The following is a 68,596-nucleotide window of genomic DNA, read 5'->3' as shown; positions in this document are numbered from 1 at the left end:
ATTATTCGCCAGAAAAAAGAAAATTTGTCTCTTGGAGACATTGAATATGTCCCACATGGGTTCATATATAGGTACTGGTCATTAAGAATTTGACAGTGAAATTAAGAAAGTTCTTTAACAAGGAAATGAAATCCATTCCCCCGAATCAAACGCCATCTCTATCGACAGTCCAATCGAACAACACCTAACCACCAGTCATAATTCCTGTGGATTCTAGGCTCTTGTTTTCCTTTCTATTACCTCAATGCATTCACAACTATATTGATTGCCTTGTCTATGTGCATGGAGAAAAACACAAACGTACGTACAGAAACTCTCTGCCTCGCTCTTTCATTTATTGTTTTTCTTTTCTTGCTTTTGAGTTTCAAAGATTCAACTGTCATGTGAGCAAGTATTTGTCATGAAACCTCTCTATTACCTCAATTATATATACTCCTTATAGTAACATGTTTTTTTTTTTTTTTTTTTTGGTAAAATGGATGTACAAACCCTTTTACAAATACCGACTGATTGAATTGGCCGTTCAACGTTTCGATCACTACAAATTTTGAAATGAATTGGAATTGTCCCCATTTATCCGCAATATGTGATCCAAGTTTCAAGATTCTCTAGAAAATCACAATGTTTGGATTCTAAGAATTATTTTCCAATCTTGTATGAGATTTCGATTGCAATGAACAGCTGATAGATCAATTCCTGGGGAATAAATTACTTCTGTTTTCCACTGAATCAACTTGTTAAGGAATTATTCTTGCATGCTCTTTCCCAAAAAAAGAAGACAACGACCATTGTTTGAAAGGTAACGAGGTTTTCAATTTCCTCGTAACCCCGATGATTACGCTGTTATCATCCACCAAATATAAAAGAAGTAATATAAGAGGATATTGTTCCCCCAGTTTGAAGCAGATGACAACTTCCTCCTCATTACTCATTAGTCATTATGCAGAAAATATGCATTTTTTTTTTAAAAAAAAATAAGATTTCTAATAACATTTAACCACACAAACACTATGAATGCAGAATTTAATTGCAAAAACCTGTGGAAACTGTAGCTTCGGAGTCTGTCTGAAATTTTCTGTCTGAAAAGAGAGGCAAATTGACTAGCCCAAGTGGTGTGCTACAAAAACAACAATAGGTGAATGGGATTGGAGCATCTGTTTCCAATGTTGTAACATAAAAAGGGAAGCCACAAAATGGTATTGGAAAATTGCGTAAGCATTGGAATATAGCAATCTAGCCTCCAGATTGGCATTCCTAAAGTTTAAAAAAGAAAATGGATTCCTTTCGTCATGGGTATATGCTGCGAATGGAAAAACAGTATAGAACGTCATCAAGCATTTTGCTTTTCCATCAACTTACTTTTAGAAAGCTGGTGATGATAGATGCTCATAACTACTTGCATTTACGCGTATGGATGCAAAGAAAATGTTACTATGGTGGGAAACTTTTGAGAAAAATAAATGAATTTTTTTAGGCCTTTAAATTTGAAGTGAAAAATGAACATGAACGTGCAACGATTTTGGGAAGATTAGAAATAGGTAATATAAATGGTTTAGCTCTACCAATACGAGGAATTGCATTTGTTTGTCCTTTTGATTCTTCGGTTGAGCACTTTCCTTTTCAAGTATCTATGAAAAAAGAAGAACATAAAGTGGTTCGCTTCTATACCATACCATACATGGTATTGTTTTCTGTCCCCCACCAAATATTTAGCATTTAAGTCGACACATGAATAGGAAAAAGGAGGTCAAAAGTAGGAGTTTTTCTTTTGATTATACCAAAATCAAGAAGGGAAGGTTATATAGATTTTGGGAAAACAAAATAAGAAGATGGATATTTATAGAATCACCACTACTATAAGTCGTTCATTGCGCCGATGCAATGGATCGGCCTCGAAATGAGATCAACCTCCCGTCTTTTCAAAATTTTCTATCTTGCAAAAACAAAACAAGAAAAAAAAAAATAAAGCCAAATTTTCTATCTTGAAATAAAGTACTCCACCATGTCCCTTCAATCAAAAAGAGAAAATAAGGGAAAAAAATAAGAAGAAAAGATTAATTTTTTAATATTAACAGTGTATACACAATCAGCGTTGAATGTGTGATAATTATATAAAATTTAAATTTAAAATTTAATTTTTACATTATATTATGAATCTAACGGTGACACTCTCAGTGTATATATATTGGGGAGGTTGACTTTGACGTGTCCCATCTTACGAACGGATCATTGTTGCCAAATGGGCCTCATAACGAGTGGTCCATGTTTGAGTTTTTCGAGCAGCTCAGTTGATGGCGAAATTGTCCATGGAACCCGACTTTTCCCGAAGAAAGAAAACTAAGACAAGAAAAAGTAGCTAATAATGGTGCAAGGAGCCTAAAAAAAACCGAAAGTACGCCGTTGCTTTGCAGTTACGACATAAATTCCCATAAAGCAAATTCAAGGAACTTGGGCGAGAGAGTTGGATTAAGTAATAAGATGAAATGGATTGTAAAAAATAATCAATGATGATGACCAAACAAATTTGTCTCACCGATCCAGATTCGTAACTTGATGTAGTAAATTTTCGACTGCTGAGGAACCTTCCATGCCATGAATCAGCATCATTCTCAACCAATTAAGGGCTAAATGCCTGGAAATTAGTGAGGCATTTTGATTGACATTAAAATTTGCCTTTCCCACGGATGGGTAGAGGCTTTAAGACTCTTTTAAGCTCAAGTCTTTTTGACAAAACCAAAATCTTGACGGAGAAGATAAGAATTTGGTTTTATTTTTATATACATAAGAATCGATGTTTATGATCAAAAGTATGGCACACATATGGTTAGAGAGTGACGACATTAGCCAAAAAAAAAAAATGATTCAAACAGCTGTTCCACACACAATATCTACTTTTCACTTTGTAATTGACGTTTTGTTTTGGCACTTTGCAATAATCAACTTAAGTAAACCAGTGAGATTGGCCCAATAGCCAGAGAAGAACGTTTAAACTTCTTCTAATTCTTCATAATTCGAATTCTGAACTTGACAAATGAGAGTAATAAGAGTGTCAAGGAGGGAAGGTTAAAAAAAAAAAAGGCAAGGTACAAATCCTTCTACAATTAGCCAATTGCTCACCCATCATCAATGAAAAGTAGAGAAAAGATGCATTTACTTTGCACCAGTACACGATATTTTACTACTAGTATTTTATGTTGGGACGCTCCTTAAGACATAATTTAGGTGTTAAACTTTTGAAAAATATCAAGTTAATTAAGAAAAGTGCATGAAAATGTAATAATTATTAGTCTATACGGTAGATTAAATATAATTTAACAGCCTTAACGAGTGCCCATTAAGTATTAATTAGAAAAATCCTTTTCCCAATGCAGCTGTTTATCTGTGCAGAATGTCATTAGCACCGTGTGAATCATAGGGCAACTTGCGATGACTTAGTAGCGCTAGAGTACAAAGCATCTTGAAAAAAAGTCTTGACTGAAATCCATCAGAAATTATAATTGCAAAGTGGCACATCGTTCTTACGTAAACCATTTCTGCCTCTGCTATTAATCCAAAAAAAAAAAAAAAAAAGGAAGAAGAAGACATGAAAAACCGGTTCGAAATGAATACCAAATAGACAAGTATGACTAAAACTGAAAGGACAATTTTCAAGTATGTAATTGAGATCCCCGCACTCAAATTTTGCCTGTCTAGCACGAATTCTTCTTGGTTAAGCATTCTTCTGCTCAAAATGGGGATGAGATAAGAACAAAAAAAAAAAAAAACACTACGCATCCAAGCTGGAGGGAAATTACAGGGACAGAGCAGTCCATGAAGAGTTTGCATGAATATCCATGGAGACTAAAAGGGTTTGTTTAGTAAACTCCCACAACACCATTTCTTTTTTCAACCAAACCCCAAAAAGGAAAAAAAAAAAAGGAAAAATGAAGAAAGAAACAAAATGCCTTTTAGTTGCTTTAGAAAAATTTTAGAGCAGCATTTTATTTGAGACAAAGAAAAAGGTCAAAAAAGGTATTCAGGATTTTTCAGAAAATTCTACCATTCCTGTTACTACCAAAACTTACAAAAAATTTGGCATGGAGCCCTTGTTTTGTAGCAGCACATCTGGTATGTATCCAATTACCATATTTCGGTGACCCTTAGCGTACTAGTGGTTACAGTTTTTCTCACAAAGGGTAAACATATATATAGACTGAATCCAGGCACTAAATTGATGAAACAAGAAAGTGTTAAACATTAGAAATCCAAGACGAAAACAAATCCTACCAAAGCAAATACCAATCTAGGAACAATCCTAAATAGAACTCTATGCAAAGCCTAAACAATTATTTAAAGAATCTACAAAACAACCAAAGCTAAGAGTTGTAACTAAAACAACTCTTAAAATATCATGTTTGGAAGTTGATAGGGACTTGGAATGATCCATCGTTATTACCCACAATGATTTTGTGTACTCCAGATGCCAAAAGCTTATAACCTTTGTAGTCGACCAGCTCCAAGCTCTTGCAAACATTGAAATCGAAGTGAGTACTTGTGCTCTCCCCAGCTGCAACAAAAACTTTGCTAAATGCGATGATTTGTTTGATAGGAGCATCAACAATGCTTCTTGGCGGAGACCAGTAAACGAATACAACCTCACTACCGTCCTTTTCCCCAACATTTGCTACCTCGACATCGAAACCAACAGTCAAACTGTCGCACTGGTGACCAAGATCGTCAATCAAAACTCCAGGGCACGAGGGCTTGGAAGCACCCTCTGTGTAATTGAGATCACGACATTTCTGAAACTTATTCAGGGGGATATCGAATGCTATGTTTGGAGCTGTCAAGCTGAGCCCAAACGTTGTATAACTTAATCCATATCCAAATGGATACACAGTAGAGCCATTGAAAAACTTGTAAGTTCTGCCAGGATAGTTTAAACTGTCGAGGGGCCTCAATTGTAATGATGTCATCGGTATCAAATCCACATAATCCTTCTCATACCATGTTAGGGGCAGCCTTCCACCTATTAAAAGAGATTTTAATTGCATTAAAAAAAATTATGCAAATCAGTATTGAATTACCAAAACAACCAAGTGTTGTAGTGAGTGTAATGGACTTGGTATATATATACCGGGGTTATATTTTCCAAAGATGACATCTGCAATGCCATGGCCACCTTGCTCTCCAGGATAACCAGTCCAAAGAATTGCTTTGATGTTTGGATTCGCTTTGGCAAAGGAAATATCAACACCACCCGCTGATATGATCACGAGGACGACCGGACCTTTGGATGCCGATGCAACTTGATTTATAAATTGAGTTTGATTACCAGGTAGGAGAAGATCTTCTCTGTCCAGTTGCTCTGCCTCAACTGTTAAATCCAGTCCTGCAACGATGACAGTAGCATCCGCGTCTTTAGCTGCTTGTATTGCTGGAGAAAATGAGCTGCCATTGTTGCATGAAACATCAGCGCAGTCGATTGCATATAACACATTCCCAATACTTTGTTTAAACGCATCCAGTGGACTGGTATATCCACATGGAATACCTGCAAAACATAAAGAATTTCATGCAGATATATCAGACATGCAATTTTTTTTTTAATAAAAAAAAATTAAAAGTCTTAAATTAAATAAAATTTATAAATTTTTTCATTTTAACTTCTTTCATACGTACCATGATAATTGCCGATCATAGTTGTAGTAACATTAGCATGTGGCCCAACCAATGCAATGCTTTTAATGTCTTGTCCATTCAATGGCAGAACTGCATCGTCATTTTTAAGTAGAACCATTCCTTGCCTAGCAGCCTCAATGGCTAAATTACGGTGGCCTTCGGAACAAATGTCAGCCTTGCCAAGGCTTTCAAATTGTGGACTACCATCAAAGAAGCCAACTCTCATAAGGACAACGTAGAGGTTCTTTAAAGCTTTATCAACATCTGCTTCCCTAACTTTCCCTTGCACTACTGCATTGCCTCCATATTTTGTATAGTACGCTCCACAGTCCAAATCCAAACCTTAAGTAAAAATAAATAAATAAATAAATAAAATGCCCAATAAGAGGCAACAAAAATCAACAGGGAAAAAGGGTTCATTTAAAGATTCCTTTTTTTTGGAAACATGAAATAAAAAGCCTAGAAAGTTATCGTACATAGGAGAGAAAACATATTTCCGCTGCTATAATTTGTGTTCGGGTAGATTCTAATCAAGTATAGAACGTTAATTTATCGGAACTGTTGTTCAATATTTTGAAATCTATTATTAACAAAAGAAAAACCAGACAATCAATAGCAACGTTAATCTTTTTCTTTTTCCTCTTTTTTTTTGTTCCCTTTTTTCAGTTTTGATAATCATAAACGGAACCGGTGTGCTGCAAAAAGTGTACTATTATCAAGGAAATGGGTCATTCCTGTTTGGTTTCTTTTTCAGGAGATAAATTCTTCTTCGCCAAACTACACAGATTTCTTGCAAAAACTGAAAAAGCAGTTGCTTTTTTTTTTAAACAGTTGCTGTTTTCATCCTTGATGAATTTAATAAATATAGCCCACTAATCTTCTTTACCTGAATTTCAATGTTCAAACTTCTAAACTGCTAACCTTCACATTTTACCTTGCGGGACTGTCTTCTTTACCATATTGAATTGATGATGACTTTTTTCACATCACTTGATTTATTTTTCTGCATCATTTTTTCCTTGCTTCCTTGTCGACAGCTGTAAGCTGCTTTAGGATACGTTGGTTACTGGTTTCTACTTGTTTCCAAAATAACACATCAACCCCTACTTATTTTCAAAATTGAAAGAGTAAATGAACAAACAGTTGAAATACAGCTAAAATAACAAAAGTATAAATTAGGCTACAACTACCAACCTGCTTTCAAAGCCTGAGCAACAGCCGCCTCAGGAGTATCATTGAGCCATTTGTGATTCTTGTACATTACCTCAATAGAATCACAATCAGAAACGATGTACCTAAATTTTTTTTTTTGAAGGAAAAGAAGTAAATTATGATTGTCCTAATTGAAGATAATATAAACCCATGGTCACAAAAATTCAATTTCCAGGTCTTATGATGGTCAATACCCGTGAAGATTCCACTCCTTTCTTATGGTGTCAAGGAGAAGTCTCCGATCTGCACATGCAGGGATGCCGTTGATGCGATTATAAGAGCACATAACACTAGAAACATCACCGTCATTGATGCACATCTCAAATGGCTTCACAAATGTTTCCAGCATGTCTTGCTCCCTCACCTTCGGAAGAGATAAAACACAAAATTAAAATAAGCAACATGATGCCCAAAAATCTAATGGATTTTAGCTAAAGAATTTTAAGTTGTTATAAAACTTACTGATACATCAATGCCTTCGCGCTTAATTCCAAACCAGTTATCAACATCATATGCTGCATAATGTTTACAACATGCTGCAACCTTGAGGGGTCTAGAGTTCAAATCTGTGGTGTTTTCAGTCCCCTCAACATCTTGCAACCCTCTCACGTATGTAGAAGCGTATGTTCCGACTACAAATGGATCTTCTCCGGGTGTCTCCAGGGCTCTTCCCCATCGAGGATCTCTCACAACATTCATATTTGGACTCCAATATGTTAGTCCAGCTTGACCTAAGTTATTCATTGCTCTTGCTTCGGTAGAAACAACCTTCAAATGCAATTTTTAACCTCATTACTTACTAGTGAAAAATGGTCCAAATCGAAAAAGGGCAAAAAAAAAAATTTTTATGCCCTCTTAATTTACCTGGCCAATTGTTTTCCAAAGAGTGACGTTGAAGGATGAAACCATGGAAATAGGTGTGGGAAAACTTGTTGCACCAGGGATGGTAGCATTGAAAAAGGTTGCCGTATCACCGAAGTCTGATACACCATGTAATGCCTCGGACCACCAATAGTATTTTGGTAGACCAACCCTTGGCACCCCATTGGCCTGGTCTCCAAGTTGCCCCACCTTCTCAGTCAAACTCAATCTATCTACCAAATCTTTGGCTCTAACCTCAAATGGAAGTGATTTATTGCAGTAGCCAAAATATTCCATATTTAAGCCAAGGTCGTTAAATCTTGATGGATGGCAAACGTAGGTGTAGGTCTGGGTTACATGGGAAGACTGAGAATCATCCATTCTCGGTGTGGACAAAAGAATTTTCTTGGCAGTCGCAACATAGCAGAGAACTGACAAAAAGAGAATGGAGTGAAGTCTTGCCATTGTAAGTGATAATTGAACGCCACTGCAAATAGCCCCTTGATATAGACATGCAAGATAGAGCTGGAGGATATTATGCAAATGTCGTTAGCTTAATCTGGATATTAGATCCATATGCATATCTTAGTTCTCGTTAGATACTGTGAATAATAAGATTTATATGCATATCTAAATATATCTATCTGTCTAACCGCAGAATAATTATCTCATTATAGATTACTCTTCACATTATTAATCTACTTGGGAGATTTATCACCCAAATGATTAGCCTAATACTAGTGTGACACTGGTTTCTATAGATACTTTTACGTAAACTACAAAATCCTGAAGTTGGGATATCCAAATCCGGCTGTTATTATATGACAAAGAGCCGTTACCATTTCCCACTCATGTCTGTTGAGTTATTTAGCATATTAACTCGTGTACAAAAAATTTCCAAATTAATATAATTTCAGTTGATAGTCATTTCTAATGCTGTAATTTTAATTCTCAGTCCATTTACGTCTTTTTTTTTCTTTTTGGTGTCACAAAGACTTCTAATCTGGTTTTTTTTTTTATCCTTCTCTCCTCCTCATTTTTTTTTTTTTTTTGACACCCCATTTGGATACATTCACTTAGCGGCTGATTTTCCTGACAAAAAGTGCATGCACAACTTAGTTTTGTGCTAGCTTTATTTCTTTTTAACTTCAGTTTATCTCCTCTTTGTTGATTGCAACACGAGGAATAGAGGATTGCTATTTTTTTTCATGTATATCGGAAAGATACAACGTCGTTGATACAGCAAGGAATGAGCCCAGGAAGATGGTTGCTAATTGCCATGCACCTCTGAAGTTTCGTTGCATTATCTTTCTCTGCATTTTACCGTCTGTTAGTGATAGCACTAGTACCTCACTTGGCATTTCAGTGTTTAGTTAAGGCTGGATTGTCTCTTTTGTAGTTTTAATTGTCTCTTCTTTCGTTTGATCCTCCGACATGAATTTTGATTTTGTAGATGTCATTTTTTTTCGCATTATTAACTGGTGCCACATTTGATGGATGCCCAAAATGTTCTAGGATATAATCCCAAGATATCCCATGATCAATCAGTTTCTTAAAGTTCGTTAATAATACCATCTCAAATGAACAAATCACATGTCTATAAGACTATATAAAAGAGAACTAATCAATCAAGGAGAGGACTCGAATAATTGTTTAAGTTGATTTATTATAAATAAACCTATGACAAGGGAATGGCACATTTCTACGATCGAGAATGTAACTAAATGTCTTCCTAGCTACAACCAAAGCATTAGTCAATAAAAGATACACAATTTAGGGAGAAGACTATTTAACCCAAACTACAGATCAGATGCCCTGGTTTTATTGATAACTAGCTAATTATAAACCAGCAATGGAAAAAAATTAAATTAATTCCCGACGATTACTCTAAATTAGTAGATAGTTAACATGAACCCTGAACATGACAGTGAAACAAACTTTGAAGACAACTAAATGATAGGTCTAGCGAATTTCCGTCTTTCTTTGTTACAAATATGTAGTAACTCATACTTGTTTAATCAATTTCTCAAACATGGCTGAATAAGTAATTTAAATGAACACTTGGTGCCTCTAATTCTGAATTCCTCAAGAAATTGTAGAACTGAAACCAATCTTTTTATTTTTATTTTTTTTTGGTGTGGCATAACTTTAGTGTCTCATGATAAATCAATCTTTTGCTAACTTTAGTGTCTCAACAAATTTTTTTTGGTGTGGCATAACTTTAGTGTCTAATGTTCATCTTTTGCTAAGATAATTCAATCATCAGCCACCTTATCAAGAGCAGAATCTGTTGGCTCTCATAGAAATACTGAGTTATGCTTTTAATCTCAGGAGGGAACAAGGCCAACGGTATAAATTCTTTTAATTACAAACTATTGATACTTATCCAATAAACTCGATCTTCATACTATTCAATCATGAGAATTGAGAATTCTGCATGCATATCAATTCATTACTATTGCACTCATATCAATTCATAACTAGTGTTTGAAGGGTGGTAAAGATAGAGGGATTATAAGGGCTAAAACACTTATTTGAAAACCCGATGGCTGCAGCACGTACTTGAGAACTCAATTTATGCCAGGCAAAAAAACTACCAAAGATTTCATTCATGCATGGTTAAACTCGGAGCTTGTAAGTATATGTTATTGTACAACTACAGGAGTTTGTGTGGTAATTTTTTGTGTCACAAGTTCAAAAATTTTAGAACATTAATTGGAATATCAAACGTTTATAAACTCAAATACGAATCAGCATCTATGTTATTTATATCAATGGAAAAAGGAATACCAATTAATACCACCCTAAGCAATCAATTCCAAAGTAGTAGCCTAACTAAAAGATAATTGCAATACAGCAATGGCTACCTAAACATCTCTAATAAGCTGCTAACAAAAAAAAAAAAAAAATTAAACTCCTAATCCTCCTGGTTGAACACATATTCTTCGATCTCGATGTGAAGAGGGAATGAAGCATCGTTCTCTCCAATCACAATGGTATGCTCTCCAGAAGCCAAAATATTATAACCTTTGTAATCTATCAGTCCCAAATTCTTGCCGGCGTTCAAGTTGAATTTAGCCTTTACGCTTTCTCCGGCAGGTACAAAAACTTTCTCGAATGCAACCAACTGTTTGATGGGAGCATCAACAATGGCTTGCGGAGGAACCCAATAGATCAAGAGGGACTCACTACTATCCCTTTCCCCAACATTTGCTACCTTAACCTCAAACTCAATATTTAGATTGTCAGAGTTGATATCATCAATCAAAACTCCGGGGCATGCAGGCGCTTTAGCACCATCAGTGTAATTGAGGTCACGGCAAAATTGAAACTTGTTCAGCTTGATGGACAATGATCTCGTTGTTGTTACCACGGAATGCTTAAATGTGGTATAACTCAGCCCATGCCCGAATGGATACACAGTTGAGCCACTGTAAAACTTGTAGGTTCTACCCGGATAATTCAATTCCTTTACTGGCCTCAATGGCATTGATGTCATTGGTATCTGGTTGACATAATCGTTCTCAAACCATGTAAGGGGCAATCTTCCAGCTACAAATAAAAATTGCAAATTGTATTAGTAAGATAAGATTCGACTTTTGGCTTAATGATGTTTCATATCATGATAAACAAAAAAAAAGTATTAGCATTTTAGAAGGAAAAAAAAAACAGGCGTACCAGCATTGTATTTCCCAAGTATAACATCTGCAATGCCCTGGCCACCTTTTTCTCCAGGATATCCAGCCCAAAGGATGGCACTAACTCTTAAATTATTTTTGGAGATAGAAATGTCAACACCACCGGCAGATAGGATTACCAGAATAATAGGAGTGGTGGATTGCCTTGAAATTTGATCTATTAATTCATATTGATAACCAGGTAGTAGAAGATTTTCCCTATCAAGGCTCTCAGCCTCAACTGAGGTATCTATTCCAGCAACAATGATGACAGCATCCGCTTTTTTAGATGCTTGGACTGCTGGGAAAACCAAACTATAATCTCTACAAGCAACATCTGGACAGCCTGGTGCATAGTACACATTATCATTCCCATAAGCTTGTCTGAATGCATCCAGTGGGGTGGTATATTTGCATGGTATACCTACACACAAACACAAATCAACAAAATTATGCAAATTAAGAAAGCATTTGTAGGGAAAAAAAAATCAATCTCTATGCAAATTAAGAAAATAAAAAAATAACAATGCTTGATTTTGTTTGTATTTCAACAATTACCAGCATAATTGCCAATCATAACTTTAGTGGCGTTGGCGTGTGGCCCAACCACGGCAACTTTTTTAACTTTCTGAGCATCCAATGGCAAAGTATTGTTATCATTCTTGAGTAGAACCACTCCTTCGCTGGCAGCTTCAATGGCTAAATCAATGTGGCTTTGAGAGCAAATGTCATCCTTGCCCAGCTTTTCAAACTGTGGACTGCCATCAAAGTGTCCAAGCCTGAAAAGGACGATGTAGAGGTTTTTCAAGACTTTGTCTATGTCTGCTTCCCTAACTTTTCCTTGGTTTACTGCATTGGCACCATACTTGGTATAATATTCTCCACAATCCAAATCCAAACCTGAAATGACAACAAAAACAGAAAGAAAAATGTTAATTACTCACAAAAAAAGCCAAAAAAATAAAATGGGACTTGAAATTATTAAAACAAGAATATTAGATGGCACTGAAAAATGTGAATAGAACAATCTTACATAGGACTTACAATTCTTCACACAACACTATTACAACGTTTCAAAATTGGAGCTGTACACAATGTTAATACAATTTTTAGGCATATTTACAAAGTATCAAGAAAAGAGCAATAAAATAAACAAAATCTTTTGTGGATGTTAATGAAACATGTCTATGTCAATCTAGATCTCATCCTACATTCTTTACATTTTTAATCATGAGAACTAAGTTATGTATGTCAATCCATTTTTCAGTTAGTAGTAGTTTCTGCCTTATTTATATCTTAACTAAAATGCGATGAAAGGAAAGGATAATTAGATGGGATAATTAAACAAGAAGGTAGAATAATGGAGTAAATGGTAATAAAAGAGCACAAAAGTAAAGCAACACTAGACCAACCAGCTTTTAGAACTTGAGCCATGGCGTCCTCTGGCGCATCATTGAGAAAATGGTGCCTGTTGACCATTACATCGATAGAATCACAATCGGAAACAATATACCTGAAAAATAAAGAGAAAAATCAGTAGTCAGTCTTGATAATTGTCATTGCAGATATCATAAAAACCAAAATCATGTTTGTTAAGGCTGAAACACAAAGTTTGTGATGTTGAATTAATACCCATGAAGATCCCACTCTCCTCTAATGGTGTCATGTAGAAGTCTGTGATCTGCACAAGCAGGAATGCCATTGATTCGATTGTAAGAGCACATAACACTAGAAACATCGCCGTCTTTAACACACATTTCAAATGGCCTCACAAACGTTTCAATCATATCCTGCTCTCTCACCTTGCAAGTCAAAATAACACATCAACAAACAAACAATAAGCAACTAGTTACGTTCTATAAAGTATATATACATGGAGTACATATCGATGTCCAAAATTTCTATGTTGTTTACAATTTACCTCTGCATCAAATGTTTCACGTACAACTCCATACCAATTGTCAACATCATATGCTGCGTAGTGTTTACAGCACGATGCAACTTTGAGGGGTCTAGAATTCAAATCTGTAGTGTTTTCAGTGCCCTCAACATCTTGCAATCCTCTCACGTAGTTGGAGGCATATGTCCCAACCACAAAAGGATCTTCCCCAGGTGTCTCCAAAGCTCTTCCCCAACGAGGATCCCTCACAACATTGATATTTGGACTCCAGAATGATTTCCCAGACTGACCAAAATTGTTCATGGCTCTTGCTTCCGTAGAGACAGCCTGTAATGCAACTTAATTTAGTACATCAAAAGTATTATGAAATTTTCGAAAGAAAGAAAATCTGCAAAATGAATTACTGTGCTTTTATAGTGAAGTACAATTATTCATTAGTTATCTATTGATTTATTCAAGACCAAAATGCACCTGGCCAACAGCTTTCCAAAGCGACTTGTTGAAAGATGCAGCCAAGGTAATCGGGGTGGGGAAACTCGTTGCACCAGGGATATTGTCATTGAAGAAGGTTGTATTGGTGCCAACGTCGGAGACACCATGCAATGCCTCGGACCACCAATCGTAGGCCGGTAGCCCAATTCGGGGGACTCCAGAAGCTCTATTACCAAGCTGCTCCACTTTCTCCTCCAATGACAACCTATCTATGATGTCTTTCGCCCTTACTTCATAAGAAAGTGATTTATCACAGTAGGTGAAATGCTCGATATTCAAGCCAAGGTCTTTAAATCTTTGTGGATGACAAGCATACTTGTATACCTGGGTTACTGGTATCCCCGTATCATTGACATATAACATTCTAGCTGTAGCAGCAACAGGAGCAACAGAGCATAGAGTGAATATTGAAAGAATGATGAAGCAAAGCTTTTCCATTTTTTCACTGTATCAGATGAACTCAGGCTACCTATCTATGATGACATAGACGATGCTCCTTTAAATACAAGTGGATGGGAGGGTTAAACTAATTCTCGTCTAGGATATCCAGAAATGGATGGGAGGGTTAAACTAATTCTGGTATAGGATATCTCACGTATTTTTTACCAGTGTCTAGAATAATATCACTATTTTTACCAGTATCTATAATAATATCACGATGAATATAATAATTAAATCATGAAACTTGTGGTTAACAAAACCAATTCAAAATATTAGGTTGTATTAGATTACGTAATTAGGATTCTTGGAGGAATTTCCTAGGCTAATCGGTCAAGTGTTGTGCTGATCAATAGGTGTGATAACTGGATATCCTTTGCATGCATGATTGTGTACCTAAATTCTGAAAAATATTATCATATCTGGATTTAGATAAAATATTGATAATCAATCTGGTATAAATCAGATAGTGTTGTTGACGGTTAGTATGTCGCTGAAGCAAACGATGGGATTCTCAACGATATCTTATCTCAAATCTTGTAGACTCAGTCAACGGGGAAAAACCTAGTACTAATTATTTGGATTGAGAATGTGACACATCTTCAATCTTAGTTAATAAGATTAGCAGTCTGCATAATTCCTTTAATTTGTGGTCAATATCAGTTTTCCTTTATCGGGTTCGTTGGTCCAGTGGAACAAGGACCCTGCAAAAATTTTCACGGCTAACTCAATAGCAATGGAAATGCTTTATTGATAAGTCCTTCTCTGCCATACATATGAAACAACAAACTTCAAGAAAAAGCTTTCTTTTTTCAATGGAAAATTCTCCAAAGTTGAAATATCCTCTTGCCGAAGTCCTGCTGAGTTTAAATTGCAATTTTTTCCGCTTAAACAACAACTCACAATATTTATGACCTCTGACATTTTCATTGCAAAAGACGAATGAATATCTTGGACAAACACGAGCCATTTTGTTTTCAAGTGAATTATGAGCAGCAACTGTGACTTGCGATGAAACCATGACAGAAATCATTTTGTAGGTGATGATTATTTGCAATTAGCATTCATGAGAATGAAAGACTAGATGAGCAGATTAACATAGAAAGTTAATTAGCATCCAAAGTCAAGAATATGTAATTTTGTATGGGAATGGAGGGGCTAACAATTGGATGCTCATAATTTGAGTTGTTATGGATTAGTGGTGTAGATATTAACATTAATAAATGATTAGAAGTACACACTAATTATAGCATTGTACGAGTGCAACACCAATTAGCCATTTTGTTTTCAAGTACCATTTTCTCCTAGACAAGTACTGCCACCTCAATAGGCCCAACATAAGTGAATACTAAACTTGCCGTTTTAATTCGCAATAGATCTTCTGTCTCATACCTTGTCTCACATCCTGTCTCACTCTTTATAATCTTGGCAAGTGTTCCTTGATAATACAATTGCGCTTGTGTTTATATCCACATCTTCTGCTAAGGATAATACGACTGTGCTTGTGTTGAAGCTAATTCGGTGGTATTTCAAAAGGAATAAAAAGAAATCAATGGTCTAAATACCTCTTGGAATCAACCCTTAGCCATATGAAATTAGGAGAAAACTTGACACCTCACATTGCCAATCTACTGTCCAAACCTGAATCAATATTATACAAGATGCCTAAATACAAAGCATCAACATGCGATGCTAAAAATAGATAACGTCTTCTGAATCAATTTCGCACGATGTTTTTCACTCCAGAATATGCAATATGTCAATTGGTTGTCGAGTAACTACAATAAAAGCTTCTTAATGGTCTCTCCAAAGTCCGTTTTTCAACTTGGAGTATTAATTGGTTTTGCTTCCAGACTTCATCGATGAACCTGATTACAAGGAAGGTGGTTAGTCAGAGATGCAAAACATGGAAATTCCTTGTATAATCAGACCCCACAGAAAATACTCTTTAGCATGGAATTCCAAATATATATCAGTTCAAAAAGACCATTAACTCCCATAGATGAGCACTAGACCTTACGCTTTATTGAAAGATAACAAAGTGAGAGGCCCTGTTTCCGGGATGCAATGAGGTAGACATAAGACAAGTCAGGCTAAACTGGATACACCAGCTCTGTGCTAAGCTGACATTTCGTGGGGTATCTATGGCATTTGAAGCAGTTATCGGATCACCAAAATAAAGGCAAACATTACTTATGACTGCAGGATCACTCGGAACAAGATAACTTATGCTAAAAAGACAAGGCAAGCCATGGTGAATTCCAACCACGGTAACAATCTAACAGAACTTCCAGATGAACTTTGTAAGGTAACCAGATAAATAGATCAAGCAAGAACAGGCTTATGGTCAAAACGGAAAATTAGATAGGATATTGAAACAAGAATGTAGGACAACGTTCTCCTCTGTTTTACTTTCTCCTGAGGCACTCACTGACTCGTAACATGAACCAACAATAGCATCTATAGACTATATGCATGTGTAAAGGAATGAAATTCAGCTTGAACTACTACCACATCAATAAGATACCGCAAAGACCTTGTTAAAGTTAAAATTTCTAATATCTCTAGCACGATTAGTGGCCCATTATTTCAATTAAATTTCTCCCAAATCTCTATCCTCATCAAGGCCATGCAATCGAAACTTAAAAGATGAAAAACACAAGTAATCCAGCATGAAAAACCCAAACAGGAAATCACCTGAGTTGTCCCATTTGAGCTGCATAGCTTTCCAGAGGTTCCCCCTTTTGGCATCCAAACAAGACCACCATCTCTTGACTCTCTACATCTCCCCGACCGCCCACCACGTAGCCACTTGGTTGCTGTCAAGTTTCCCTCTCTGTTGTCATTTAGTGACAAAGCCTTAAAGTCTCTTCTAATATTTGGCCTCAAATTATTTGAAACCCTCTCCTTATATGCACATCCTTCTTGAATCCCTCTTCTAGTCCTCCCCCTCTGAATCTGGTCACCATTCCATTCGCTTTTACCACACAAAGCTTTCTCCTCTACCTCCTTATCTTTTCCCTGTCCCAATTGTACCTTACTACCCTCCTCAGAAACTCCTTCTTTCCTATTATTATGGAAATTTCCCCGATAATGACCTCTAAACCTCCCTTGACTGTGTTTGCTCCCATTACCAACTAAAACACCCTCCTGTACCACATTTTCTGGCAGCACCTCCACCATACTCACATTTGCTGCTTGGGCGATTCCTGGAGCTTGATCATCAGCAGTTAACAAATGTACAGGAACTTCCTCCTTATGCTCATCATTTTCCGGCGGCATTTCCACCATACACCGACTTAAACTTCCTCCCATTCCGCAATCATCATCACCATTTCTCCTGCAAACTCCTCCCCCAAACGCCTCGTGATCAATGCATTTCTCGCCACCTATACTGACGACATTCACTTGTTTTCCCCTGTTTTCCTCATCCACTGCCTCTAGGGGGCGCACACCCAAGTTTTCGTCGGCCCTTCTATCATCCCCGGTGGTATCATTTCTCTGCAATTCTCCCCAATTAGACCCCTCATCTTTCCATCGACCATTTTCTCCGCCGGAATTTCTCATATTTTCGTGTTCTCTTCCAGTTGGGGCCCCAGCCATCATCCTCATCTTGGACTTACCCCGGTTGTAGTACGTCTTTTGCTTCCCCTTAATTCTGTTCTCCATTACTCTGCTATCAGCTCTTTCAACCCTCAAAAAAGCTCCCCGTTTCGACTCCCTATCCTCGGCCCCAATTCCTCCCGGACGATTTCCATCCCCTAATACGCGCCTCCGAGGCACATAAATCTCCCTTTTACCCTCAATTCTTCGCTCTCCATTTTTGCTCCTCTGTCCATCAAACTCTTCCTTCAGCTTTTCCGGTCGTTGTTGATTCTGGGATGATGATGTTGTTGTTGTTTTCCCTTGTTGATGCTCTTTCTTTTCCTGTTCTTGCTTTTGCTGCTGCTGCTGCTGAAGCCATCGCTCTTGGAGCTGGGTCAGGGAGACGTAGTTAGAAGGCAATGATGGGTACTTTTTCCTCCTGATCTCCTCTTCTTCTTCAGTGGTGGCGGCACCGACGACCTCCATCTGGGAATTCTCAATCATCCAAAAATCGCACAAACAACACAAAGAACTCCATGGCTGCCGGCGACGAATCCAGTATATTTAATTGAATATCCTTTGAACTGAGTCGAAAAACAAACATGATTTGTTGCAGAAGAGCCCTAGTAATACGGTTGAACTACTACGTACCTCAGCTGGGATATTGCTCTGAGCTGAGAGGAAAAAGAGGAAAAGCGAAAAAAGCAATAAAGATGACAATCAATAAAAAGTTAAAAACTGAAAAAGCAAAAAGACGGTTTTCCTTTGGAAATAAACAATTGCAAGTAAGGTCCACCAGTCTCTCCCAAGTCCCAACCCGAGTTGACTCGAATTCCAGCGACGACTATGCGACTCAAGAGTTGGGCTTGAGAGAACTCACAACTAAATTTTGGGTTCTTAAGACTTTTGGGTTCAATTTAACTATTGGGTTTTCAAGACCCTTTTTTTTATTGTCAAAAAGGTTTTCAAGACTTCCAGTTTGGGCCAACTTTTGGGTTTCAATGAAGTTTCTCTACAGTAGAGCCACCATTGAAAATCAAGCGTGCCTCTAATAAAAGCCTTTGAATTGCGAGTTTTCGCAGAAAAATCGCAATATTCGTTGTGAACATATTTTTCAATCACATTTTTATTTTACATACATCAAATCATTACAATACATTTTTAACAAAACTCTTAAAAATAGCAATCAAAGGAGGGTGTTTTTGGAACTTCCAATACGGAGCTGGAACTGCAATAAAACTTGAGTAAATTCACTTTCTGCATTTGTTGGTGTTTAATGCTGATCCTTTCCACTTTCTGCATTTGTTGGTGTTTAAGATTGGTCCCTTTGCAATGCCTGCAACAGCTAACTCGTCAGGTATAAGGTCCAGTGGACATTTTCTGATTGTACATCCTTCGTAATGATATATTGATCAACCAACTCATCCCTGTAATACCCTTCTTGGACTGTTTAATACACCCTCTAGAATTAGTTCTCGACTCATCAAGTAGCTTCACCAAATTTTTTTTTTTTTTTTTGGGGGGTAGAAACCACCTTTTTTTAGCAGGCAACTTATGGTAGAAAGCAACGTCAAGACAGATTGAATTCCATCTCTAAAAAATGGTAATAAAATAACAGAATTTTAGGATGACTTTTTAATGTATCCAGATAGGTAGATCAAGTGCGAAGCGCTTATTGACAAATAAAAAGAACATTAGTTAGGGGTATTACAAGAAGAATGCGAAGTTGAACCTGCAATATTCTCTCTTTGTTTTACATCCTCCGAGGCACTAACCGAATTGTACTATTCAAGAATTGCATTTATATGTATGTTAAGAAAGGTAATTCAGTTTGATCTACTACAATACTGCAATGACCTTGTTAACATTTCTGATTTCTCTAGCACTGTCAATAGCACATTTAATTTTACCAATCCGTTCTAACTGGGTACGTTGAATCTATTTCTTGATTGTAAGAGAAAATTGCCTGTAATATTCTTAAAATGCTAAACTGGCATTGGTTATTAAAGCGAGGCTCACTTCAGATTGGCCTTTTGATCAGCGCTCTTAGTCACGTTCCACGCGTAGCTCTTGTTTGCGATGTTCAATCATCTTCCTCCAATCGAATGCATGCAGTAGAATCCCAACCCCATTACCATTAGCCCTGCCCATTTTCCATCATCCTTTCCAAGGTAAAGCCATTACAAGAGTTACAGAAATGGCTGCGTCAATGGCTTCATCCCACAGTCCAAATTTTGTTTCTACAACGAGGTTTGCATAAAATGTCAATTTCTAAGTCCACATACAATTCAGACTTAAAAACTGATAATCTCGTAAAAATTAAACAAAAGTTGCTGTAGAAACAAACTATGTGCGCTGTCTGTGGCAGCATGATTTGGATTAACCTTGTATACATTAACAGCGTATAAATTAGTACTTTTGAATGTATATTATTTAAATTTAAATTTCGTTTTCTTATATACGTATTAGGGTGCTAATGATACATTGTTCAATGCTCACAAAATTAATCCATATAATTTTGTACAAATTACGTATAACCTTTCTATGGTTTTGCATAATACCAAACTGACTCCCCTAAGATTTAAAAATAGCCACATAATCCCGTTATAATGTAAGTGAAAAATGGACGGAATACATAATCAGCTACGAGCAATTAGACCACGCACACTCTAAAGGTGCATCTGATTAAATCATAATAACCACTTAATTCCCCTATAATTTGCATAAATATCCATTTTACCTCCTGTGATTTTTACAATTATCTATGTAATCCCCTTATGATTTTGTAGAAGGTGCTAAGTCAAGATTTGATTTATCATTTAAGTAAGAGCACTATTGGTATTTCAACTAATAACGTTACATAGACCATTCCATTAAATTTCCAGTTTACATGAAACCATAGAAAGGTGAAGTGGATATGTTGAAACATTATGAGGGTTGTGTGGCAATAAATGAAACTACGGGGGGTTATTAGTATTTTACCCCTATAATTTACCTTCAAAAATTCATTTTTGGGGATAATAAAAGGTGAACGCTACAGGTCAAAATCCTATTTACAATCCAATTTGTGTTAAAATTATAGAATTACCCCTTTCAAGTGTAAATTGCATTAGGACTAGAGAAAATCAAACATTAGATCCAAAAATTAGCGTGTAAATAAGATCCAGGCCGTAACATATTAACGCCAGATATTTGAGAAGGATAAAATTGTAAACTTGGAAGGCCTGCTCAAAACAAGTCACTGATGGCCGATAGGTGTAAACCATGCACGGCATCCAACAGCACACGCGTTACGGTAACAAAGGAGCTTTTCCTTCGGTGCGATGAGACAAAAGGCCACCGCTGGACAATTAGTAACAGCCTCCTCAACTCTTTTTCTCGGCCTCTTTTTATCTCATCACATCAGTTATGTGTGTCAAAACAAATATTTATTGTTGTGTAAACAAACTGGTGAACTTGTGACAGATAGACGCCGGTAGCCATCTTCAAGACCCAAAAAGCAGGGCAGTGAAAAAACACAAGAAAATTTGGAACATGAGATTAGCTCATCCAAGATTTTAAGGCTTGTTTGGTTTATGAGATTGTGAAGAATTGGGTTACAGAGTTTCTGTTATCCACATTTAGTTGATTTTTCTTTTTTGGTGCAAGTTATTATGAAATTAATAAAATGATAAATGTGGATGTTCATTCATCTTCTCAAAATATACATTGGAATATTCATCCCCCTACAAGATTCTGATACTGACATATTAAGGCTTACGGTACTTATTTGTAACCTTGAGAATTCTGAACAAACTAGTGGGCAAAAGTATAAATTTCTCTCTCTTTCTTGACTTCTAAATTGTTTGTATCCAATATCTAATTAAGGAGCTTCTAAAAGAATTTAGAAAAATTACCTTTCATTAGCATTGAATAACAATTCAAGTCCTTTTTTTTTTCCTTGAAAATAGAGAGAAACAGACTCTTCACTTGATGATAATCTATATATACACCAGCTTTGATTAACGAATAATGTTTCGTTTCTCAGTAATCGAAACGTTAGGTCGAGTCTTTGGAATATCCAAACATTCCCTCCCTCGTATTATTGCCAAACAAGCGATGAAAGCCACTCTGGCAGGAATGCTAATCCAACATAATTTCTTTTGTGAAACAAACGAGCCATTAGTGGATAAGTGGACTAAACATCAATGTCCTATCCCATCCACAACCTGTATTAATTGGTCGATGATTTTGTTAGCTAAGTTCGTATATGGCTTCTTGCAAGGTTTGAATGTGTAGAACAAAATTTACCATCGATCCACCACAAAAGGACAAGAAGAAGAAAAAAAATAGTTATCATGGTACATGAACGATATGCCTACAGTCACCCTTCCCCTCTCCATCTTCTCTCTTGGAGTTTTTGAGTGTGTAACCGATGCAGCCTCTTAAGTGTAAGCATGCATGTAAGTTTAAACCTCCTCGAAATCCCACATGTCCCTATCTCTAAGTATTCTCAAACACGTACCCACCGTACACTTCCAAGTGTCTCCTAATACTTTATGTTGCCCAATTCTCATTGGTTACCTTCACTCTTAAATCAAGCTCCTCTCTCCTCCACTCACGTCCAAGTTTCCACCCAGACCCACTTCACTGCTTTCACCGAGAGCAGCAGCACAGCACCAGATCATCCTCCTCTTCCCCTTCTCTCCTCCCTTCTCTTCTCATCTTGAAATTTTGGGTCAAAGTCAGATTCAACATCAAAATTTTTGTCAAGATGATGCAAACCCTGAACCCTTATAACACAGGAAAAACTGCTGAGATAATGGCCAGGTATAGGCCTATTGCTCCAAAGCCTGAATCCTCAGCAGCCAACTGCCCCAATAATGGGGCAGATATCAATTCTTCCTTCCCTGAGGGCATCAGGAGGTCTCCTTACCTGATGAATGTTTGGGCTCATTTGCAGGCGAGGCCTACAAGGACAAGAAAGAGAGGTAGAACTGCCTTTGCACCACCTTTCATGAAAAGAACGAGGACTTGTCTTCAGGTCCTTTCTCCTTCTTATCAGGCATCACCTTCCCCTGCCAAAACCTTAGCTTTACAAGGTTTTATCCATAACCCATGTGGGCTTCCCCAGCTTCCCCTGATTCCAAACCTTGTCCCCCTCAAATGCGGGTTGGACACTCCTGTGACCACCCCATCCAACGCTGTCTCGCTCCCGCTTTTGCCATGCACCGCACCACTTTCTCTCCCAGCCAGGGTTGTTGGTGGTGATAATCAAGGGGTGATAGATTTGAACAAGGCGGCTGATTCCCCTGAAGAGGTGGATTTCATGCCCCAGTTGGGTGCGTCTGGTGCCTCCACCACCAAATTTGCTGTTATTGCACCTCAGGCCATCAGGCCTGTCGCCTCCAGCATTAGTGTGGGACGCATCTCTGAAGATCCTTTGGCTCCAAATGCAGGTAAACAAATTGTTAAGAGGGCGGAAGAAGTGGAGAAAGAAGTGGAATCTGAGGTTTTGCCTGCGATCGTTTCGGACTCGAAGAATAGAGTCCGGCTGACAAATGCGGCCTATAATGAAATGGTGGGGCAACCGGAGTGTCCTTGGCTTGATTTCACGCCATCTGGCGGTGGCGGAGGAGGTGCATGCAGGAGGATTGGTGGGGAGGTGGTGCTTGATTTTGTGAATTCTGGCTTACCAAAGACGTTAAATGGTTTCACTTCTTGGGTGAGGATTGAGTGGGGGAAAGATGGCAAGAAAAAAGTGGCGAATGCTTTCTGTGAAGCTACAAGGTTGGCTTGTGAGTCCAAGGACTACGTGTTTGTGTGGAGGTTTCACTCTGAATCTGGTTCAAATGTTTGAGTTGCATTCTGTAAACAATCTAAATGTTTGAAGCTGATCATCAAACTAATCTAAACATATGTAGTGCTGTGAGGTAGTATCAGATAACATAGCATGTATAAAAATGCAAATATTGCCATACAAAATCAGCTTTGTCGACCTTTGAGATGGAAGGTCTTCTTTGGGATGCTATACAAGTATATAAATATATCATGTGAAGTGTACTAAGATGCTTGTTTTTCGAATTCTTTCTCCTTTTCCATTCTTTTTACACTTCTCTTTCTTCAATTTCCCAGAGAATATTTTGGTCTTTTTTTTTCTTATTTGATTTTGATTCCCTTTTCCTTTTTGTCTATGTATGTATTTTTGGGCTTGGGAGTTGTTTTCGAGGAGATCAAGAATGTCAGCAAAAAAGTTTATTTAAGCACCGAAAAGCCTTTGCTAGATAATCAAGATTTGTTATTAATCTTTCTCTCTTAATGTGGCTAAAAGTCATAAGCTTGCGACTAGAGATGTCAAAATCGGTGATTAGAAGTGTCAAAATGGGCGATTTGGGCGATGTTGGATTGGTTAAAATGGGTATAAATGAGTATAAATGAGTAATTCATTTATATCCATTTAATTAGATGAGAATAAATGGATAAATCAAAAAATAAATTGAGTAACTAAATTACTTATTTATAACCCATTTATTTTAATTTTTATAAATTCATTTAAATTTAATTTTGCAAACTAAGTTATTAATTTATACCACCCTTTGCACCCATCATTAGTTTTAAATATTTACTTATAATACTGAATAAGCCTAATTATCAACTTTTTTTCCATCTGTATTTTATGTCGTAAAATTACATACTATCTAATAATTGAATAATAAAAATATAAAAATTTGAACTAAGTACTATAAAAGTTAACATAAAAACTTAATCCAAAAATTTTGAACCCCTAACATATTTGTCATGTGTAAATTTAAAATTTCATTTTAAATAAGTAGGAAAAGAGGCTAAGGCTTATCATAAATTGATAATACTGGAAAAATGAGCAAATTAACAAACTAAGAGAAAATAATGGATAAATTTAGTTAAATGGATTTGTTTGCCACCTATATTTGCCACCTACATTGATGCATTTTGCAAATCAAAAGCACAATTTTCAAATACTAGAATTTTTTTTTTTTTTGCCAGGCAAAGTATTATTCTCTTGAAATAAATCATCCAGTAGCATGAATTTCTGTGAATTCATCAACTGCATTTAGTGCATACATATCCAACGTGATCACCTCGAACACGTTTGTACCAAAATTGATTACTTATTAACTGTTCAAGGAAGTTCAAAAAACAGAACAAAAACCTTTTAATGACTTCTTCGCTGGCAACAGAAGGCCAACAATGTGAATAAGCTGGCGAGACAGCCAAGGCGATAAAATCAGGTGAGAATGAAAATGAATCTCTAAATAATAGCCCTCTTACATTTCTTAAAATCTTCTTTTCTGAATGACGACTTTTGTTTATGGTTTTGTGAAACATAAAAGAGCTAAAACCTTAAAAGGGTCCGTCTTTCATTTTTTTTTTTTTTAAATAATTCTCGGTTGTCGGCTACAAATTTACTCGAAGGCATCTGCAATAGCAACAAAATTCATTAATGGAAACTAAGATAATTAAAACCTTGATATTATCAAATTCCAAAAATTTTGGAAAGATATCATCCCGAATTTCATGATACAATCCTAAGTAATTTGGGTAGCTGTTTTTCTAGGTCATAATGTATATTGCAAGCCTACGAAATTAGGGCTACCGCCCAAGATTTTGCGTATGTAGATTTTAGGATAGGTGGAAACTCTCCCCGCGTTAGCAAAAATACATCAAAAGGGCAATTTTTTTTAATAACAAGGACAAATTCAATAGTACTGCTATACGATAACCAATGACGAATATTAGTTCTCAGGTAATTTTGTTTTTTTCCGGACGTAAAAAATATAAACCCGATTAACGCGAACAAGTGGCACCCGGCGTCCGCGATTGGTTCAACGGGAATGTGTCGTTTAATTAACGGTATTTTCATAATTTTTGGCGTGGGAGTAGCACATTTACATGTAGTTAGTTCAAAAATTCAAATTAATGCATTGTTTGACCAATACTTTAAACAACTAGTGTGAATACCCGTGTTACGCACGGTGATGACATTATTGAAAAAAATAAAAATAAAATGGTAAATAAAAAAAGGTTAAAAAATTGTACCAACACAATTAAAATGTAATATCTGTCTAACAATAGTTTGAAATATGATAGAATATGTATATCATTCAAGAACTGCCTTTTTTCGAAAGATAAATTCTGAAGAAATAATAGAAATTTATATTAGAAAATGAAGGATATATGAATCAAAATGAATGTTGTTAAAATGAAATACTTACAAATATTATGCATTTGATTTGATAATCTTACATGATGGTGCGAACACTCTTCACATAAATCAACTTTTAGTACGAAAGCCAAAATTGGTGATTTAATTAATTCTGTTGAATTTTGTGAAGTGCGTATTACAAATGAAAATGCACGATCTTTGCATGAATTGATTCATTGATTGAACAACCTATCACCATTTTTTTGAGAATTAAGTACATACGAAATTCAAAATTAGTGTATTTTTTTACATAGTTTATAAGTAGCATTATAAAAATAAATATATATCAAGAAATTCTATCTTCCTTTGTAATTCTCTAAGATAAGAAGCATTACAACCAAATACGAATCGTGCATGTCTGTCTTGTAGATTAAGATGCATGTTACCATTGGAATCTCTAATTTGTGTGTTAACATTGTACCTGTTGAAATTAAAAGTACATAAAATTAATTAACTAACAACAATGTTGACTATGTCAATACAATGCAGACCAAAGTGACAAAGAATCAGATGATGACAATCTTTTTGTGATAAAAAGCATTAACTCTTTTGGTCTAAAGGTACGGAAACTGTCATCATGACAATATCAAATACTATACATAGTTATCAAACTCCAAGAATCCAAACTAAGTCGCAAACAATTTGAAGATGTAAATTTTCTATCGTAAGAAATTTCTCATATTAAATTCCATAATTTTTGTATCTGGAGGGAACTTGGTTCCATTAAAAGTCAAATACCAACACTTGTGTCATAAGGAAAAAGATAACATAAAAACAGTAACGTACATCTATTGCTCTGACCATAAAATAAATTTTTATACTTACTGTTGCGTAATAAATTGTTATTGAATCATGAGAAAATGAGTCTAAAACGATGACCTGTTACCTAACATTTCACTTCTATTTAAAGACGAAAGACAATAACAGGAATAATCAATCGAAAATATTACATTATTGGGAATAATATTTAAAAAATAATAAAAATGCAAATGTTTAAAGACCGGAATTTCTAATTTGATGTGAACGACGTTTTAATCGGTGTAGTTGGGATTTTGTCCTTCGAATTTGATGTGAAATTTCTCATTCGTCAACGTAAAGTTACTGAAACTTTTCAAACTGCTATGTGGAATCATTGCGTTGTACGTTTCATTTTATAAATAAATGTTTCCTCCTTTGCAATCTTGCGAATTTGAAATTTAACTATCATTGAAATGCTTGTAGGTGGGCATGTTTCATGGTGAAATTAGCTTAAGTGCTAAGATGGATACCATAAAAAAGTTGAAGGAGATAATAAGTTCTTGGAAAAAACGCAAGAAAGTTCTCTTAATTGGAGTGAGCACGCAAGAAAATTGAATGAGGACGCTATGTTTTGGAAGATTTTTAATTGGAGTGGGAAAGTGGGGGAAATATAGGGAAAACGTGGGTATGATTATAGGATTTTTAAGAGCGGTTATAGAATTAGTCAAGAGATAAACATTTCTTAAATTGGAGAACTCTTAGTTGGAGTGAAAAATGTGGGGGAAATGTGGGGAAAATGTGAGTATGATTATAGGATTTGTAGTATACTCAATAATTTGATAGTATACTCAAATCACCGATGAGGTAAAGTTTGCCTAAATAAACTTTACAGTGTCCTAATTTCTTGCAAAAAAAAGCGCTAAATAGTCCTAATTGGCATTGCAAGTTACGGCAACGTGGCAGTGGCATCTAGTCCTAATTGGTTCTGCTGTTTCTTGATCATGTTGTATGCTTTCGAATTCTACTTAGCGTGTAATAATTGATAATGGCTTATTCTATTCTTTCATGATATTGGACAGGCGCAAAACCACACCAGAAGTGTGGTAAATTTACTATAAACTCCTTATATTATCTCCCCTAATTTTTATACTTTTTTTTTTAAAAATTTAAACTTTTAAAGAAAGGCTGGTCACGCAAATTAAAAAAAAAGGGACTGGTCACACATCTCATTCTTTGCCCTAAAGAACTCAATTTAGCAAATTTCTTAGAATAATGGTGAAAAAAATCATAACAATGGAGGAACCTGGGTTTTTTTTTTTTGGATCTAGAACAACCCTATTCATTTTTAAAAAATAAATAAATTGGCCATCTTACGTTCATTAAGAAAGGAAAAAATTTTTGGTCGCTGCACATGGATGTCCGACCATCCTAAAGGGAAAAAAAATTGTTCAGTTCTTGCAATTTTTTTTAGGGTTAAATATAGTAAACCGCTTAACTTTACATTTAGTTGCACTTTACCCCCTCAACTTTACATTTAGTTGCACATTTGTGATTTTTTTGAAATGTGATTGTAATTTGCAAAGCTCATTTGTAGGGGTGGTTATAGGATTAGTTTAGTGATAAATATTTCTTAATTATAAAAATGTAAAATTGTATTAAAATAGCATACGAATGAACATTTGTCTTTAATTAAGGAGTAAAAAGGATTTAAAGTATAAATAACAAACTATATACGGTTTATGAAATAGATACTGGGAAAGTTTTAAATTTTAAATTTGACTAGTGATAGGGTTGGTTATAACCCACTACTTTTTATGTATTAAAATAAATACAAAAATCTAGAAAAAAGAATGAGAAGTTTGGATGACATTGAGAGACTCTCTCTCAAAAACCCACTCTGTAATACATATAGATATAGATTTGGAGTTTATTATCAAATAACATTAGTTGAAAAAAATAATTGCCAAAGTAATGCTCTTTCAAAAATTGTTCTCATAGTAACATTTGCACTAGAGCATTAGTGATAACTTTTTTCTATCTTAAATATTAGTTTGTGGCTCCTGCATTTTCTTATTTTCAGTCTCTTCTTTTATATATTTCCAAGTTTTCGATAATTATTCAAGAGTGAATCTTATATACACTGACGGTATACGCACTATCACCGTTAAATCTATAAAATATATATAAAAGTTGAATTTTGAATTTAAATTTTATGTGGTTATCATTCATCCAACGATGACAATATATACACTGTCAATGTACGAAAAATCAATTCATTATTCAATATGATAGACAATAATTTTAGAGGCAAAACATGTAAACCCTACAATATTGCTTATTAGTTGATGAATTGCAATAAAAAAGCCTAACTGATTCTCAATTCTCAGCCATATCCATCTATGAATTTCTTTTATGGTTTTCGGTTTAGTTTCAAAGTAAAAGATCCGGAAATTTTAAGATCATGCACTTGATTTTTCATTTTCTTTCGAAGGTTAGGATGTTTTGGCTTTCTTAAAGCTTGCAGCTATAATATGACCGAAATCAGGCCCCGTTTGGACAGCCATTTTTCGCCCAAAAATTGCATCGTTTTCCGTAATCACATTTCCCTATTACTTTTTTTCCTCGCATACATCAAATCGCTACATCTACAAAAAATCCTAGAAAATGCAATCCAACTTGAAGCCAAAGCTCTTTTTCATATGTTTCAAAAGAAGTTGCTTTTGCTAACTCTTCAGAAAATTTTATAAGAATTCTTTCATGAAGATTCTACATATTGTTACTAGGCAGATGAATTTTCTTATATTTGTTCACTCCAATGAATTATAGAAATTATACTATATCTATTGCCTCAATTATGTGATTGTAGTTAAAAAGTTTTTATGAGAATACTGGAAATTGAAAGATCAAGAGGGTGAAAAAAAAAAGGAAAAATGCGCACATCATAAATCAAAGGGTGAGAAGAAGTAAAATTAATCACCTGTGACATTTTCCTAAGTGAAAAATCCAGGCCTTAAGCAGCACTAAATAGATCAAAATACACGGAAAGAAAGGTGAGGTGGTAAAATAGGAGTAATTGTAAATAGGACATCATAAGTTCGAGATCTCCTGCTTAAAAACAAATCAAAATGTGTATAATATCTGCACGAACACTAGTTGGAAGATATTTTCTAAAGATGATGTTATTTTAGAAACAAAACAATTTGTCGTTTGGCAAATTAGAAATTAATTTAACGAGTAGATAATTTTTGGTGCTTCCTTTTTGAAGCGGGGGTGACGAAGAACTATACAGCCTTTACAGTCAAGTCCAGTGTGGGCAGTGTGGCCCCAATTCGTCACTCTCTCTGGACGGTTTTGCTTAAAAATTTTGGGTTAATTACAATTAATCCCCTTAAGGTATGCCACATTTTTTACTTTACCCCCTAACTTTTAATTGTGCTCGCTTAACCCCCTATAGGACAAAATTACCCTTTCATTATTTTGACTTTTCATTTACCTTTTTTCCTCTCTTTTATTTCTTTGTCTCTTTCTTCTCTCTTTCATCATTTCCAATAGAAAACTCCATCTCAACGAAAATTTTTGTTTTGAGTTTGTAATTGCATTTTTGGGTGAAGATTTAAAAGGTATCAAAAACTAATTTTGATTTTTTGTATGATGCCACGTGTCACAAATTTCAATTGATGATTATTAATCAGGTCACAATTTCATCTTATGATATTTTCTTGAGAATAAAATGAGAAACTAGAAAGGAAAGAGGAAAAACTGAAAAAAATTGAAAGGCTAAATATTTGTATTTTAGGAAAGTGATTTGAATATTTTTTTAATCATTTAAGGAGAAGATAGATCTCTACGATTCCTCTTTTTTAATTTCAATCATTAAGATGAAGATTTTTGTGAAAAAGAGGAAGAATTAAAGAAAGAAGAAAGAGACAAAGAAAATAAAAGAGCACAAAAGGGGAAAGAAAAAAAATAAAAGAGAAAAATAAGAGTTTGGAATAATAGAGGGATAATTTTGTCCAACGGGGGATAAAGTGAGACAAAAAAATGGTTAGGGGGTAAAGTGAAAAATGACATATACTTTAAGGGGATTAATTGTGATTAACCCAAAAAATTTTGCATCAAAATCTTTTATTGAAGCTTTTATAGGATGGATCGAAAGTGGAGCAGGGAAAATTTCTTTAGTAGTGTCAATATCCAACGCCTTATTTGTCTGGTAACCTGGATAAACCAGTGAATTTACTTGAGTTGTGGAAGTAATTTTATCATATATCTTTCAATTACGTATTAATCTTTTCTACACTGACAGTATACATATTATCGGCATTAGATGAATGACAACTATATAAAATTTAAATTTGAAATTTAATTTTTGCACATATACCATGAATCCAATGATAATAATGCATAAACTGTCAATGGATATAAGATTTACTCATCAATTATTGTGCTTACTTTTTGTTCTTTTTGTTTAGACAAGCGACACTTAACATCCAGATATTGATTTCGATCATTTGTCTTCTTAATTATGATAGATTAGCACTCTATTAAGCTCAGCTCCGGAGAGAAAAGCTGCAATCGGCAATGGACGCAAATTATAACAATTCTCGACAACTGTTTAATATAAGCTAATCAGGTTGTAGGAGCAATTATTAAGTTTGTCCAATTGAAAGAACACTGATTGAAGTTCAAAGAACATGCTACTGAAGTTTGAAATTCAGTAGAGGCAATCCTTGGGTTGTGCAAGGCATGGTGCATTAATTAATGAACAAATGCTAAAATTCAAGCTTCAAAAGTGTGACTTCCGCTAATAATAATGCTATGTGCTAAAGCCTAAACAGGAGGGGACTTTTTCTTCCCACGGACGGCTTACTGGCTTAGTGAGCGGCTGTCAACAATATGCATCTTCTAATCCTTTTTCACATGAAGAACGGAAAAGGGAAAAAAAAAGAAAAGAAAAGAAAAGAAAATAGCACAACACTATAGTATATTTTAAGCAGAACTAAAATTTGTCACGTTCAGAGTTCGAATACTAAGCCTTGTAGTTGAGGATGGAAAAGAAATGGAAAAGGGATTGGAAGTAAATATTTTTTTTTTTTAAAAAAAAAAGAACGGCCAAAATCACTAAGACAATAAGCCGCCAGCCGTCATAGGCCACTTCTTTCAACCCTCCTTAATTTCTTGCGTTTCCTAATTGGATCAGCGAAGGAGGGAGCGTCATGGCTGATAAATCTAAGCCAATATTTGTTTTTCTGCATTTCAAATATCAAATTTATAAACAATTCACTCACTAACCAAGAATATAAAATAGACTGTCTGGGAGGGTGGCACAATTACTGTAATCTATTACCAACATTGTGGTGCATCATTGCTTGGTTATAAGATAAATTTGAACATCTATCGACGGCTGAAATATTTAACCACAATCAACGTTTGGTTAATTAGATAATGTGATGATCTCATACATGATTAGAGACTGGACCATTTCAAAACCCTCTTCTCCAAGAATGCTACTGTGCTAAGTACAAGATTCAAGCCTGTGAAGGAAAGTACGTAGCAGCGTAGAATAAATTTCAAGTCTGTGTTCTCATTGATTATTTACCGAATGACTGGTCAACAAGGAATACATTGAATGGGGTGTTAAAACTTAAAAAATGGTTTCTTTCTTTTTTTGTCATTCTTGGAAATTCGTTAAGTCTGATGTTTTTTAGTATTTAAACCCTTTTTTTCTAGAAGTCAAACAGCACCAAAATGCGTATATAGACTTCCATTGCAAGCATTTCTCAGAACTTCAATTCAATTCATTTGACATTTCGCTCAGTCCTAAATCTAATCTTCTAGAGAGGCCATGATGAGTGCTGGACACTTTCTGTCTTGATCTTTTTAAATCCCATCAAAATCAAAGTCAATCCTAGCTACAAACAATCCTACAGACCAAATCCCAAAAGTATCATTTCCCTCTCTCTCTCTCTCTCTCTCCAGATGTGCAGTCCCTTCAGTTGTGGCAGCTTCAAGAATCAAGAACGAGATGATTTCGATGAATTTTTAAGCCCACGCGGAAGTCCCAGCAGATCAAAAAGTGCTATTCATGATCATCGTGGTAAAAGAAGAGATAGCAAAAACCCTTATGCAAATCAAGGTCTTGACAAGTTCCATGCACTTCTAGCTGAACTTGAAGACAAGAAGAAGAAGATTTACACACAAAAAGGCTCAAATGACATCTCATTCGTCTACTTCACCGATTCGAATTCCAACAATTCAAAATCCGACGAATGGAAGCCGATAATAGTAAAGGTAAAGAGGCAAGAAAACACAGGTATCAAAAATGCCAAAGATAAGCAAATGATGACGAGCTCGGAGGCAGGAGAGAAGCATAGCATCGAGGCCTCAAGAGCTGTTGGTCCTGAAGTTCGACAACCAAAAGAAGAGCCGATCCAAAGACCGAAAGCCAAGAGCTGGAACTGGAGATTAGTTTTTGAAAATTGGAGGCACACGTTAGGCTTCTTGCCCGTGACAGTAGTCCTGATTCTGTTGTTCCTACTTATTTATGGAAAATCGTTTGCCATACTATGCACAACTCTTGGGTGGTACTTAGTACCTCTGATGAAGGGCAAGAGCTCAAGTTCCGAGAGACACAAGAAGAAGAATGAGCACTTAGCACCCGTGATGCAGGAGAAGAGCTCAAGTTCTGACATTCCAAAGAAGAAGAATCGTCACGTAAGAAGATATTTAAGCGAAAAGAACATGGCAAATGATGGATCACCATCATCTTCTTCAGCTCCTTCTTCTCCAGATAGTGTGCTAAGTGGACCAGCGGAAAAGACACCCACGCTGCATGGTCACAGGAAGAGCTGGTCATGAATTTGCATCTTGATCGAAATATTTTTTTCCTTTGTGAATTCCTCTCGCTACGGTAACCTTTTTTTTTTTTTTCTTTTGTAAATTATTTTGTTGTTGTACCATGTAGTATGTTTATGTTTGGATTGGAAAGCAATCATCTTTGACGATTTCCTGAGTGTCAATTATTCACTGGACATGAATGGAAAGCAAACCATTTGTATTCCATGTTCAAAGATAGATATGTCATCACTGATTTCATGATTACAAAATTGTCACTAAACCCCTTTTTCTTTGAATTCATTAAAGTATGAATTAGCACTAACCACCACATTTAACATATTTCTGAGGTTACTAGAAAATTCAATCATGGGAACGGATGTTATGTTCAACATATAATTTTTTTTTTTTTTTTACTTGCCCCCACGTGAATGGACTGGTGGTTGGCGCCTCTTCTTCGGGACCGTTAGGTCCTGGGGTCGAACCTCCGCAGCAACATCGGCTTCTCCGTGCATCTAACGTGCTAGGTCTGGTTGGGACGCTGGGCCGGGCCGGAGTGGGATTAGTCGGGCCGCCTTTACGGACTTGACCCGGACACCCACTCCGTCGACAAAAAATATATATATATATAATTTTTTTTACTTTCTTGACAAGTTCTTGGCGGTGCGAAGCAGTACTCGGTCAATAGATGGAGTACATAGATTCACTTTTCATGCAGCGTACTCCATCGAAATAGGCTTTGATATCTTCGCAAAACCAGTATTGATATTACTCTACTAAACCAGTATTGATAACCTAGAAAGCAAATTGAACAGTTCTCAGTCTAGAGAACTTTTGAGTCATTGAAGGCAAATACTAAAGCACATATTGCCGCAATTCACAGATTGATTGCATAAATCATTTGATTTGAAATTGTGTTGTCATTTCTAGGAGGAATTGTGGGAAATAAAAATGCTTCTTCTGCTTTTCTGACTTAACTAATCCCCACAAAAGAAACATTTTCTATTTCCGAGACCTACATGGATAAATGTCATCGTTATCTAGATCTTCCGTCTATTTCTATTTTTCTTCAACCTAAATTATAGGTCTTCTGTCCATTTATTCTGAGCTTCTTTTAGGATAACTATATATAAGTTGGTTTCTTTTGACCAAGCAAATGAGTGACGATTACGCTTAAATTTCAATTGTCTCATTTTCAGAGTCGGCATTTATACGCCGAGGAGTTACATCACTAGATATTAGACCCCATTTTGACATCACTACTTCTAGATTAATGTAGAAGCAGCCCATGTGCTGTTTTGGAGCTCTGAATCCAACATCAATCGTGTAAATTCAAGGTCATTTGAATGCGCACACAACATTCCACGATTGCTAAGAGAAAATATCTATATAATTGTCTTAAACTACAAATTAACAAGCGCCTAAGTTAAAGAAGCTTCTATCATTCAAGGAGCAATTTCTGCCTTTTGTTAGAAATTTTCTGGAAAAGAGAAACAGATTTGAATGATTTCGAAGGAGCCATGTACAGGCAAGGATTGCTGATGAAAGTTCAACCCAAAAGTGCATCAGTCGTAATTCGACAAATATTTCATGCCAATTGATTGATTTTTTTAGGGTGGTTTGTCGCAGACATCACAGGCTCATCTTTGACATCTATGCCCGTATTTCACACGGTCAATGTGCAATAATGAAGTCGAAAGGAAGAAGGGCATTTTTTTTCCTTTTCACACTTCCATGAATACACACAGCAATTGCCAAAGTCTTCCTTTTAAAATATATAAATATTTGGTCAAGCAATTGTAATAATCTTCCTTTACTGTTACACCAAATGGTAGATACGAATTGGACCAGACAATTTAGCGGAGCAGAAACGGCAAGTGAAACCCTTGTCCCAACGGAAGCCAGATGAATTGTATGATATGTGACCTTTACCCACTAAAAAAGCCTTCAAAACAACCATGAGAACGTCAAGGCGTTTGTCCCAAGACTTTCACCAATCCCTTCATTCCTGCAGTGGAAAAACAGATGCGAGTCAGAACTTGCTAATGTACTTGATCCTTCAATTTGATTAGTAATGGAAGCGAAGAGGGGTGGGGACTGATAACAGCAAGAGATTCCAATCCAGAGAAACATCATGATAAAATATAGTTGCTTCTACGTACAAACTCCATTTTAGTTATTCTATTTTGCTGCTAATAAGGTTTGCAACACTAACCCTGAACCGTTTTGGACGTGCTTCATCCGGGCTAAACAGAGTCCCATGATAGGAACGGCGAGGAGCTTCACCTCTATAATTTCCCAACCCAGTCCCTCTAGCAGGCTCCCATCTGCTTCTTTCTTCTGTTTGTGTTCTCGAGTTCCGGAAGAATCCATCCTTATCCCATGTAACCTCATAATCAGCCCTCAAACGTGATCCTTGCTGCATGCACCAGGAGAAGTTGCATACATTACTCAAGCAAATGTGAGACAGAATAAGCTTACTGTAGCACACGAATCTTCCAAACGTAGTCACCGTTATCTTTCAGAAAATTACTTACCCAAGCTATTGACCATTATCAAGAAGTTTGTCAGTTAATATGATGGTTTTATGACTAATCACAACAAAAGGAATAGCACAAAAACAGAACGTATAACATTATCAGATTTCTGTTTCAAAAGTATTCAGCTTGCATACATTTAATCACCTTCATAAAATGGTTACTCTTCAAAAACATCCAATGAAGATCAACATAAAGTAATAACTGCACTTGAGCATTTTATCAAGATCTATAATACTGGAGTATCATTTGATACTCAAAGTCCCAAGTAGAAATTTTTTACTTCTTCCCCTATTCTCCGATTCCTATTCTCTTTAATCTTTTGGGAGAAGGTTTAGAAGTGGAGATGTAAAGCATCAACGATCAGAAGAGAAACCATATAACTACCTTCTGGAATGAACGTCCACATAAGAATTTCAAAGCACTGTAAAAGTCCTTGTACTTTTCGAACCTCACAACAATCTTACACTGCAGACCTGGAACTATTTCTACTCCATCTTCATCTGCATCCCCACCATAACCATTGTCCTCAGCAACATCAAGATTCCTACCCACAGAACAGAATTATGCTATCAGGTTATGAAATCTGAACAATAAAATTTTGAGAAATGCATTCATGTTATAGCACCAAATAAATTCATGAACTAACCACTTGTCCCAGGAATAGGAACACCATGTCTTGGTTCATTATTATTAAGAGTTACTATCACATTCTTAGACCTAATTTGATGATTAAAGAAAAATAAATACTCTAAGCCTACCTAATCTAGTTCACGGAGAAAACTATAATGATGACGCAAAGTTAGCAGTGAGAAAACATTTTAGTAACTGAATTTCTATTAAGAGGCAGCAAGGCAAAATGTGATGGCCAGACAACAGGTCCACAATCATAAACATTAAACACCACTTGCTCAGAGCAGAAATCAACAGACAAGGAATTTTCAGTCCTTAGTCAATAACTGATCCTTCTATTATTCTAAGAAACTGTCAGAAACTAGCAAACACTGGAGACCATCCACGAACTCTGAAGCATTTTGTAGAGAGATGAACAGAAACAAGTGTCAAACAAGATATTGCACACCCTGTATTATGTGTATTTTCGGGCAAACAAATAATCAAACATCATGCCCCAAAATTTCATCAATGTCTTTAATACAGTCTAATAAATCCAAGTGAAGACATACACACTGCAAGCATGTTTCCCAGTTCAAGCAATTGCAGCATAACTGATATATAATTCTCAACAACGAATTACTAGCACAAACATGATAATCTTTACAGATTAAGCAAGAAAACCATGATTCTGACACATTAAGAAGTCCGCTAAAAGCCCAATCTGATGATTTAATGATGTACTACACAAATATATTGACCAAAAAATGCTTTCAGAAATATTAGTCAGAAATCTGCATAAGCTATTCCCATCACCTAAATCAGCCATACACCTGCAAGACTGAAGTATCAAGTATTCAAAGATAGTACGCATGACATTTATATGTGGGAGTCCAACATTGTTTCTGATGACAATTACTAATTGCTTTACCCAAATTGCTCAAGTTCTTTATGTACACACCTTATTTGTCCAAAAGCAGAGATTATTGAATGTGTCACCAGCATGGAGGGCTTAGATGACACCCGTGGCTCAGCAAACCACCGAGAGGGTACACCTCTTAAAATAATCGTGTCAGGCTGCTGCCTGCTACTTCTACTGTATCCTACAATAATCTCCAAAATTTAGTAGAATAAAAAGCAAGAAGAGAACGAAAAATAAAGTCATCCCTCAGAGGTTGTCTCTGATCCAAATATTGCGCCAAAAAAGAAATTCTCTCAAAGCTTGAATACCTAAATTATCATGTAAGATATGAAGCACCAAGCTTGGAGGAGAAAGAAAGAAGGCGTTGCCTATATAATTAACTAATACACGAGCAATATTTCTTTTAGCAACAGAAACCAAGGCATTACTCAGTCCAAACCCACCCAACAAAGTTAATTGCCACACCCAATCAGATTAAGTAAAACAAGGTTCGATTAAGCAATTCTAAGCTCAGGTAACCTTGGCAATATACCTCTTGAACTCAAATTAAAAACTACTTTAAATCTTAATTAGCTCCAACACTCTCGAGCTCGGTTTTACTAAGCCAATTTGCATCCGGCAACAAATTCGACACACTATACCACCAAGATTTATTTCTGAAATCCCTTTTTCCTAGTTTCCTTGAGAGAAATGATTTCAACTCTAAATACTTTTGCTTCTCTTTAACTCTCAAATAATCACTTTTTCTTTCCCTTTATTCATCAAACAGCATCCCATTTCACCATATACCCATCTGTTGCAAATTGCAATTAACCAGAAGCATGCATAGCAACAACAACAAAAAAAAGGAAAAAGATTTTTTTTTTTTTGGGGCCCCGCGGGGGGGGGGGGGGTGGGGTGGGGGGAAACTTGACTAACCTCGAGTACCGAAAGCTACCATTTCCTCCCAATCCTTCCTCATCGCCTCAAAATCATCAGACGCCGGCAATGCCACACTCAATTTAAACTTAGTCCCTTCCAAATTCAACTCCATTCCATCCATTTTCTCCACCAAGCCTCTCCTCCACTCAGCATACTTCTTCTCCAACTCCTCATTTCTCTCATTCTCCTCCTCCTTCTTGACCCCTAAAGTCTTCCACAAAAACCCTAGCTCCCGAATCACTAAGTTGCCGCGAGCGACGGGGTCCTCGCGTTTCCGCTTCTTCAAGTCCTTGAATTTTCGAATCTGGAGGTCGTCATTATCATCAGGGATAGTGATTGAGTGGGAATTTTTCAAGTAGTCGATTATTGAACGCTTGACTTTCCAGTCGTCGATTGGGGAAACGGATTTGTCGGAGCGGAAAACGGTTAAGAGGAGCTTGATTCGGGGGACTAGAGAGAGTCCGCTTTCGAGTTGAAGAGAATCCAATGGACCTAATGAATCTAAGGCCGGACCGCTGCTCATCACTCCGCTGACCTTTGATACGCGTCTGGTGGCTGGCTGAAGAAGTTGGAGGGAACCGGGAAGAAGAAATATGGTGCAAATCTGTGCTGTGCCTCAAATAAACGATGTCGCTTGGTTTCGTCAAATTGTCTAGTTCCTGTCTTGTCAAGGTCGGGTGATGAAGGCGGGACTCTGGTACGGCATTGTTATCCACGTTTTTAAAGGTCTTTATGATAGTCTTTAAGGTAAACTTTAAATACAATTTAAAAATTATTAAAATAAAAAAAATTGAAGACTAGATACTAGAGTCATGATTCTATTAGAATCCCGATTGTACCTAATTAATGCCATTGATTTCTTGGATTTATCTAATTGTCAAGCCCTTTATACGGTGAATTAATATTTCCTACACTGACAGTGTATTCACTGTCAGTGTTAAATGAATGGCAAGTATACAAAATTAAAATTTAAAATTCAAATTTTGCACATGTATCATGGATCCAACGGTGATAATGTATGCACTGTCAGTGTATATAAGATTTACTCATATATGATTGCAAATATCTAATTAAGATCCTACAAGCTTATTAGTAGAAAATAGCACATATTGTCCCTCACATTATTTATTTATATCTTCTTAGTACTTCGTATATAAAATGATGTATTTTTATTCCTCACAAATATAGAATGCACATTTTGAGTCCCTCATTCTAATTTTACTCATCTAAAAAAAAAAAATCTCATGCACCTCACGAGTCAAGAATTTTATGGACATACTTGAGGCAATAGAGAGGCCAAGATTTTGCCTCCAATGCTTGTAACTAGTGAGATACACGTGACTTTTTCAGGCACGAATATGAGCAAAACTTGAGTTAAATGACTGAAAATGTATACTTATTTTGCATTTGTGAGGGATGAAAATGTAACATTTTATATGTGATGGACTAAAAAGATACAAATCTCAAATGTGAGAGACTAATTTGTGCAATTTTTACTACTTATTTCACTCTCTTGTATTTATAGCAACAGCATAACTGAAGGCGTGATATGTATGCTCCTAAAGTATTGCGTCTTCACTTTGTTACAGAAGATGTTTACATCTAAATGGAAAGCCACGTGGGTTTGTCTTCTTCTGCTCTTCAGACGCGTCAAAACATTAATACGAAGTTTTCGTCAACAGAGAGAAAAGATTAAAGATAAACTCAACATCTAATCTAGAAAAGGTGAAGTCTAAAGCAAATTGACTGAAATAGAGAAACACAATCATGGCCATGGGTTGCTTTGCCTGCTTCGATGGAGGAGCAAGCAAACAACGACGGAACGAAAAGGATCAAGAAGCCAAAGCTAAAGCTGCCGAAGCCGCCCTGAAAAGGCAAGCCAATACTACTCTTCGCTCCTGTTGATTTTTAATCAATGCTAATTTCATTGCTGATGTTAGTTTATTATCTGGGTTTTCTTTTGGTTGTAATGTTTTGTGGTTTAAGTTACTTTGAAGGGCCTTGAATAGAGTGAATTGACTCAAAGTCGTGATAATTTAGAAGAATAGATTTGAATTGCTTTAGGATTTTGTCGCATGTTCTGATGTTTTCAACAGATTTCTCATTCGTGCTCAAATATGAAGGGAAATCAGGAAATGGAAGACTATTACGTAAAAAGTCTTCCTTTTTTTTTTTTAATTTGAAATCAGGAAAAGGAAGTACCTTTATGTAAAAGGAAAAAAACTTTACTTTTCTAACGTTAAGAGGATAAAGGGTCGTTGAAAAATGAGAAGTTTGTGTCTTGACAGAAACAATGTTGTATAGCTTTTCAATTGGTATTCATGAAAATGGATATGCCGCCTGATCTTTTGTATATGTGATTGCAATCCAATTAGTAAGTTAGCTTTGCTTGACCGTTGTCCTTTTCTGCTGATATAAATAGGCTGCAGACATTTTATTCTAATTGTCTACTCTGAAATTAAACTGCCACACCTTCACAAGAGGTCTGGATTCTTTCAGTAGACTGGTTTTGATTAACATGCACTGACCTGTGCAGGCAAGAGCAATTTGAGCAATCTGCTGCTGGAAGAGCTGCGCGTGCTCAACAGGCAGCCATTGCTAAGCAATCTGCTAACACAAATAAGGGCGAGCCCGTTTTAAAGGTACTTTTTTTTTTGGTTTTTTCAAGGCAATTACTTCCGATTATATCATGATTTGTTTGGCTTCTGGCCTCATGTTATAACATGTATCTGTTTACGATGCTTGTCTTTTTCTCTTTCCATTGTGGGTCATTTTCCATTATTTCCCCCTTGTGAAAATAGTTCTTTAGCTTATACTATTCAGGCGTACTACTTTGATCTGGATAAGTTAATTTGGTAATTTGTAAATGGTATATTGGACTTGGACTGGCTGCTTATACTTGTTTTGTCTGGATAAGTTTATTTAGTAACACGTAAATGGCATATCAGACTTAAACCGGCTGCTAATACATTTTTGTGGATGCAGTGGCAGATGGGATAAGGTTTTGCTTTGTCAGTTTGTCTTCCACCCAACACAGTGAGTATGGATCAACTGATTAAGATTTGTAAACTGATTCAGTTGATAATTTTGTTCTTATTTCCCTTCAAGTTGATGTATTTGCAGTTTACTGCTATTGTTGATGTATTGTGAGTAACTACGAGCTTCCTTTATCAAATCACAGACATTTTATCATTTATTTGAACATATTGTTAAAGTATAGCGCAAAGCTTATATTTAGTATGATACTTGAGTGATGCTGTGAAATGTGTACTTTTTTAAAAAAAAATTTGGGGGTTTTGTCTAGAGTTGTTTCTTATAGATGATGCATAGCTGTAGGTGGTTTACAATTTACTAATGACTTTTCTTCACCAGTTTATTGAGTTTTGTTGTTTGAGTGAGGCCCATTGTAGAGCAGGTATCACAGTATACATGATGTATTTGTTTTAGGATAATGCACTTGATCTTCTTTTCGAAGTGCAGCTAAGTGGTGGGGAATGAGCTACATTGTTGTGAGGATACAGCATATAAAAGTTCTATACTTTGCTTATTGATGTCACTTGTGTTAATGGTGCCTACTCAAGTAAAACATGCACAAAGGAATAGAAGAAAGTAACCTGGCTGACTGTTAGATCTTTATGTTTTAGGAAGAATGCTATTACATATTCATCAATCTTCTTTAGATAAACATGATTAGAAATTGGGGACATTTTTGGAGATTGGTTGACCTATCGCACTTTCTTAACATTTTTCTACTGGAGTTTTATCTGAGTATTCATAGGGATCCTTCTGTACTTTTCTGCCAATTTTACTACATCTTTTGCAGCATTTAAATGCACTTATGTGTTCCTTAAAAATAAAAAATAGAAAAACTGTCGTGTATAGAGGAGGTATCAAGGACATCAGAAGCAATAAAATATCTCTTTCAAATTTTATCAGTCCATTACAACTCATTAGATTCCTACTAAGCTTTACATTATTAAAAATGTGTTTGGGCTTCGTGTTGATGATGCTAGTGAATGATGATGCAGCATCCTGTATCAAAATAAATGATTGCAACTAAAAACTTGTAATCTTTTTAGATTCTGCAACTATGCAATTATGTTACTAAAGATAATTATTGGTTTCTGAAATGCATGTGATGCAGTTTCCATCCCACAGCTATATTACTTCATAGTTTTTAAATCTGTAGATGTAGTTTATGATTTATTGATAATTTTCCCTGAAAGGATCAGATATTAGTCAGAACTAGTGAATGCAAACATGCAAGTGGTGCTAGTGAAGGAGGAGTGCTCTACTGACAGTTGCAATAATGACCTTTTTTTTTTATTTATTTGCAGTTTTCATGGCAATAAAACAGTAAGAGGAGAAAGGGATGTTAATACAAGCTCCTGGCAGGACATGGACTAGTCTCTTTGCTTACGGTTTCCTCTCAATAGGCTGTGGATAGACTGGAATCAAAGAGAAGTTGTGAAAATTACCTTATTTAAACATACTCCTATGAATAAAAAAATAAAAATCTCTCGCATTTGAATGTGAAGTTCGTGTGTAGTCTGTACAGTAGCTGTAGCTTATGTTAGAACTGAGTTGTTGAACTTCATGTTTCTTTTATTCTACATTTGTCAGGAAGCAGGAACTATGCTTAACTTGTACCACGGAATCACTTTTTATTGACTTTGTGGTTGATTACCCTGCGCTTTGCCTTCTTTGTAGATTTATCACTTTTTAGCTGATGCTGAATTTAATTTCGTGGGCTGATTTCTTTTCCTAGTTATATGGTACATAAACTTTGTATGTCATTGCCTGCCTTGTACCAATGATGGCAACCTGGTGGTTCTCGTTGACAACACAACGGTTGGCTAATGTGCCTCTGGAATATTTGTGAAGAGAAAGAAGCTTGGGCATCCAAGTGCCTGGAAAATCAGTAAGGTCACCTAAGATTCTTAGAGTACGCAATACCATGATTCTAAATAATGACTGTAACATGGAGGCTATGTATCAGACTTTCCCATTCAATTCGCAAAGGATCTATTTGTTCACTTTTTCTGACTATTCAAAATGCTAGTTGATAGTTGAAATCTTTGTACACTGATTCTGGTAATGTGAGCTGATCTTTCATGTTCGCTCTAGAGCAAATACTGTATAAATTGTTTATATACTGACAGTGTAGAATTTAGTAATAACATCCAAAAATGGTATCGGTGGTTAAAAGACAGAATTTACACCAGCTAATGTAACTAATTGTCTACACTGTCAGTATATAAAAGCCAAAACCAACAATTAAGGTCCCAATAGAAGTTCCTTTATCCCTGGAACCTTGGTGCTCAATGCGTCGTTAAGCAAAGTCTTGAACAGGAGCAGAAAGCTTTAGTTCATGTGCGGCTTGGAAGTAATCTGCGGCTGCTTGTTTCAAGCCTTCAGACTTGGATAGCACTCCAAGAAGGAACCACGCATAGTGGTTTGTCGGCTCTAGTCGGAGAGCAGTCATCAACAAGCTTCTTGCAATGGGAAGATTCTGTCTACCCAATTTTATCAGCACTCCAGCACTTGAGACAATGCTTGGTACATAATCTGGCTCTATGGAGAGTGAAACTGAGAATGCAACAAGAGCTTCCTTGTATTGTTCTTGAGCTTCAAATGATGTACCTGCAGATATATGCCAAAAATGTCTCCCTGGTCACTTTAAAACCAGAATTTACTGAAGTTTCTATCACTTAATATGGAAATTGTCTTTCAGACCTTTTGTATGCCAAACCCGAGAGTTGAAAATTTTAGTTGCTTTTGTTTTGTCGATGCATATGTCTGCATCAGGCCATGTCTCGAGGTCTGAGTAGATTCTAGCCAAATCTAGCCAAGCTTCTCCTTCCAATTTTCTAATTGATACTACCTGCAAATTCCACAAAAAGAAACTTTGAAAAAGAAGTTTATCTTCCACAATTTACCTCTAGAGCAAGATAATGTTATTATGCATTAGTTCTTGCTGAACAACACAGGGATTTTTAGACTTCCGACTTTATATTTCCATATCCTTCAACTTAACAGCAGCTTTATCTGGTAGTAGTATCATACAACAAGAACTAAGGACGTGCTAGATTTCAGGCTCTAATATTTGTACATAGGGAGTCTCGAAGAGAAATTTCAACAATTTGTTAACCTTATTTCATTTAATTCTATTTTTCTCTAAGAACAAAAAGGCACGTGAACCTACCTCTTCGCTGCTGTTTGGAGCTTGAAGTTCGGTTTGTGATTGAACCAAAGCTAGCAAAATCCTGTAGGTCTCTATGGCTTGCTTGGGCTGTTCTTGAGCTATTTGAAGAATGGCTTTCAACCGTAGAAGTTCTAGCTGTTCAATCCTTTCAGTCTCATCTAGAGCAAGGTCAACTATGGACTCAGCATCTTGAAGTCTCTGCTGGGCAGATACAATTAGAGCCAATAATTTCCAACCTTTTGCGCAGCTCCCGCTCAACATGTTTGAATACGAAATTGCATTATCAAAAGCTGAAACCAAATTTCTTTGGAAGGCATTCTCCAAACCAAGATTTAACATGACCTCAGGGTCCTCCTTGTCAATGTGAGCTGCATGATTCAGAGAGTTCAGTGATTCTCTTTGGAAAAATAGTCTTTCAGTGTCTGAACTGCAAATTCTTGCTGCGTTACCATAGCAGATACCAAGAAATTTACGTGCCTGTCCCAATAAATGCTCATTTTGATTGATAGCTGCATCAATCACTTTACAGGCGAAAGTTATTCCTTCACGAGCTTCTTTTGGATCTTTACTACACAATTTTGCTCCCAGCATAAGCGAAGACAAGTGAGGTTTGTGTTTAGCCTCTGAACATCCAGAAACCTTCTTTAGAAGTTCAATTGCAGTCTGATTCTGACCTGCAGCACTGTAACAGAGAGCAAGAAAATACCACCTCTCAGCTCGGTTATAGGTACCAGGAAGAACTTGCTCCACGTGGTCAGCCAAACACTCATATTCCCCACAAATTGTTAGTGCAAAAGTTAAATGATCCATAAACTCTGGATCCCAGCTTATTTCACCGTGTAAAACCTTTCTCATCAGTATAAACAACAGAAGGAGAGCTTCCTCCGTATTATTTTTTGGTGCTGTCTGACCCTGTAATTGTGGACAAGGTGAAAGGCTTGCTTCAAAACCTCCATAGAGAAGTGTGGCAGCTAAATCTTTTTGCACAATTGCCAATCTTTGGGGGTCCAAATTCCACTGCTTGGAAAGAGCCCTTCGGTATCCAGTAATAGCCTCATCCAGACATCCTACCTGCATCCACAATTTTGGGAGCAACTCCAGTGCCTTGTGAAACATCTCCTGCAACTTGCAATCTTCACCAATTCCCTCTGGCATTCCATTTGGTAGTGCTGATTCAACCACGTCAAGAATAACTTTGCACTCTCTTGCAGCGTCTGATACATACAGAATCCCCAGACCAGAAACATTAATAACCAGTAGAATAACAGATACTAAACTCAAGTGCCCTGCGGAGTGAGATTTCATCAAGTGATACAGATAGCAGAATGACATAGTGACGCTTGATAATCCAAGTCGGGTGAAAAAACCACAACTTGTAAATACAACCCGAAAGATTCGACTAAGATAAATTCAATGCGATTCAATGTCAACTCTAATGCTGTAGAAATGATCTCCTATCAAGTTTCAAGAGAAATGACTGTAGCGTCATCATTAACCAACTGTTTACCTTTAATTCTCCCAAGTTCCAATAAGGATTTTGCTTTAAGTAAAACTGCTTCAAGAAGTAGGCTCACTGAGTGCAGTGACATTACTCCGACGAGTGAACTTTCGCCTTTCTGGCGTGGCTTTCGGGGCCGAGTTCTTTCAGCAATGGCCTTAGACATCCTCGGTGACAAGGTTTTGATATCAATTCCCTGAAATACTTGGAGGGCAGCATCAAAATTCCCTCTTTGGTACTCAAGCCTCCCCAACAAAGCTCTAGCTTCCTGCAATTTCAGATTTACATTTAGGAATAAAACCAAAAAGCAATCTACAAAATTAAATTGAATTGTATCTCTTACTGGCGCACCTCATAATTTAAGGAAAGTGCCTCCTTCAAGGTAGACTCAACTTCATCAACTTGAGCATCTTCTAATTTTGATTCCCAGCCCCCTGTTCCATTCCTTGATGAAAGGCCACTGGCTGAGAAATCTCTTGTGGCCAACGACTCCGGAGACTGCGGAGCAGGCTCTTCAAACTTAAATTGTTCCCCTGAACAAGCACACAACATCTTCTCCTAATGGAACTTCCAAAACAAATTTATCCTAAAGTTGTCACCTTTCACAAAGTTTCCTTCTTTTTCATTTTGGTCACCTGAAAAAAACAATTAACGAAAAAGCTCATTTCTCAAGATTTAAGGCCTTTCTAACGTCTTTCAAGAAAAATTCCATTGACCATTCAAGAATGTTGTGTAATTTTCCCACAAAATACTTACAAAAGGAACAAGTTTAGAGCATTGAAGTTAAAAAGAAAAACAGTGGATCTGATCAGAGTGAACTATCAAGGATTTCAGAGGTAGAGAGACCAATCATAGAAAGACCAAAACTTAAAACCAAAATATTAAAAAAAAATGGGACAAATGGCCAAAACCCAAGTCACAGAATCTCAAGTGAAACCATGAAATTCAAGAAAGAACAGAAAGAATAATGCAACTCGAAATCTATGGCTAGGACCAGCATAGGGACAATAATTCTTGAAACCAAGGAAACCAGGCAAAGAAATGGTGACAGGGGCGAGACAAGCAAGAGAGCAGAGCATTGGGCTTACCGCAAGACCGAGGCTTGACATACGTAATTCATGGCAACGTGACGTGTGACGATGGCCACGAAAGCAACTTCTTTCTGAGGAGTCACTGTTTCAATGGTTCATGGCTTCATGCAATGTGAAAATGAAGATTATCAAATGAGATTAGGGATCTGGTTTTTGGTGGAGTTTCAGGGGTCAGTTTTTCAAATTTGTTTTACTGTAGCTTATGTAAGCAGCTGACCTTAATAAAGTACAAAAGGGGCTTTCAATTTTTTATCCTTGGTCACTGTTGCAGTTTGGACAAGTCAGGCATGGGCAGTAGTTGGCAGAATCAGCAGCTGTTGGTAGATTCTCTGTTTACCTGCACTGTTTCTTTTGGTTTAAGTTATGGTTGTTTATGCATTTTTTCTTTTTTACGACTTTGAGAAGCATGGTCATATTTTTTAGCATCCCATTGTATGGCTGATCACCAAACTTTCCCTTTGCATCATTTCCATCTTCACATTTTTTTTTTCACTTTACTTGAAAGTAAAAGAAAAGCTATCATACAAATACATATACTTTAAAAGAAAAAATCACTTTATTATAGGTGCCAACCTACCTTGAATCATTAAATTTGCAGGATTTCTATTTAAACTAGAAAATAAAAGAACTGTGGCTTCTGAATCCAAAGTTATAACACCTGATATTGAAGTCAAAAGTGTTGTAAACTCATGAAAGAAAAATCAATTAACCTTTTTTTAAAAAAAATTGTTTTTAGAAATGACTGAGAAAAACAAGCATATAGAAAGAGCACCCCTAGTGAACATCCAAAAGATGCTTGTTGCCTTTAGAAGCAATATACGAAAGGGAATATGAATTGATGTACAGAGGACCAACTGCAATGCAGAAGGGAATACAGCTGTCTGCAAATAGCCAAATGCTGGTCTATTATTGCAGTCTCCTATACAGCAAAATTCATGGGTAGACAATAAACTATTGAGTACGACTGTCACTATCCTAAAAATATTTTCTACATCCCACTTTCATTTTCAGGTGGATTATTTATGTATAAAACCCAATTTAAAATTGTAAATCTGGTTTCAACTTTGAAATGTTCAGTGGGCCAGCAGCCAGTAGTTTTTATTTTGGATATTTTGAAAGCTAGTTGAGCTCATGAGCTTGATGTCGCTCAATTGAGCAGATGGTTAATTGGTTAACATACGAGTATATGACAATGATAGTCGAAAATTGATCTTTGTTCTGATTTTCGGCTAATCTGTTCAAGAATAATACATTTTTCTAACTTGATGTAAGATAAACAGTGATTGAAAATTGAATTTAAGAAAAATAAAAAAATTTTAAAAGAAAAATTATTTTCCGAACAAGGCTGTTAACACATACGCTGTTAGATGAACGATGAACAATGCAGAATACTAGTGAATTTTATTGAGGCTTGACTGAGTTGTATCTGTTCGACATAAAGGCATGTTGGAAAATTTTTGAATTGAAGATTATTTTTTAAAAAAATTAAAATAACATCTAACATTCTACATAATGTAATATCTGTAAGATTTTTTAAAAAAAATATTTAAAATATAAGAATATAATCGTATTTGTGATGTAAAAAAAATTGTTTCCTATTATCTATTAAAAAAAAAAAGGTCGTCTAATCTTTGGTCATCCATGTGAAATTACAGATGAACACGTAATTCAATAAACTTTTGAGTGAGACGAAATTCAAAGATGCTAGTAGTGTAACGTTCAACCGAAAGAAATTTAGGACTGACCAACCATATATTGTCCACGGTTGGAAGTGAAAACATCTTTTAAGGTTTTTATATCATGGGAGCATCATTGCATTGCAGATAACCTTTATTGACCATTTACTTCATGTATCTGTTCTCGCAAGTTTTATTACTAATAATAATGAGAACCTCGTGGGCAGTTGCACGGTGCTCTAGAAGATTGGTCGGATGGTCAAGCAAAGATCTTTGGCCAGGCTGGTTCATGACTGATGCATCCCTCTTTTGACAAAATTTGGTTAGCAAGGGTAAAAGGAATAATAATTTCCCGGAAAGGAGATGGAGTTTGGGAATCTCTCATGATTCAAAATCACACGGGTTCTATTTATTGTAGTCACATATAGTAGTATATAATAAGTCTATCCCATGGCCAAGTTTTCGGGCCTAGTTCAAATTTGTTTGGATAAGAGTTTATTTGGATGATTTATTTGAGATATTTACTGTAGCACTTTTTGTGATGTAATGTATGTGAGATAAAAAGGTGATTGGAAAGATAAAAAGGTGATTGGGATTTGTGAAAACAAATTTTGCAAACCAAATTTGGCTTGTCCAAACAAAACTTATTAATTTGGACCCTCTAACTCATCTTTAAGCTTAGTTTGGGAGTTTGGGATAGAAAAGAGAAGAAGGGAACACTTAAGTTATGAGAGAAGAGAAGAGAAGAAAAGGGATTGTTATATTGTTTGGGAGTTTTGAGAATTAATGGAATGATTTTGGATATAAAAGTCATTAAATATTTGTTCAAGATATTTTTAAGGATAAAATAGGTATTTTAAAAAATGTTCACAAGTTTCCTCCAATTTTCTTTCCATTTCTCTCCAATTTCTTTTTTTTTTTCTCTTTTACTAAAAACTCACAAACAAAGGAAAATCAAACTTTCTCTTCTTTCCCTTTCTTTTCTGTCCAAATCCTCAACTCCCAAATGATCTGTCCAAATCCTCAACTCCCAAATGAACCCTTAGGTAGATAAAGAGTAATTAATTGATCAATTAATGTAATGAAGAGCACGTGGCAGATTTATTTGGACTGTCGGGTCTGCTACAATGCCAATCCACATAATCATATATACACCAATACGGATCATTGCATCAGTCTAGTACTCTAGTGCCAGAGAATTCTATTCCTCTTATGCAGAACTACATTTTCAATCCAAATAAAATGTCCAACTGATGAAAGGTTTTGTGTTCATATTTTTCTTTTCTTTTTTTAAAAAAAGACAACTGTATCCTTCTAGATCCAAATTGAGCCTGATTAATATTTTTTAATATTAATTAATATGAATTGAGAACTAATATAGTAGTGAGAGATTTGTAAGAATTTCTGTAAACGATTTATGATCTCGTGAGCAAAACCTGCCCCTTGGGATTTGTTTGTCACGTATTTTTTTATCTCAACTCTCTCTTACAAGCAGCAACAAGTCGGCTAGAATGGTGGAAAAATGTTGGACAACTGGCTTATCCTGACAGTACGAACAAATGTTGTTTAAGTAATTCGTCTGGTTCAGATGCTAAATTAATGAAGCAGTCCATGGTAATAAACCTATGTCGAAAGAAAAATTAAAAAGCTTGGATGTGCATATACCAAGATGCCCGAGTTGCTTTTTTTTTTTTTTTTAATGGCGAGTGATTATGATGATATCATTAGCTTAATTCAACAAAAAAAAGAATTTCTATTTGTTCAAGTTAAAAGGCTAAACCGACAGTTGGCTAATCCAGAATGTCAAAGATCAAGCAATGATGCAACATGGAACAACTTTTTAAGACGTTAAAACGGGCGTCAATTAGGCCCAAAGCATAACCAAAAGGATTTGATTTGAGCTTCTTGTATAGGTAATTTTGTTTCGCCCAGCCTTAAACAGTTAGTTTTGGAAGAGAGCGCCGGGGGGGGGGGGGGAACCTTCCTGAGCCCCGAGACTGAGACTACTTCATTTGTCGTTGTATTAGCGGGGGGGCTGCAGCTTCCCCTCTCTTCTTGTCTTGTCCCTCTCGTTCATGTCATCGCTGGGTACTCTTCCTATTTGTGGTTAAACTAACTTCCAGCATGAGATAGCAATAATCACGTTATTTTCTCAAATTGAATTTATTTATTAAAAAGAAAAAAACTGATGATGTGCCCTTTGATCGTGGGGCTAATAATGCTGCGGGGTTGAGGCCCCAAGGGAAGAAATGGTACGAGGCTGTCACGATAAGCAATTAAAGTGTCATTAGGGCTTTAGCTTTGCTACGAGTAACTCTTTGATTGCTCTTAAAAAGGAGTCCGCCTCTGCTGCCACCCATTCTCCAACCACCTTCTTAATTGCTATTACATGATGATGAGACCTTGATGGTTTGCTCAAGATAGCGTAAATCTGCCAATGTCTCTCCGCTCATGAATCATGAATTGATCTCGAAAATGTAACAATTGAATTTGGACCAAAATATGTTCGACATCCAAAAAGGTGTTCCATGACATAAACTTTGAAATAATCTTACTTATTTATTCTTTTCTATATCAATGCTTCTTTTTTTTTCTTTCCCCATTCAACCTCTCTTCACATCCTTACCACCCTACTGAGTGGCAGGATTTGAACCTTCCTCCAATTATAGAGCCGTAAACGAGTCAAATCGAACCAAATATCTCATGTTTGAACTCTGTTCGTTAAGCGATTCGAACAACGTTCGTGTTCGTTCGTTAATTTTCGAATTCTAAACTTGTGCTCGTGTTCAACACGCTAAGCAAAATTCACGTTCGACTTCATGTTCGGCTCGTTTAACATAAACGAGCCGTTCGCGAACATGCTCGAAATGCTCGAATCCAAATTATTTTAAACCTTAAATATGCCATACAAATCATTAATCATTCTAAAAAACAATTAAAGCAGTAAGTGACTAAATTTTATTATTCATTAACTATATAACTAACATTAACGTAAAAATAACAAATAAAACCCTCCAAATATAAAAGTCTAGCATAAAATTAACCCTAAATTTTGTCAAATAATAATTATGTCCATGTTCACGAACGTTCGTTAAAACTTGCGAACATGCTCGTGTTCGCTCGATTATTAATCGAATAAAAAAATTCGTTCGAACTCGGTTCATTTAAGGTTTCGAACGAGTTTTTCACGAATACGAACATGTCGAAACGAATCGAACTACCGAACAATTCGATTCGTTTTAACAACTCTATCCAATTATTGGTCTAAATTAATGATTTGAATCTTGAACCTAACACAGCAAGAAAGGTTCCAATCTAAGAGCCTAAATGAACGCTTTAACGTTTCACGCAAACCCAACTCCAATGCCTCCGTATTTTCCATATTGGAATGCGCTGGCCTTTGGGCTTGCTCCGAAAATCTACGGACGGGAAACTAAGGACTAAAAAAATTAAAGATCGAATTCCTATTATTACCACGGGATCGGGGAGCTTGGGCCCAAGTCCAATTATAACGATCTGTGCCATCAAAGTCGGCCCAAAAAGCTGTCGAATTTCCAGAAGCAAACGTCAACTGAAAAACTAAAAACAATACCAGAAACCAAACAGTTCAATGTCACCGAGATTTGGCTTGTTCACAGAAGTTAGAACCGATTGTTATAAATTAGTACAAGAAGTCATCCCTTTCGATTAAACACATATAAATATATATTGCAGTGATTTGAATTGGATACTTAGTTACTGGATAATCGGCCGGGGGGAAGATGCGAGGACGACGATGTGGAAGGAGATCGGAGATAGGGAATTCGGGAAGCTTCGACCTAATTTATTCAGTAGTAGGATTAAGTCCGGCAGAAATTCCTCAATTCAGCTTTCGAACCACAAGGAAATCGTCTCTGCTCACCGCGGCGCCGTTAACTCTCTGCAGGTTCACTTTTTACTCACTAATAAGCTCCTTTACCTCAATTAAATTAACCGTTAGCCATCGCAATAATAATGACTGCGATTAATAGTTTTGTGCCTTCGATATTATGTGTTCTAGGATAATGTAGTTGTTCTTTTAGCTCATGTTCAGTTCAGCTTGATATATCTCGCGCTGTAGAAAATTTTATGGAAGAGTGTGATTAAAGACTTGAATTTTGCTTTTTATTGGTTGAACGATCGGAAATTAGCTAAGTTTTATATTCTTCAAGCTTGGTTTATTTTTATTAGCCAATTTAAAATTGTCTGTATGCGTTCGAACTCAGCTTGATTATTGTTGGAGGCAGCTGGAACGAGCTTGTATTGAGCTGAACTTGAGTAGCTTGATTTATGTATGCTGAAACTTGAAGTTTGATGCTAATCTAGCTGAGTTCTTTGTTTGAATTAGTTGGTGATTCAGAGCTCGAGCTGAGCCTGAGGTTGAGTATAAAGTAGCTTAGTTTGTCTTTCAAGTCTTATTGGGGTTTAGCTATCTAACTGGGCTTCTTTTGTGTTACTAGGACTGCTAGTTTTTGTTGTTCTTTTCTTGGTGAAAAATTAACTCATATGATATTTGTATGTCAACGTGATACGACTTTACCAGCTTGAAGTAGATGTAATGGGCATGCTCAGAAACTGTATTGTCTTAAGCACATATATTGATAGGATATTGGGGGTTCCATTAATACAAACATTAGATGAGTTGTTTGCTGAATCAGGTGTGATTAAGATTTAATTTTGGTTAAAGAAACCTTTTTGTGGCCATTCATGTGATCACAATCTCAGGTTGATTTGACAGAGGGTCGATACTTGTTGGCTGGTGCTGCAGATTCTTCAGTTGCTGTTTACGATGTTCAATGTGCATCGCATGAGGGGAATGGTCTTATTGCTAGGCACAAGTCTCTCTTTGTTGTTGACAAGCAACATGAACATGGTCACAAATACGCCATATCCTCAGTGACCTGGTATCCTATCGACACAGGGCTATTTATTACTGGTTCATATGATCATCACATCAATGTGTGGGATACAAATACCACACAGGTACTGTTGGTTTGATATGCGTACACATTTCTCTACATACTACTAGCTTTATCCTCTTGGTTACAGGCTACAGTAAATTTCCATTTAATAATATCCAATAGAATTGAATTTAGCTGTTCATTCACTTTCTAGGTGGTAATGGACTTTAAAATGCCTGGAAAGGTTTATAGGACTGCTATGTCTTCATTAGCAACCTCACATATGCTAATTGCTGCCGGGACTGAAGATGTTCAAGTACGCCTTTGTGATATTGCTTCAGGGGCATTTGCTCACACTTTGTCTGGACACCGTGGTATGTCTGAATCTAAGGCTTGCTGTCATTTTGGTTTCTTCTTTAACATCCATTGTATTTTGTATTCCACCTTATTTGCTTTGTGTGAATTGTTTTGTGTGAATTGACCTCCCAGTTACTTACATTTTTAACATGATTCAAAAAAATTTAGTTCAGATCAAACTCTGTGCCAAATCATATTCCCTGTCAAAATCAGGGAAAACGAAAAGAAAAGACAGAAACAAGTAATCATTAATCATAATAGGATATCTTTCCTGTGGCAAATGCTTATAAGCATGGTTATTATGAATTGAACATGGAACTGATTATTCTAGTTTAATGTGCGAAATATGGAGATCAAATCCATATTATTGGTCATCTTACACGTTTATTATTGTAAAATGTACTAACTTTTTATTGGTGGCTAAAGCCTTTTTTTTGGCTCAAAGTAATGCTTAGACTTGATTTGGTTGAAGTAGGAATTGATGTTTAGATCCTAAGCTTAGATGCTGGGATTAATTAACTTAATTAGAGGTGTGATGCTTTGACCATGTTATCTTGGATTTGCATTTAAGCTGATGTTACCTTGTCAGAAACACATGAAAGGATTTGAGCCAGGACTAGCAATTTTTTTAAAAGCATAAAAAATAATACATCACCGAGAATCTATCTGACAAGGAACTGGTATGCTGTGAATAATTTTGTGACTGTGAAGTAGATTCCTTCTCTTTCAAGAAATTGGTATTATGTACGTTCCAATATGCGTGTTTGCTCTTTTAATATAACATGTTTCACCCCCTTAATACACTGCACCTGTTCGATCCTGTTCCATACTAGACTAGGATAAGAGCATCCATCTAAAATCGTGGTCAACATTTTTATTTAATTCTTCCTCCTTAACCTTTGATTCATTTAGTTACAGATTTTACCTTTGTTTTAGTTTGTAAATATAGCAAATGTACAGCTATGCATCTAAAGGCCCTTAATGCAAAATATTTTTCCATTGCAGATGGTGTAATGTCAGTGGAGTGGTCTAGTTCAAGTGAGTGGATTTTGATAACTGGGGGATGTGATGGTGCAATACGTTTCTGGGACATCAGGCGAGCTGGATGCTTCCATGTGTTAGACCAGTCTCGCTCTCAGCTTGGGAGACGCCCTCCCCTCCTGGTTCGATCCACTGCAAATAAGGTCCCTATCTCTCTTCCATCCTGTGTCAAAAGCATCCTATAATATTCTAATCTGGAGGATCAAATGAACATTTTCGTTTGCATGTTGCCTTCTGATTTCCCTGGAAATGTTCCAGCAATGATATTTGAGTAGTGAAACATACATTATCCCTGCTTGTTACGGTTGTCTATTAAGATATGGTGGAGAGACGAGCATTAAGATTTTCTCTGTTATTGATTAGAAAGACGCCCCATTGTGTAAGGAAAATTCATGTCATCTCCCTTTTGGTAGTTCTTTTTGCTTTATAATCTTCATACGATGTCAAAAAGGCAATTATCTATCATATCTGGTCAGCTGAAGAATAGCCAATTCCTAGGGTTCAAGGTTTTCAGTTTTCCTCCAGTTATGGTGCATTCCTATCTCTGAAAAATTTGCTCACCATATTCTCTCAGGTTATAACGTCTAAATCTTCATCCATCAATCCAAGTTCATCAGTAAAGTCCCGGCCACCTCAAAGGAAAACTAATAATGGAAATTCTTCAAAACATGGTGGCCTTAATAAGCATTCCTCTCAACTTAAGGGTTCTGTGAAGCAGAGGTTGCATCCTGGAATGTTGTCCACTCAGGATCGCGCTACTGCTCATTATGGTGCTGTTTTTGGTTTAAGAGCTACTGGGGATGGGATGTACCTTCTAAGTGCAGGTTCAATTTGCTTTTTATTCAACATTTTGTTCCACATGTGTTGTAAACACTTCTTGAATTGAAATTTGGGCATCCTGTTGGTTACCACTTTAAGTACCTGACAATTGCCCCAAGAATTCCTTAGTACTGAAAACAAGGGTCATATATTTCGAGCTTATAATTGCTGAATTTGGAAATGATGTCCAAGTGTTTTAGCTCTTTAGGTCTACAGATGTGAAAATTCCTTGAGATGTGCGTCTGATTCTTCTCAATGCCTCCACCCCTCTGTAGCTGCCTTTACCATATAGGAGCCATGACATTGCCTTTCTCTCTATGTGCATTTTGTACATTAGTTAGGATAATAATTGGGACAGCAGTTATGATAACCTTGAGTCAACTGATCGAAAAGTCCCAGTGAACTCTTGTCATTATTCTGAGTAACATTGCTTATTTCCCCAATTCGTAGAAGATGGAGGTGTATCCACTTTATTTAATGTGAGCAATCAAAACCCTTGGCTTATCTTTGGATAGAATACTGTGGTGTCTACTTGTTCAGAGATGTTGTAATGCTTTATTGATGCATTTTATGCCAGAAAACATAAGTTAATTGCTTTAATGTTCTCATTCTGGGTCCTGGTTGCAGGTTCTGATTCTAGGTTGAGGTTATGGGACATAGAATCTGGGTGCAATACGCTAGTTAATTTTGAAATCACGCGACTGCAAACAAGCAAGCCATTACAGTTGGCCACAACTCAAGATTCAGCACTTGTTTTTGTTCCATGCATGACAACTGCAAAAGTAATTGTTTTTCTCCTTTAAGTCAAATCTTATTTTGTACTAATACACACTTAACCATCTCTTACCATGTGTTCCACTTGAACGGCATAGGCATTTGATATGTGGTCAGGCAAGACGTTGATGAATTTTCGTGGCCATTATGAAAATGTGAACTGTTGTTGGTATAGTGCACAGGATCAGGTCTCTCTCTCTCTCTCTCTCTCTCTCTGTGTTTGTGCATGCATGCGTCTGTATGCTTGCACAAGTGTATGGATGCAGTGTTGCTTTGTCTTTTATTCTGTTGGGCATTTGTCATTTAGCATCTTAAGAAGGTTCTGCCCTCAATCTGTCTCGAGAATTCTTGGTAACATTTTCAATGTAGAGATTTTAAATGCAACTGGAGTTGCATTTAATCAATATGTTCATTTAAGCTGTTGTTTAGATATTGTATTTCCTTAAACAAAGATGAGTGATTGAGGATGTTAAATCTTGAGGCTGTTGCTATTCATTTAATCTAGAGGATTTTGTCTTGGTTTGCACCTTAAATCTGGTAATTAACAAAGCTCATTCTACCTGTGTCAGGAACTGTACACTGGTGGTAATGATAGACAGATTCTGGTTTGGTCTCCTTCTAATTTTACCACTGGTGAAGTGGTATGCTTTTCGCATTAATTTGCACCACATTTTATCTATTGATTTAAGTTAAAGTGCACAAATCATGCTATGATTTCCTTATGGGCACAAGGGCCTTACACCATTTGAGTTCAATTGTAGGATGAGTGGAGGAAGGGGCAGGGTGCTGCACTTGATCAAGATAATTGGAGTGACTGAGATTTGATCCTGCCAAGGTAATTTAGCTTTCGGAATCCCATGTCTCTCTTTTCAACTGTGTATATATCTAGTATCCTGCACATACCCAATTTTGATACTGAAGAAAATTGTGAGAATTTCATGCTATATGTGCTGCTGTCCAATTTCCTTGTTGTTTGAAAGACTACCCATCTTTTAGTTCTAATTGTGGATGTAGAGCAGATCCAGAAGTACATAGTCCCATACAAAGTAGAGTTTTGTCTTAGCATTTTTCTTTTTCTTATTCAGTTTCGTGGATAGGCTATTGCATTTGTACTTGGAGTCGACGTTTTCTTATGATTGTACTTCAGAAACTTAATATGGGATTCTATCAACTCCTCTATACCAACAGACTTTCTGTTTCTTTTATCTTGTTCCAAAGATCCAAATGCAAATGGATCTGGCAAAAGTTTCTGACTATATGGAAAATCAATCTCTTTCATATTTGTCATGTTTGTTTCTTGTTTTTCTCCTTTAGTTTGTGTTCCGACTAGATCTTGGTATTGAATCTCTACGACAGGTTGACTTGTTCCAAGCTAATCAGCATCCAGCCGAGTGGTTGCTACCAAAGATAAATGACAACGGTGGTAGGTATACAAGTACGTCTTGGTGCTGGCTGGGCCAGAACAGCAGAAATATTGAAATAGAGACGAGGTGGTAGATGGAACGTTTGTGGGGATGGCCGTATAGCGTGGCCGTCCTGGAGACTAGCATTTATGTGACCGCCGGCCTTGAGAGTGAACAATCAAAATGGTTTTGAAGTTTTTATTTTATTTTCTAACTTTGCTATATGATTATCTGCTATTGGTTTTAAATAGCTTTCACTAAAGTTGCATATGTTGTAAGATTTAATAATCATCAGTAGCGTTGCTTGCCAATATATTTTCTAGATAACATAGAAGGCCAAGCTGTTTCTTTGTAAAATATTAGAGGTTTTTACTTGTACACAACTGTATTAGAGCAGGTGATAGTTTGACTTTTCTAGTTTTCGATACTTTTGAGGTATATCTAAGAACCCAGAAAGTTTTATGCAACTAGAGAATCACAAATGGATGCAGTTTTCTTTATGGATTCCGGGTCAGTTGTAGGTGGATGCTAGTTGCAGTTTATTATAGACCGCAGGGAAGTTGACTCCTCTCCTTGTAATAGAATGGGATTTCACAAAAAAGAGAGAAGTTGACTCCTTTAAATGAGCCCAGCTGGGCTGCCTACTTTGTGACTGGCATTTTGTGTATGGTCATCAAAGAAGTCTACGTGAAAGAAAATCCGAAAGGTCACAAGAGTTTTTTTTTTAAATTTTTTTTGTTTAAATGTAAGGTTGCAAGAGTTGACAACCTGTTTTCTAAGACGTGAATGTGTCGCAAGAGTTACTACGATCAGGCAGAGCCAAGTAGAGTTAGAGGTGACAGTGGGCCCCCCTCAATTATGCAAAAATTATTTAACAAGTTGGAAAGCTTTACAAACATTTATAATTTTTTCTTACAATTTTAAAACGTACTCTTCTGGCTTGTAGAGATTAGAGTGGGCCGCTGACCCCCTCAGTTTTGCAAAAATGATTGAACAAGTTTGCAAGCGTTACGAACTTTTGAAGTTTTTCCTGAAAAAGTTAATTAATTCTCTTCCCTCAATTTCAAGAGGTACTATTTATTCTCTCTCAGTATTGCCCTCTTAAATTTTTAAAAAGTTTGGTTTTTTCTCATATTACTTTCCTAAATAACCACTCCTATATTACAATTCTTTAAGAGCTACTAAACTACTACAAAACTCGACACTACTAAAAGTAAACCCCCAAAATAAAAAAAATAAAAAATAAAAAGTTTGAAACCCGATGTACGCATTAATAATTTTTTAAGGGGGGTTGGGAAAAAAAAAAAAAGCCTACTGGTACCGGACCACAAAAAATGGGGACCCCAGTTGCTGTATGTAAGTCCTGGTTCCAACCCCGCTGGCTATTGGTCTGGTGTGTATAGATCGAGGGTATGGTATGGCCACATGCTTTTCATAAACCTCCAGCCAGCGACAATCCATGGAGATGGAGGTCAAAGAGGAGCAAGGAAAATAGCTCAGTCTTGAAAAAGAAATGGATTCACACACACGTATAAAACAACTACTAGGCTGAGTTAGAAATCGAATAGAGCAAGAAATGGATCCGGAGATATGGAGCAGGTTGCCGGAAGACATCCTGGAGCGGGTCCTCTCATTTCTTCCATTGAAAACGTTCTTGAGCCTCAGATCAACCTGCAAACACTTCAAGTCCCTCCTTTTCTCTCCTTCCTTCGTTTCTAAACACTCTCCTGCTTCTCCTACTTCTTCTTCTTCACCTTTCTCTTCTTTCCTCTTACTTTCACACCATCAGTTTAGTTGCAAATGTCCTCTCTATGATACTGTCCAGAACGCTTGGCGCAATTTGCCTCTTTCCTACTCTCCCACGGTCTCACCTGCGCAGTCCTGTACCCTTTTATCGGCCTCCCATGGCCGCCTTTGCTTCTCTCATCCCAGCTCCTCCTCTTTTATAGTCTGCAACCTCTTGTCAAGGTCTTCGAGAGTCGTCAAGTACCCCAAATTTCCCTGCAGTTTCGAGTCCTTGACTTTGGTTTCTACGTCAACCGGTTACAAGCTATTGATGATGTCTTCTTCTGGATCATCAAATACTGCTTTTGTTTACGACTCTGGCATCCACCTCTGGCAGCAGTTCCAGGGGATCAACCTGATTTTAAACAATCAAGGGGGAGTATTCCATGAAGGGAAATTGTACTTTATCACCACCGAGCCTTTCCACATCTTATGCTTTGATCTGGAGACTGGGAGCTGGGAGAGATCTCCGATTCAATTGCCAAATCAGCTTGCCTTTGCCAGGTTAGTCAGTGATGGGAATAGGAAATTGTACCTGATTGGGGGGATTGGGAGTGATGGGATTTCAAGGAGTTTGAAGTTATGGGAGTTGAGCGGAGATGGAGAAAATTGGGCTGAAGTCGAAAGGCTGCCGGAAATGATGGTGAAAAAATTTCTATCAGTTTGCTACCACAAGTATGAGCATGTTTATTGCTTTTGGCACGAGGGACTTCTCTGCGTTTGCTGCTACACTTGGCCTGAGGTTTTGTATTACAAGGTTTCTAGGAAGACCTGGCACTGGATTCCCAAATGTCCTCTGTTAACTGAGAAATGGAGCTGCGGTTTCAAGTGGTTTTCCTTCGTTCCACAGCTATACTCATTTGCATGATCATTCCGCTTTGGAATATTAAAGTTAGAGATTCTAGTGATCAATTTTTATTCTGTGATGTTTTTTGAAATACAACAGTACTATTTCTTTCTTTGGTTGTATCCTGGATGAATATACTACTACTTGTTTTTGCATTTTCTACCACTGAGTATTGATGATGTTGGACACAATTTTTGTCTATAATTTTTGTTTTTGGATAAAAACATTATTGGAATTTCACTAACCTTCTAATAAATCCGCCATTAGAAATGGCACAACAAAATCTGAAGGATTTTTCCTCCAAAAGATATCATCACATATGAATTTTGCATTTTTAGCTAACACACGAGCGACTTTATCGTCTGTAATATTTCAAGAAGGCTGTTAGTGTCTGTGAATAAGCAAAACGAAACAAAATGCTGTTTGTTGATGGGCAATTTGAAATTCCATATCTGAGTAGAATTTTAAGGTCCAAACCTGCAAGAAATTTGATTGGTTTTTTTTTTTTTTTTAATCTGACCAGGGCTTCTAAAATGTCACCATATCGGTGAAAGTTCAGCACGTATTGGAAATTAGAACATTCAACACATTCCTTCGAAAAAAGAACATTCAACACATTTTACTAGCCAAACCTGTGACGTGTGAAGTTGATTACTGGAATTCCAAAGTCAACAAAAATTAAAAACAAAAATAAACTGGCCAATAGAGTTCCAACTTATATTAATTACTACAAACGTCTGAATTCAGTTTTGATCCCTAAGACTCAGTCGTAATAAAAAGACAGAAAGAAAGAAAGAGAACCCTAAGACTTTCCATTCTTTTTTTTTTTTATTCTTCTAATAAAATTGACTTTTAGCTCTTCATGTGATCAAGTGGTACTAAATAATTTTTGATCTTTTTCGCCTGAAGTAGTACTAATTGATCATCCTTCTAAGTTTCCCATTAAAGTCATTGAAAATGTCCTAGCCATGTATGTATTCATTCAATGATTTCTTCCTTTCGCATAATTTATATGCAGTCGATGGTTGTCTGGATGGCGTTGCATACTCCATCAACAACGTTAATTTGAGTAGTCAAAACTTTCAGACGCTTTCTCAACTCTTACCATCAAGCATAAACATCTAGACTTTATCTACTCTCACAAAACCTGATAGAGTTTGTTGAAACCTCCAAGCCACTTTTAGAACATGGTATAATTCATAATCGACCTGAGATCAACTACCGAGCTTTAACTCAGTGGCCACTAAAAAGGGATTAAATCTCCCTTTTGGGCTGTAGGTCAGAGATTCAAACCCCACCTGCAGGCTGTAGTGAAAAAAATTCAAAAGAGATATTAGAGCACTCATTTGATTTAGTCGAGTCTGTACACCTGTTAGCCCCTTAATCAACCTCTTTAGACTTCCCCTCCTTAATCAGACCTGAGGCCCTTTCAACGTGCTCTGAAATGAAGTCAAATGAGGTGAGCGGGACTGAAGAAATTTCCTAGTGGAAAAATGCTGCCTTTACAACGAAAGCTGCTAAGCCACATTCTTCTGGAAAGAGTTCGTCTTTCAAAATTATTTTTCTCGACCAAACCATAAACGCCTGGATATCAGTTGTTGTTTCATGTAATCTAAGTAAATTCCATGTCAAACGTTGTTTTCAATACAACGTCCATGGCCGCAAAGGCACAAAAGCAGTTGCTATAGTAATGGTATATGCGATTGTGACATTTTCTCCTAATACAGAATCATGACATTTCCTTGAACCATGGCATACATAGTACATGTGATTGTGATCACTGAACTACTCTGCTATGGCGAATTCTTCTAGCCAAATAATTGAAGATTGACTTATTAATAACTGCTCTTACGCAATAATCTGTTGGTTGATAGGCATAGGTCTTCCAGCTCAAATTTCCATAAAAATATGTTTCAAGCATGTGGTTTAATGGTCTGGTAATGGCCAACATGTAAAATACTTCCCCTTCTCGAGAAGGCAATGGTGCTTTAAACTACTTTCCGGATAACTAATAAAAAATCCAATCCAAAGTTTAATTCACCATCGAGTCATCCGAACGAAGATTAAGCTTCTGGTCCAGAGAAGAAAATTAACACCTTTGACCAGCTGTATGGACTCATTTTCCAAGAAGCAATATGGATGATCACTTTATGTGATGCAACGACATCAAAGTTGAGTGTAGATAAAATTTATGTTCCAAGGACTATGGTCCATATAGCCTCCAGGTAATTAAGAAGTAAGAATAAAGAATACCCTATTACCTAGTCAAAAAGAATCAGCAAATCTAAAAAACTTCTTCATTTTGGAAGAAGACCACATCCATATGTTCTAGACTATAGACTTTTCAAGGCTTGAGAGATAGTGCCAAACCAAACCGGGGATGTTTATCCATGGCTAAGGTGTCAAAGGATCCGGATAATATCAGGAAAGATTTTGGTGCCAACTCATGCTGCACCAAGGTATCAAGGTTGCCGTGGTTGTTCAGCTTTGCCTTGACCAGTGTGTGAGGATCAATTGCATATGACGTTCCAACTGTCAAAATACTGACATTCGTAGAGAACTTTCTTGCAATTTCTGCCACAGCAACGCCTCTCTTTTCCTGGTCCCATTGGTGAAAATAAGTTGCCTTCACTGCATCTCCTTTGTCAGCCCTACCAAAAAATAAAACACCATTAATTCACAAAAAATTGGATCACATTATTGTTTACTACTGCAGCATAGAACCTAACAACATCCAAAAAGATGCTAAATAATAATAATTTTTTTTTTAAAAATGCCCATATTGAAGGGTAGAACTGGTCTGATTGCAACAGTCCATACAAAACATATGTTTCTCATTCTCAAAGCTAGTCTGTTATGAAACCATCCTCTTTTACTTCTTGATTCTGTAAAAGAGTCCACGAGAAGGGGAAAACTTACAAAATTACAGAAGCACCATAATTTGGTTTTGTCAGACTGACTCCAGCATTGTACGTTGTAAACGAACGCGAATCCACCTTGTAACTTGCTTCGGTACCAAAAGCAATGAAAGGAGTACCAATGGTTGCGGAAATATCAACATTTGGAGACTTGTTCAGATCAACAGCTGCAGTGAAACTTGCATGCTCATGGAAATATTGAACCCCTATCTGCAAATTAGAATGGAACGACTTAATTGCAGAAGAAAAAGGGAAAAAACTGTGTACACAAAACTTGCACCAAGTTGCAATAGCCAGGACCAGGAGTGTCCAATCAAAGCACAACCTTGCCAGAATTGTAATCAGGAAATCTACACGTGGCAATAGTCTTCATAGATGGTAAGATGTCAGTCACCGTTATGCTTGTTGCAATCTGCCAAAGTAACATCATGAGATCAGTAATTCAATAAGTATAGAGGCACAGGGGAAGGAAAAAGCAACTAGATAAAGAACATGTACACTGGATTCTGTGTCAACTTTGACGTCAACTGTAGACTTCTTGTACTTGTATTGTGCAGCAACAACACCAGCAGAAAATCCACCCTTCTTAGCTAAAGAGGACGCAATGGCCTGGCAACACAACATAACAGCAATGAGTAAATGTTGGATAAGTATTTGCAATCTGACACGGGAAATTTAAAATAAAAAGTTCAAGCAAGCAACAAATTTGGGCTATTCAGGAAGAAGTGTGGCCAAATTATTGAAAACAAGACAGAGTTACCATTTGAAACCCCTCTGATATATGTAAAATAAAATCGCATGACAATTTGAGGACTCGATGGATATTCATGTAGGGTGATAGACTTTAATAGGTTACTGTATGAGACTTCTGAAGGGTAGCAGTTAATCCACAAGAAAACAGTAATATGACCCCAGTACCAGGGCATTGTGAAACTTCAATGATACCACTTCAATGACCATACATGTAGAACTTGGTTCACACTGGAGTGATCAGTGATGATGAACAAAATACTCGCTAAACTCTAAATAAGGAAAAAAAAAAAAAGCCACCCTTTACCTTGCCTCAAGGTAAAAAGAATGAACTTGAAAATAGATGAACAACATCAATATTTCAGCAGAACAGCTCAAAGCAAGAAAGAATGAACAATGGTGGAACAATCTAAAACTGAGTCAGACCATACATTTTGCTACCAATTTTCTTATTATGTATAAGTAGAAATACTCCTCCAAAATCGAAACTAGTTTCCATTTCACCAAAATCTGTTGCCAACCAGCTAAGTGCACATCACAAAAACAAAGTTTCCACTTTCCACAGACTAGCTAATTGCATAGCACAAAGTTTCTACTTCAAAATCAGCCATAGAAGAAGTAAAAGTAACGTATTGAAGCTGACATTTTAATTAATAAAAAAAGCCCAAAATGCAATTCCCCACCCCCACCCCCTCCAAAATTCCCCTCCCATCCCCAAAAAGCAATTCTTCTTAAATAACTAGTATAATTATCTTTCTCAAAAATAAAAAATCTTTCTTCAACAAACTTTCGTCCATAAATCTAATAAAAATAAGAATGAACTAAACACAATGATAAATATGTAAAACTGTACTTACATTGCCTATTTGCATGCCAACTAATTGGAAATCTAATTACTACTACCCATATTATTCTGTGACCTTCTTAACTTCCCAGTCCTCTCAAACTTTTCCATCTTTATCAATCAATACTAGTATCATAATTTAAAGACACAAAGGAAAAAAAAAAAAAAAAAAAAAAAAATCAATACCCATCAGAATTAAATAGAAGTAGAATATATCGGTTCAAAAACATAATAATAATAATAATATTGCGGTGCATACCACTCCCGCGTCACTCTCGGAAGAGAGGGAGAATTTCTGCTCAGTACTATAGTCCTTAGTCAGTACATCTGCAAAATTTTCAACTTCCATTAATTCAGAGCAAAAAAAAAAAGTGAATTCCAACCACTTTAACTGTTTTTTTTTCTCTTTTCTTTGTTTACCGCTGGCTTTCATGCCGAAGTCGGAGAAGAGGCCTGGACCTCTACTACTCATGGTCGCAGAGTTCTTTTTTTTTTCCTTTTGTCGAAGGTGAGTTCGAAGATTCTGAAGAATCTGGTGGTGTGAATTAGAATTAAGAGAGATTCTTGTGGGGTTGGATTATAGGAAAACTGTTGTGTTGTTGGGTTTCAAGTTTCAACCCTTTTTTTTTTAAAACCTTTTCTTATCTGTTGTCTTTCCCGAAAAGATATCATCATATTCTTACGAGATTGCTGCCACCGGCAATTTCTTGTCGGACAAGAAGGATGCTCAGACGATGTCGTCTTGTGTTTTTGCTGATTTGACGATAGTTGGAATTTTTTATTGGGCTGGGCCTGACTTAGGCCTAGGATGGGTAGGTTGCGGTCATCCTCATCGGGATATAAAAGAAGTTGTGATCAAAGCTTGAATGTTAATTTTTTTTTTTTTGGGTAAATTCTCGGATGCTGAGTGATCACATTGGGTCTCGATTAATCCAAAGTCGAGCACAACAGGGAATATTTCCGGACGACTCTATTATAGCTAGTTTGTGAGTTGAGGATACTAAAGAAAAGAAGAGAAAAGTTAAGTTATGGGAGAAAAGAAAGGATAAGAAAAGAAGAGAAGAGATTTTAATGTTGTTTGGGAGTTTATGAAAAAAAAGAGGTAATTTTGGACACATAAATAAATAAATATTTCATTCAAAAGCTTTTTAGGGGTAGAATGGGCAATTTAAAAAACTTTTTGCTGCCTTTCTTTGCTTTCCTTTGCTTTCTGGCCGACTTGGGCCGGAAATTTTTTTTAAACTGTAGCTGTTTCTTCCTTCTTCCAATTCCGTCTGTTTCTTTTCCTTTTCCTTTCACTTAAAACTCTCAAATGTGGGAGATGCAGCCTTTCTCTTCTATTCCTTTCTTTTCCGTTCAAATCTCATCTCCCAAACTAGCTTTTAGTGTTTTATTCTCCAACCATAAGATTTGCTCGATTCTAGGGTATCTTTTTTTACGACTCTATTAATATTATATTCTCTGATCACAATATTTGAATTTAAAATTTTATTTAAGAGATATCGAAGTCCGCTTTCTCAAATTAGTAGATTAGCCTTATCAGTTGTATATCAATTGAATTGATTCGACCATTACTTAACGAACAAGTATGGTATTCTTCTTCTTCTTCTTATGGTTCTGATTTTTCAACTAATCAAATGCTTCGAGTGATCAAAGATAATACTAAGGGTAAAGGTGTCTGAGGTCCACTTAGGCGGTGTAGCTGTCTCTTATATCCCATCAAAATGTGACATTATTTTAATTAGTTCCTACAGCCGAAAGGGAGTGATTCCAAATGAAACTTCCTTCTTTTGGTTAAGAATGCAAATCAGTGCTCACTTGCTTTCGTGAGTTTCCTATTTCGACATAAAAGCCATTTCAAATATTTTATATGAATACTTAATCAGTCTTTAGAAGCTTTTTCAATGGAGTTACTGTGATTCCCACAATAGAATCACCACATTGGATGTTCGAATGGAATGTGATTGGTATATGAACGCCGCCAGGTTCATGAGAGTCTTTAGTGTGTTTGTATAGGAGGTTATTTGAAATGATTATTTAAAAAAAAATATTATAGCACTTTTTTAATGTGATGTATGTAAAATAAAAAAAATTAAAAAATATTTTGATGATACAAATAAATCAATGTGTGTAAATAAGGTACAAATAATGTGCATTCCAAACAAATAGTTTGATTATTTTGGCGTGCGATTTCTGATTCAGGGTCCAAGCCATTAATGTAAATTAAGAAGAAATAGTATGGAAAAAAAAAAAGAGCCTTGAAGTATATTTAACTCTAGATAACATTCTGCACCCCTACGCCCCACCAACACCACCCCCCAACCACCAAAAAAAAAAGAAAAAAAAAAGGGAACTAGACCAAAACTAAAAAAGAAAAAGGGCACTAAAAAAATGAGAAAGAAAATAGAAGTATGGGCTGAGGTATCTGGAAATTGACGGTTGCCCACCTTTCTCAGAGATGGTAGTTGGGCTCACTTGAAATTTTCAATCCAAAAGGAATTTAGTCGTCCATTCAAAAGCTTCGAATGCCATCAATTGTGTGTTTCCACTGTTAGGTCCGCAAATAATTTATTTGCGGTAAAAAGTTTTCTTATTTTAAAATCCCTTGTGGCTTATCTTTTGCGAATTGTGCCCACTAGAACAGGATGAATATAATTAAATTAAGGATGAATATAATTAAATTAAGCAGCCCGATTAAGAGAAGCCCAAAAAAGAAAAATGGAAAAAGCAAAATGCAATGCCTACAATTTTCAGCTCCCACGTTTTGATATCTTTATTTGACAAGTGTGAACAAAACCCCATTAAAAGCAGCATGGGTTATTATAACCCCATAAGTTTAATTGCTTTTGCTGTAGTGTGGTCTAAATGGAAAAAAAATCCCTTCACAGGATTGCTTGATAACTTCCTTCCTCACCAGTAATAATACCTAAAAAAAAGAAAAGCAAAAGAACCTGAAGAAATTTTCTTGTTGTTTATCTATTAAATTTTTGCAACATTCGAGACACGTTTTGTTACTCCCTCCGTCCCACTCCCATACAGTTTAAGAAAAATTAGTTAATTT

The 68,596-nt window shown here is 36.4% G+C and overlaps 10 protein-coding genes across 12 annotated transcripts; 4 read left to right on the top strand and 6 right to left on the bottom strand.

Moving 5' to 3' along the window:
• Positions 1 to 4,388: 4,388 nt before the first annotated feature.
• Positions 4,389 to 8,199, bottom strand: LOC113749314 (beta-xylosidase/alpha-L-arabinofuranosidase 2-like). Its single transcript, XM_027293002.1, has 7 exons — positions 7,738 to 8,199; positions 7,336 to 7,641; positions 7,068 to 7,237; positions 6,856 to 6,956; positions 5,662 to 6,003; positions 5,117 to 5,533; positions 4,389 to 5,008 (listed from the first exon to the last, which is right to left on the bottom strand). Exons 1-7 carry the CDS (start codon positions 8,197 to 8,199, stop codon positions 4,389 to 4,391), a joined length of 2,418 nt encoding a protein of 805 aa, XP_027148803.1.
• A 2,452-nt stretch (positions 8,200 to 10,651) lies between these two features.
• On the bottom strand, positions 10,652 to 14,241 carry LOC113749313 (probable beta-D-xylosidase 5). The gene is made up of 7 exons (XM_027293001.1): positions 13,783 to 14,241; positions 13,333 to 13,638; positions 13,044 to 13,213; positions 12,824 to 12,924; positions 11,970 to 12,311; positions 11,413 to 11,835; positions 10,652 to 11,286 (listed from the first exon to the last, which is right to left on the bottom strand). Exons 1-7 carry the CDS (start codon positions 14,239 to 14,241, stop codon positions 10,652 to 10,654), a joined length of 2,436 nt encoding a protein of 811 aa, XP_027148802.1.
• A 1,595-nt stretch (positions 14,242 to 15,836) lies between these two features.
• Positions 15,837 to 18,532, bottom strand: LOC113750212. Its single transcript, XM_027294188.1, has 2 exons — positions 16,939 to 18,532; positions 15,837 to 16,109 (listed from the first exon to the last, which is right to left on the bottom strand). Exons 1-2 carry the CDS (start codon positions 18,328 to 18,330, stop codon positions 16,098 to 16,100), a joined length of 1,404 nt encoding a protein of 467 aa, XP_027149989.1. The 5' UTR covers positions 18,331 to 18,532; the 3' UTR covers positions 15,837 to 16,097.
• A 3,933-nt stretch (positions 18,533 to 22,465) lies between these two features.
• LOC113750139 lies at positions 22,466 to 23,824 on the top strand. The gene has a single exon (XM_027294079.1). It carries the CDS (start codon positions 22,580 to 22,582, stop codon positions 23,663 to 23,665), a length of 1,086 nt encoding a protein of 361 aa, XP_027149880.1. The 5' UTR covers positions 22,466 to 22,579; the 3' UTR covers positions 23,666 to 23,824.
• Positions 23,825 to 35,304: 11,480 nt separating this feature from the next.
• Positions 35,305 to 39,231, bottom strand: LOC113749359. The gene is made up of 5 exons (XM_027293060.1): positions 38,606 to 39,231; positions 37,727 to 37,868; positions 36,541 to 36,700; positions 35,832 to 36,035; positions 35,305 to 35,624 (listed from the first exon to the last, which is right to left on the bottom strand). Exons 1-5 carry the CDS (start codon positions 39,129 to 39,131, stop codon positions 35,619 to 35,621), a joined length of 1,038 nt encoding a protein of 345 aa, XP_027148861.1. The 5' UTR covers positions 39,132 to 39,231; the 3' UTR covers positions 35,305 to 35,618.
• Positions 39,232 to 40,267: 1,036 nt separating this feature from the next.
• LOC113749234 lies at positions 40,268 to 43,338 on the top strand. 2 transcript variants are annotated; one of them, XM_027292920.1, is made up of 4 exons: positions 40,268 to 40,482; positions 41,145 to 41,250; positions 41,594 to 41,648; positions 42,946 to 43,338. In XM_027292920.1, the coding sequence occupies exons 1-3, from the start codon at positions 40,376 to 40,378 to the stop codon at positions 41,606 to 41,608; spliced, it is 228 nt and encodes a 75-aa protein (XP_027148721.1). In that variant the 5' UTR covers positions 40,268 to 40,375; the 3' UTR covers positions 41,609 to 41,648; positions 42,946 to 43,338. The 2 variants fall into 2 exon arrangements, with proteins under 2 accessions (XP_027148721.1, XP_027148720.1); XM_027292919.1 differs by having other exon boundaries at positions 40,271 to 40,482; positions 41,594 to 41,644.
• Positions 43,339 to 43,697: 359 nt separating this feature from the next.
• LOC113749233 (protein NPGR1) lies at positions 43,698 to 47,582 on the bottom strand. 2 transcript variants are annotated; one of them, XM_027292917.1, is made up of 6 exons: positions 47,400 to 47,582; positions 46,663 to 46,946; positions 46,321 to 46,579; positions 44,814 to 46,027; positions 44,345 to 44,492; positions 43,698 to 44,251 (listed from the first exon to the last, which is right to left on the bottom strand). In XM_027292917.1, the coding sequence occupies exons 2-6, from the start codon at positions 46,861 to 46,863 to the stop codon at positions 43,941 to 43,943; spliced, it is 2,133 nt and encodes a 710-aa protein (XP_027148718.1). In that variant the 5' UTR covers positions 46,864 to 46,946; positions 47,400 to 47,582; the 3' UTR covers positions 43,698 to 43,940. The 2 variants fall into 2 exon arrangements, with proteins under 2 accessions (XP_027148718.1, XP_027148719.1); XM_027292918.1 differs by lacking the exon at positions 47,400 to 47,582 and adding an exon at positions 47,068 to 47,357.
• A 5,074-nt stretch (positions 47,583 to 52,656) lies between these two features.
• On the top strand, positions 52,657 to 58,605 carry LOC113749423 (WD repeat-containing protein ATCSA-1-like). Its single transcript, XM_027293158.1, has 10 exons — positions 52,657 to 53,003; positions 53,822 to 54,079; positions 54,212 to 54,371; positions 55,360 to 55,538; positions 55,970 to 56,219; positions 56,842 to 56,996; positions 57,087 to 57,176; positions 57,558 to 57,629; positions 57,750 to 57,823; positions 58,345 to 58,605. Exons 1-9 carry the CDS (start codon positions 52,854 to 52,856, stop codon positions 57,804 to 57,806), a joined length of 1,371 nt encoding a protein of 456 aa, XP_027148959.1. The 5' UTR covers positions 52,657 to 52,853; the 3' UTR covers positions 57,807 to 57,823; positions 58,345 to 58,605.
• A 1,190-nt stretch (positions 58,606 to 59,795) lies between these two features.
• LOC113749036 (F-box/kelch-repeat protein At5g43190) lies at positions 59,796 to 61,178 on the top strand. Its single transcript, XM_027292670.1, has one exon. It carries the CDS (start codon positions 59,968 to 59,970, stop codon positions 61,042 to 61,044), a length of 1,077 nt encoding a protein of 358 aa, XP_027148471.1. The 5' UTR covers positions 59,796 to 59,967; the 3' UTR covers positions 61,045 to 61,178.
• Positions 61,179 to 63,102: 1,924 nt separating this feature from the next.
• LOC113749756 (mitochondrial outer membrane protein porin 2-like) lies at positions 63,103 to 66,137 on the bottom strand. Its single transcript, XM_027293589.1, has 6 exons — positions 65,956 to 66,137; positions 65,795 to 65,862; positions 64,440 to 64,550; positions 64,267 to 64,353; positions 63,943 to 64,151; positions 63,103 to 63,674 (listed from the first exon to the last, which is right to left on the bottom strand). The coding sequence occupies exons 1-6, from the start codon at positions 66,005 to 66,007 to the stop codon at positions 63,368 to 63,370; spliced, it is 834 nt and encodes a 277-aa protein (XP_027149390.1). The 5' UTR covers positions 66,008 to 66,137; the 3' UTR covers positions 63,103 to 63,367.
• Positions 66,138 to 68,596: the final 2,459 nt, after the last annotated feature.

This window comes from Coffea eugenioides, chromosome 10 (genome assembly GCF_003713205.1).
Source record: "Coffea eugenioides isolate CCC68of chromosome 10, Ceug_1.0, whole genome shotgun sequence".
NCBI classification, from domain to species: Eukaryota; Viridiplantae; Streptophyta; class Magnoliopsida; order Gentianales; family Rubiaceae; genus Coffea; species Coffea eugenioides.
The sequence above is the reverse complement of the archived record's forward strand: the minus strand, read 5'-3'. Positions and strand labels throughout refer to the sequence as shown.

What these genes read in the sequence shown, in the direction of transcription:
- LOC113750139 (XM_027294079.1), top strand. Translation starts at nt 22,580, where the DNA reads ATGATGCAAACCCTGAACCCTTATAACACAGGAAAAACTGCTGAGATA.
- LOC113749359 (XM_027293060.1), bottom strand. Translation starts at nt 39,131, where the DNA reads ATGAGCAGCGGTCCGGCCTTAGATTCATTAGGTCCATTGGATTCTCTT. An exon ending in GGTAGCTTTCGGTACTCGAG is followed by an intron (nt 37,869 to 38,605) that starts GTTAGTCAAGTT and finishes AGATTATTGTAG; the next exon opens with GATACAGTAGAAGTAGCAGG. An exon ending in TCTGCTTTTGGACAAATAAG is followed by an intron (nt 36,701 to 37,726) that starts GTGTGTACATAA and finishes TTCTGTGGGTAG; the next exon opens with GAATCTTGATGTTGCTGAGG.
- LOC113749233 (XM_027292917.1), bottom strand. Translation starts at nt 46,863, where the DNA reads ATGTTGTGTGCTTGTTCAGGGGAACAATTTAAGTTTGAAGAGCCTGCT. An exon ending in CTCCAAACAGCAGCGAAGAG is followed by an intron (nt 44,493 to 44,813) that starts GTAGGTTCACGT and finishes TGGAATTTGCAG; the next exon opens with GTAGTATCAATTAGAAAATT. An exon ending in TCGGGTTTGGCATACAAAAG is followed by an intron (nt 44,252 to 44,344) that starts GTCTGAAAGACA and finishes ATATATCTGCAG; the next exon opens with GTACATCATTTGAAGCTCAA.
- LOC113749314 (XM_027293002.1), bottom strand. Translation starts at nt 8,199, where the DNA reads ATGGCAAGACTTCACTCCATTCTCTTTTTGTCAGTTCTCTGCTATGTT. An exon ending in TGCTCAGGCTTTGAAAGCAG is followed by an intron (nt 6,004 to 6,855) that starts GTTGGTAGTTGT and finishes TTTTTACTTAAG; the next exon opens with GTTTGGATTTGGACTGTGGA. An exon ending in TATGATCGGCAATTATCATG is followed by an intron (nt 5,534 to 5,661) that starts GTACGTATGAAA and finishes TATGTTTTGCAG; the next exon opens with GTATTCCATGTGGATATACC.
- LOC113749234 (XM_027292920.1), top strand. Translation starts at nt 40,376, where the DNA reads ATGGCCATGGGTTGCTTTGCCTGCTTCGATGGAGGAGCAAGCAAACAA. An exon ending in GCCGAAGCCGCCCTGAAAAG is followed by an intron (nt 40,483 to 41,144) that starts GCAAGCCAATAC and finishes TGACCTGTGCAG; the next exon opens with GCAAGAGCAATTTGAGCAAT.
- LOC113749313 (XM_027293001.1), bottom strand. Translation starts at nt 14,241, where the DNA reads ATGGAAAAGCTTTGCTTCATCATTCTTTCAATATTCACTCTATGCTCT. An exon ending in GTGAAACATTTGATGCAGAG is followed by an intron (nt 13,214 to 13,332) that starts GTAAATTGTAAA and finishes TTGACTTGCAAG; the next exon opens with GTGAGAGAGCAGGATATGAT. An exon ending in TATGATTGGCAATTATGCTG is followed by an intron (nt 11,836 to 11,969) that starts GTAATTGTTGAA and finishes GTTTGTGTGTAG; the next exon opens with GTATACCATGCAAATATACC.
- LOC113749756 (XM_027293589.1), bottom strand. Translation starts at nt 66,007, where the DNA reads ATGAGTAGTAGAGGTCCAGGCCTCTTCTCCGACTTCGGCATGAAAGCC. An exon ending in CTTCGGCATGAAAGCCAGCG is followed by an intron (nt 65,863 to 65,955) that starts GTAAACAAAGAA and finishes AAAATTTTGCAG; the next exon opens with ATGTACTGACTAAGGACTAT. An exon ending in CTGATTACAATTCTGGCAAG is followed by an intron (nt 64,152 to 64,266) that starts GTTGTGCTTTGA and finishes TCTAATTTGCAG; the next exon opens with ATAGGGGTTCAATATTTCCA.
- LOC113749423 (XM_027293158.1), top strand. Translation starts at nt 52,854, where the DNA reads ATGTGGAAGGAGATCGGAGATAGGGAATTCGGGAAGCTTCGACCTAAT. An exon ending in GCGCCGTTAACTCTCTGCAG is followed by an intron (nt 53,004 to 53,821) that starts GTTCACTTTTTA and finishes TCACAATCTCAG; the next exon opens with GTTGATTTGACAGAGGGTCG. An exon ending in GATGTACCTTCTAAGTGCAG is followed by an intron (nt 56,220 to 56,841) that starts GTTCAATTTGCT and finishes TCCTGGTTGCAG; the next exon opens with GTTCTGATTCTAGGTTGAGG.
- LOC113749036 (XM_027292670.1), top strand. Translation starts at nt 59,968, where the DNA reads ATGGATCCGGAGATATGGAGCAGGTTGCCGGAAGACATCCTGGAGCGG.
- LOC113750212 (XM_027294188.1), bottom strand. Translation starts at nt 18,330, where the DNA reads ATGATTGAGAATTCCCAGATGGAGGTCGTCGGTGCCGCCACCACTGAA.